Source organism: Poecilia mexicana, unplaced genomic scaffold (assembly GCF_051168715.1).
Source record: "Poecilia mexicana isolate PSO_F unplaced genomic scaffold, ASM5116871v1 scaffold_20, whole genome shotgun sequence".
Classification (NCBI taxonomy): Eukaryota; Metazoa; Chordata; class Actinopteri; order Cyprinodontiformes; family Poeciliidae; genus Poecilia; species Poecilia mexicana.
Window position 1 is genome coordinate 2270440 of NW_028263389.1, and position 60948 is coordinate 2331387.

Below are 60948 nucleotides of genomic sequence, written 5' to 3' on the forward strand. Positions count from 1 at the left end.
ACACACACACACACACACACACACACACACACACACACACACACACACACACACACACACACACACACACCAAATGTTTACAGAGACAACATTAGCAGAAATAGTTGTGAGGATTTGATTAGGACAGACTCGTCCTGCTTTCAGATTCACACAGACTGCTGCAGCCGCCTATGAACACTAATGACTCCTCTCAGGTTTAATGGAGAAACAAATGGAATCTGGTACCTAGGTTTCTGGAACATTTTACTAAATCAGCTGCTCCTCTGACCGCCTGACATAAATTTATGACCTTTAGACATCAGTGCAGAGATTAGATTTGATTACAGAGACCAGAGGTTCAGTGACTATGTCATATTTTGAAATAAAAACTATTTTGATGACATTTAAATGTTAAACTTTATCGCTTTAAGAGTCTTCCTCTTTCTGAAATCATATTCCTCCATCTTCTTCCTGCTTCCAAACACATAAAGTTGGGTGGAGTCAACATCTGTTGAAAATAAAAGCTGTTAACTCACACAGTCACTCTGGCTGAGAGCAGAAATGGACAGAGAAACTTTCTCCTGTTCCATCTGTCTGGATCTACTGAAGGATCCAGTGACTACTTCCTGTGGACACAGCTACTGTATGAAGTGCACTCAAACCAACTGGGATGAAGAAGATCAGAAGGGAATCCACAGCTGCCCTCAGTGCAGGGAGACATTCACACCCAGGCCTGTGCTAAAGAAGGACGCCATGCTAGCAGCTTTAGTGGAGCAGATGAAGAAGACTGGACTCCAAGCTGCTGCTGCTGACCACTGCTATGCTGGACCTGAAGATGTGGCCTGTGATTTCTGCACTGGAAGAAAACTGAAAGCCATCAAGTCCTGTCTGGTCTGTTTGGTTTCCTACTGTGAGAATCACCTTCAACCTCACCTTGATGCCCCTGGAATGAAGAAACACAAGCTGGTGGAACCAGAACCAAAGAGCAGAGCTGGGTTCTTAAAGTATGCATGTGAAATCACACTGGATCCAAACACAGCATACGCAAAGCTGGTTCTGTCAGAGGACAACAGGAGGGTGACATGGTTGAATAAACATTGCTATCATTTTAGTCATCCAGACAGATTCACTATTTGGTCTCAGGTTCTGAGTAGAGAGAGTCTGACTGGACGATGTTACTGGGAGGTGGAGAGGAGTGGGACACGGGTTGATGTAGCCGTTGCATACATGAACATCGGCAGAGCAGGGGGAGGGAATGAACGTAGATTTGGATATAATGACAAATCTTGGGCGTTAGAATGTCGACAAAACAGTTTTAAATTTTATCACAACAATGTCTGGACCTCCATCTTAGGTCCAGGTTCCTCCAGAGTAGGAGTGTTCCTGAATCATACAGCAGGTCTTCTGTCCTTTTACAGAGTCTCTGAAACCATGACTCTCCTCCACAGAGTCCAGACCACATTCACTCAGCCGCTGCTGGCTGGAGTTTGGGTTGGTAATATTGGAGCCTCTGCAGAGTTCTGTAAACTAAAATAGATTTCCTCTCTTCTCTCTGATTGTTGATCAGGTTCTTGGTTCTGATGTCTCTGCTCTGCTGTTCTGTCCTTCTTTATTTTTCTGCTTTAAAAGTGGCTCTGTGTTCCAGGAGCCATGACGGAAATCACTGCTGATGCTTTCCTTCAATTTTATATGACAGAAAAATATTTCTCCACAGGAACATCTAAACATCCCTTGAAGGTAATAGTTTAGCTTTAATATTTGTATTAATGTATTTTGATGTACTGGTTTCTTTATGTTCATTTTGTTTAAATCAGTTGATATTAAAGTGAACTGAACTTGTTTTTTTTCTTTATTTTGATCCAAAGAAGAAACCAAAACTTAGAACTGATGCTGTTTTCTTTTCAATTCTTCAGATTTAGATCAGAATAAATGTCTGATGTTTTGACTCTTTGGATTCATTCAATAAAACATCTTGATTACTGAGAAATGTGGAAACATTTTTTTTTCATGATTTTTACAATAAATTGTAAGTTTTGTCGTCTAAATTTCAGAAACATTTCCTTCAGAGCGTCTCATGTGATGCTTGGTTTCACTCTGCTTCCAGTACTGCAGCACAGATTCCAGTACTGCAGCACAGATTACAGTGCTGCAGTACTGTAATCTGTGCTGCAGTACTGTAATTAATACTAATGTATTAATACATTAGTATTAATACATTAGTATTAATACTAATGTATTAATACTAATACATTAGTATTAATGTAATACTAATGTAATACATTAGTATTACAGGAACCAATAGGTTAACCCGTCAATGCAAACAATGTTAAATCAATCAGTGACTTTATCCATAGTTAACTGGCTCAAATACTTATTCTGATTCAAGTCAAATCCCTATGAAGTTTGAAATGAAAATAATTTTAAGGCCTGACATGGGAGCCAGAGCTTCAGAGAATAAACTGAGTTAATATTTAACTCTTGATTGTAAATGAAGAGACAAAGGTTACAGTTCCAGCTCTGCTCTTTACTCTGCAGGCAGTAAAAACATAATAACCCTCCATCATCTATCTATTCTTAAACACAGCAGCTCCTCTCTGACCACAGATTTCCTTGTTTGTAGGTATAAAAATGTATAATACAGAAATAAAAATTTTAAGAATAAGTGAAATACTCCCTAAATGTTTGTCATGGCAGGAAAGAGATAATTTTTTTTACTCGGGTAATATTCTGAAAGGTTCAGTTTTTGTTTTTACTACTACCTCTAAATTCATTAGATTAAAGCAGTATATTAATTATCAAGAAAGTGCAAAAATAATGTCACCCTGATTTTTTTGTTCTTCTTGAAAAACTCTAAATATACCAACTATAATTCTGATCTCCTTTAACCCTAAAACAAGCTACAGACATGAAACTCACAGCAGAAATTGTTCACATAAGTCTGTATTTCTTTAAAACAGCAGGATATGTACCTTCTCTCTTTTCAACCAAACTATTGTCTTACAGATTTAAACCTCACACCAATAACACAGAGGACGCACTGTTATGTAGAAAATATGACAACATCCTAATCCTTTCAGATAGCAGGGCATGCATTTTGTCTTCTTGTTCTTTAGCCGTCTTTTTTCTGCTACATGGTATTTATTTACTTGACAAAATGTATCTTCTAAACCTGCTGTAAACATTAAGTCTATATAAGGATAGTTCTGTATGACATCTTCCTTGAATGCGGGATGTGAAACATTTCTTTTTGTTTCAATGTAAAAGCCACTGAGTCTAGACTCTAGATTCTAGGCAGATATCAGTTTGTGTCAAATTTGAAGAAATTTAACTCCGTTTTGCTGGAATGTATTAATTTGCTGCTGGTGTTCTGGGTTGGTATTTTCATCCCAGTCCGCCCCCCGTATGAACTGATGATGTAATGAAACCCATCCAGGCACAGATTACAGTTTGGACTTATTAGCACACTTTTTTTCTGCTGCTTTGAGGACACTTTCCTCTGAAGCTCAGATTTGCTAACCCATTTCCGGTGCGTTAGCCACCCTGTCTGAAGCGGTGCAGGATCTGTGCGTTTAGATGCTCTGACCTCATTGGTTGAGCCGCATACAGAAAGTTTGGAGCGGCTTTAGAAGGCAGCTGTAGGTCAAAGCTGTTATCGGTCTGCAGACTCTGGTGATGCTCTCCTCTACTCTCCTCTGACTCGTTTCATTTAGCCAATCGCAGCTGAAGCTAAGTCCTTATTAGGCTCTTTTATTAAGCGCTAATTACACTTTGACAGCAGCCAGCTGTTTGCACCCTTCGCCTCCTGTTTGCTTAGTATGAATCCATGTGTGTGAGTAGAAACGATGCCAGTCGTCTCTGGAGGGTGACCCGCGCCATAACATTGATGGAAACGTGCTGTTGGGTTCGGGTTTATGCTCGTCTCGCCATCGCTCTGTTGGAGTGTGTGCGTGTGTGTGTTTTTGCTTCCCCAAATATTTTGAATCTGGAGAGTGACTGAAAGTGTTTGAGGAAGACTCACTTTATCCTCTTGGTTACGGCGCTTTGCATTTGTATCTGTGCGAGCCTCAGATCATACACCTGACCTCTGACCCCATCCACCACATGTTTCCATCACAGCACAAAAAACCCATTAAACATCTTCCTGCTTTATTTATAAATGTAAAAAAATCTAACAAAATAACGTCAGCGGTCAACAGGAAGGTTGGATGGTGTGAGAGTGTTTGCTGGTAGTGAGTGGCCAGTCAGATTCTATCCAAGCTAATCTACACAGTAAACTTGGAAGTAACATTAAAAGGTCAACTGAAGGAATAATTCATTAGATGGAGGAGGAGAAACTTTTGATTGTGAGTATATTAATCATGTACCTCACAAATCTGGTCTTTATGGAAGAATCAGTCTGCCACAAACGGCAAAACAATTTGCAAAACACATGAATCCAAACTTCAAAATGCACAAAAACAAATGCAACAGAAAAATACAGCAAACGAAAAAAAAATTCCAAGTATAGGAAAACAAATGCTATGCATGCAGAAAATCGAAACTAAAGGGAAAATGCAGCAAATAGCAAAAACAGCAGCAAGCAGAAATCGCTGCAAACTCGATCCACAAAACGGAACTGCTCCAGACCAGTAGGGGGAGCCAACCACCAAATCATATGAGAGCAGCAGACCCTCAGCAAAGACGGGATGTCATGATTTAATGTCCCGATGAAAGTGAGAGGAAGAAAGAAACTACATGTCTTTTGCAATAATATGGAACAGAACCATATTTACATAGGCAACGTCACACACTCTAGACTCCCTCTAGTGGCCTGGAGGACTCCTGTTTTGTGGAGTGAGTTTGTATGATTTCATGCAGCTGTTTTTCCCTTTTGTTTCTAGTACCTGGAACATTTTTTATTGTAGTGTTTTTCTGTCTCATTTTTTGTGCGTTTTGGAGTTTGTGTCATTCATGCCTTCTTCAGAGTGTTTCTACTAGTCAACAACTGCTTTTATTTAAATCATTGTAGATATGGCTGCATGTTTATAGGGGTTGTCCTGCTGGAAAGTGAATCTCAAGTCTTTGTCATCTGTAACAGGTTTTCTTCCAGGACTTCTGTGTATTTTCAAGCACACATAAAAAAAAGAAGAAAAAGTTTGATACATTTCATCACTCATCTCAAAAAGTGGAAATCATTCCTTATACATGCGGTAAAATATTTCAAGGCTTTATGTTATGATCGTGATTGACAGATAAACACCCAAAACGTAGTGGAAATGTAGAAAACTGAAAAAGTTGTAGCATATTTGTAGAAAACTGAGTGAAAGGAAAAAGTGTGGTGGGGATAGTGTTGCTCCAGCAACAAGGAGAAATGTAGCATTAAGAAAATTATCAAGGAAAATCAATTCACGATATTAGTGGAGCTTAACGTCCAAAGGGTATAAATACTTTTATCAGGCACAGCAATTGAGACTTTTTTGTCTGATTTTAGCACATCTCACTCGTTTCCTTTCAGCATCTAAAACCATAAAGATGAGCAGGACTCCTTGGCTGTCAGCATTCGGTTAGTGAAATGAGGGCCAAAAGAAGTTCAAAGTCAAACAGGACAAAAAAAAAAAAAAAGGTAACACTTGGCGGATTACGTTTCCTCCTCCATAACTTTCTGTCTGAAAGTCAAAGTGTCTGCAAAGAAGGAAAGTTAATTCCATCATAAATCTGAAATATGACGCCTAAAACTTCTGGACGTGTCGTACTGTGGTGTGTGGTCGGATCATTAGTCCAGATGAGGAGCCTCAGGTGTTGACAGAGCCTCCTGTTGGGTCCAAAAGGGATCGTCCAACTAGAAACTGGACAGGAGACAATGGGACAGAGTCGACAGACCTGAGGCACGTGGCTGCGCTCTGTGTTACATAAATCCATACTTCTTTTATGGGCTCCATCAGGACGGAGATCTAAATCTGGGTTAACAAGCACGGCTCACCGCTAAGAGCCCCGGGCAGCAGAAAAAGACGAAGGAAAGTCTCCTGTTGGAAATTCATTTCCTATAAATCATCTGAGGCCCCGAGTGTTTGAAGTGGCTGTTGTAGACTTTGGACAAGAAGTGTTGAGCTTAGAGGGGGTTTTTTTCAGCTCAGAGAAGGAACATATCTGCTGCGTGAGGCTGAGAGCAAATAGTAATCCACACGGAAATAGTAACTCGGAACAAAATAAACGGGGGACACGCCGCGTTATGGGGAACACGCGCTAAGCTTGGTTTGCTGCCTCATTGTTTGTTGGTGTCATTGCATGTAGAGAGGACGAGACGGAGGAAGATGAGGAGTGGTGCTGGGCGGGCTCGTTGCCAGCAGGGGGGGAGAAAAAAAAAAAGAGCTGAGGCTCAACTGTGTCACTTTGCGCCGAAGCCTGTGTTGAATGAACGCTGTTATAAACAAAACATTATGGCATCGGGCTGAGCGTCTGCAGATGGTTAAGAGCATTAGGGAGATACCTGCCAAAGGGCCCGTTTCACCCCCCTCCTGATTCAGCTGTTAGAATTCAGCAGAGGAACCTGTGGCATATGGCCCGGCAAATATTGATGGATATTTTAATTACCCTCTGCATAATCTAATAATGAATGACAAACATTAGTGTTTCACCTTTACCGCAGCACAGCTTCACAGGCCCAGGCCTCCACAGTCACCTTCTAATGATAACTTATTTTTATTACAGTCAAAGGTGCGACAACTCTGTCCGACTTTCATGTCATGTTTTTTTTTAAGTACCATGTGAGGCTCACTCTTTGTGGCGCCATAGGTAAAGTTAGTCAAAAATAAAACAATTTTGGGTTGTTTAGCCTCCCTATGAAAAACTGGGAGTTCATATTTTCATCATGTTATTCATTGATTTAGAAATGACACAATTTCAGATTTAAATAGTTAGCAAATTGTAAATGTAGCTAAAGCTTTAGTTTTTAGCTAAATATTTAGCTAACTAGCTAAGCGCTTAGCTAGTTAGTATTTGGTTATGTTTAGTTAGCTAACCATTTAGCTAATGTAAGAAAGTGATTACAGTAACTAGAACACACAATAAGACTGTGCTAGTTTCGGCTGGTAGTGAAATGTGTCGGTGAATTAATGACCACAGACCAGAAATTAAGTTTAAATTGCCGGCTTATTATTTGTTGAAAAGAAAAGAAACAACAATATTAAAAACAGTTGACATACATTTAACACAAAATTAAATCCAAAATAGTTTCCTTGTTTCTTTCAGAATATTTTATTTAACACCCATTTTGAAATTTGAATCTAGTGTTGGGTATGCTATTTATTTTATCTAGGTTATAGTTCTATTTAAGTTCAAGTCAATTGTGTTCATCTATTTTGATTTCGTTTTTTATCTTTTACATCTATTTTAGTTAGTATTTTTTAAAAAAAAAAGCTTAAGTTTTTAATGTCCTGTTTTAACCATTTATTGTTTTATTTTAAACCCCACAGAAATGTTCACATTTCATACAATGCAACAATGAATACCAAAATGTGGTTTGAGAAAAACAAACAAACAAAAAAACAAACAAACAGAAAAACAATTCACTTAAAAACAATTTAATCCTGTTTCTCTGAATCCACTGCTATTTCAACAGCAAGCATGGCGGATCATACCAGTCTGGATGATTCACAACGTCCAGCAGAGGGCGTAGCTCCTGCTAGACAGCAGTCAAAGGGCTCCTGGGTTACGGCTGCCATCTTGTTTCTCACTCACGGAATCCAACTCAGCAGTCGACTCGGAATTTCCAGGTCCAATTTTCCAGCAGAACCTTAAAGGCCCAACAAAACATAACAAAAGTTCGTTTAGCTCTGTTTCGTACTGAATAAAGTAATATACTCGCTAATTTGGCGGCAGAACATTGTGTGTGTGCGGGGCAACATGCTTCATCTCACACTTCATTGGTTGCGTCCACATTTTTTAACATAGAACATAAATGTGCAGCTTTAGCTTTCCGTTTCAATTAAATAAAAATGTCTTACAAGTAAAATTTTTCACAGGAAGTACACTTTTTAACTCACCAAGTCCTGTTCTGAAACATAACACTGTCCCGAACGCAGTCAGGTTGCAAAAAATGAAAAACAACTCCTCCAATAAAAATGGGAAAATGACTTTTAGATAGACAGGTAGACTCTTTGATCGTCGATTTATCTTCTTTTTCCTCTCTTTCACAGTACAACTCTGTTAGTTTCTTCTTTGTTTTCTTCTGCGTCTAGCGCCAGAGAACATAACCTGGTTGGCTGGAGCTGGTCACATGGGCTACACAGCAATATGACCCTTCAGAATAAGAGATTTTACTCACATTTAACCATTTTTAAACGTTTTTTAAACTAATTAAAATATAACGTGAAATACAACATTCCTAATGTTTGTAATTTTTTTTTTGTATTTTGAACTATTTTAAGACCTATTTATTCTCATTTATTTATTGCCTATTTATCCATTTTATAGCTATTTTTATGAAAAGGCTTATATTTAGTGAGGGCTATTTAACCAGTGTTGCACCAAACTAGTTAAATTTTTAGCTAGTTTTAGACATTTAGCTAAATACTTCAGATTGTTACTATATAGTCACAATCTCATTGTACAATGCTTTAGTTTGTACAATGCTGTGTGGTACTGCTTCAGATTACTGTTGCATTAGGTGCTTCTAACGGCTCCTATGGTTGGTTTTCAGTCCACTGCTTCCCTAGTTTTAGGTTTTGTGAAGCCTTTACAAGTTGTCTTAGTTTGTATTTCTTTAATGAGCCTTTGACTGTATATCATAAATGAACGCATTTAAGTTAATGAATGCATACTTATTTCTTACAATGACTGTATAGTGTGTCTTACTGTGTTTTGCTTTGTTTCTTCTTTGTACTATAAGGAGATTGTATGCATAAAAAGAAAAGCTTGCTGGAGGTCAGCAAAAAAACTGAGCTTGGAGTCAGACACACAAATGTGTTTCTCTACCTTTAAAAGGTCTTTGCATTGAGTTGCATTCATTTCTACAGGCTAACCATGAAACTAACCACTGCCAGGACGTACCTAACATTGAACCTGACCTAAACATGACACTTCTCATGGGAACCAGGGTTTGGGCCCCAAAACATGGTATATATTAAGAAAATCAACCTTACAATGAAACAAATACAAGGCCACACACAGACCTGGCAGAGTATACTAAGCATATAGTGTACTTCCCACCTTTGCCTTGGAGACGCAGAAGAGATTGGAGGAGGTGGTGGTGGGTGGATTCATGCCATGTTGCCACATCAGTCTCCTCCAGCGGGCCAGTAGAGTTCGGAGGAGGCATGTGAAACAGAACAATTAGACTTCAGCATCCAACAACTTCTATATGCACGGACTGAGCAGGCCGGGTGCTTGAAGAACCGAGAACAATGCAACTTTGAGCTGACATGTTTGGTTGAGGCACAACTTCTTCCTCCTCTAGGTGGACAGGCTGGGTGTGTATATTGTTCTTCTATGATTGCATGAAATTCCCCTGTAATTGTGCTTGGTCTTCCAGATGGGCCAGGGGCCGATGCTGAGAACATCTGAGAGCATTCAGTGCAAACTGTTGGAGTGCAGCCTGGAAACTTGGGCAGGGAAGTTTGAGGTCTTGGACAGCAGATTGGAGCTTTCACCTGTGAGTTCATGTAGGTATCAGAGCGTTTCACTGAATCCATGCAGCTGATGTCCTGACCAATAAACGTCAACCACCAGCATTAATGCACACGCACTTTAACCGGCAGCGTGTTTCCACACTTCAGTCTCTGGGAACCTGCATGTGGATTGGATCCACATTCGCAGCTTGGCAGCGGTCTGGAATGCTGTGACTGAAGACTGCCCCCTGGGGGGTTACTCACTTGCAGGTTTGGTTGACCACTTGGTGGCGCTGCCCGCCAGCCTTTAAAATAAAAATCTGACAGTTATAGTCTATAATAAAAACTGGGTGAAATCAGACCCTACCTCTGGGATTTACACCAACTTCCTGTTTAGTGGTGAAGGTTTGAGGAGAGGACTATGATACAAAACAACTTTCTGTTAGGTTCCGATAATCACATAGGGGTTTAATTAAGCTTTTAAAATATAAAAATATCAGATACTTAATATTTCAGTTTGGGTACATCTAATAAGGCTCTTGACATAATTTTCACTCCAGATGGACTCGTCACACCAGTCTCTTTTAACAGATTTTCTTCCAGGATTATCCTGTATTTAGTTCCGTCCATATTTCCATCAACTGACTCATTTCCAAGGCCATGCTGGAGAAATATCTCCATAACCTGATACAGCCACCACCATGTTTTACCTTAGAGACGATATGCTTAAGGCAGTGATCTCAACTCGCGTCGGTTTCAGCACACCTTTCTCCAATATTGGCTCAGTAGCAGAGCTCTGTAGAGCTTTACTGCATGCTGGTGAAGCAGCTTCATTTCTTTAGAACAAGGGACATACAGTATCTAGAAGTTGCAGGACATTCCTTGAGGAACGTGGTTTGAGTCCACTGCTTTACAGTGACATAGTTTTGGTTATCTACCAAACTATTTCCTTCCAGATGTTTGGAGTGTCCTCTGTATGAATTGTCACAGACTGCAAATGAGACTTCATGTTTTCATCTCGCTCCTGTTCCATGAAGACCAGATTAGTGTGGAGTGCACAATTGATTCTCCCACTTGAGGTGTGGATTATTAGTTTCTAAAAGTTGCCACAGATCTTTCAGCTTTCTTATCATTCAGCTAAATCCTTTTGTAATCCATGGAATGTAGTGGCCTTTGTGAGGGGAGTAGCTGTCCTCAGACGAGCTTACTGTTGAAAGTGAATTACCCAAGTAAGCTGGTGTAGTTATAATCATGATCACAAGGAGGAGACAAAGGCCCAGCAGAACTCGTCAGGTGTCAGCTGGCTCTGCTGAGCAGCCGTCTCCATGTTTCTGCTTTGTGCTGCTCTCTGTAAGAGGGCTGTGTGCAGTCAGAAGCACCGACAACAGATCAACTTCCAAGTATGGCAACTCAAATTTGATATTGCTGTGATAAAGTGAAACAATCTACAGCTGGTTTAAAATTAGCTAGAGGAGGGGAAGACTGAGCCTGTCAGAGAAAACCATTGTTGAACTTTGCAAGATGAGCAACATGACTTTCCTCAGTTCTTTCAATATTAATTCCACCGACTTGAAAGTTGTAGGCCGTTTATCAAACAGATTTCAATTGAGTTACCAAATTTAAATCTGGCATCTCAAATTGATTCTGGACAGAATTAAAGGATGGAAGGAGATTTTGCCACCTAAGTTGGGGGTGAAGTTCTAGTCATCCATTCCAGGAGTTTTGAGTTCTCTTGAATCTTGAATCATAGCAAGAATTGAGGGGCCACAGTTGTCTTTAAAAACATCGTCTTTTAAGACAACCATCTCATCAGATATCTTCCCCATAACTGAGTACATTATTTTCCTATATTAAACATCCCATCCTTTTATGAATTTTTAGCATTCACTATAAGCATTATGATGCAGGATGGGATTACAGTTTTATTCAGTTTGTCTATGTTAACTTCTCTGTCCATATCAAATAAACCTAAATCAGTTGAATTTAATTAAACCATTAATTAATCAGACCATAATTTTCTGAAAAACTAAATTTGGAGAATTAGCCATATGACAAGCAACAGAAAAATACTCAAAAACTATAATAGATTTATGAGTTTGTGGCTCAAAGACAATTAAAAGGTGCAATCGAACCCAAACAGGAAAAACCTTTGGCCACAACACCACCTGACTGGGTGGAAGTACTTTATACTTAACAATAAGACGCAACAAAGACTGCATTGATATCAAACTTCATCTCTTTATTTCTCTATTGGTTGGTTCTCATCACAAACATGGTTGAAAATCCAGAACAGGATGTGTAGAAACTGTACATGGAGCAAGGCACTATCCACTGAAGTCACAGTTGTGCTGCCTCCTGGAATCAAAGCTCATGTTCTCCGGGATAAAAACGCTGCGTTCAAATCCGCTTCATCTGGTTAGTAAACGGTGACCTTAACTTACACACATATGACACAAAGATTTGCAGCAATAATGTACATTTTAGTTTTTATTTTGATATCTAAAGTTTATTTTTGTATATAATTCCTCTGTGGTTTTAATATAAATATATATATTTTTGTAATGCACAAACATCCATATCTAGCAGAGAGTCTGAAGTGGAATGTGTCCAACAGGCTGACAGACCTGCCTCCACTCCAACAGATGGCTGTAAGGCTGCCAGTGGAAGGACCCAGGCTGCTTTCCATATGCTACATATGTACAATCATTAACAGTGTCATTATAAAGGAGCACTATTAACACAGAGATCCCAGCACCGCTCCCTCATCACACCCACCGGGGCGCAGAGAGGATGGAGATCAGCGGCGTGAGAGGCTGAAGTGCCTCTCATCCGCATCGCCGTGGTTACGCTTCGGCTCGGGAGGAGCTGCTCCTGAACGTCGGCTGCGTGTGCGTAGAAATGACAATGAAAAAATAAAAAAATAAAAATAAAAAGAAGGCTGAACATCACCCTTCAGAAGAGTCCTTTGCATTTCTTCAGGTTGACCTGCTTCCACCCGGGCAGAGCGCCGTACTCCTCCCTGCTCATGTCCAGGGCTCTCTGTGGGAGAGACACCGGCGGTCAGGCACAAATCTCAGGCCGAGTCCACAAAGTCATGCATCTGCGGGTTCAAACTCAAACGGCCCTTTTTATTGTCCTGTAAATTAAAAAAAGAGCAAATGGCTCCAAGATTCAGTCCAAATGCTGGTGAGCAGCATGCAAATGAAACGCACTGTTAGAGATGTTAGGAAGTAGAGGGGAAACAAGAGAACCTACTAATAAGACAAAAAATACATGTATGTTTTATAGTTATACTTTATTGATATACTTATTTATTCTTTGGTCTGTTTTTTTCCCCCCTCACTCTTACCCACTTTTACCCAAAATACTGCTGACACTAATTTAATCAAAACAATGAATATTAGAGAAAAATAATAATTAAAAATTCATTAATTTAAAGTTTTAAAAATTTTTTCATAAAGTATCTTGACCCACATATGTTAAGCAATCCCGTGTTTGTCGTGACACTATTTGGTTATGTGTGTTTTTATTGTTCATTATCTTCTCTAATAAGTTATTTGTCATTTTGTAGCTCAATGCCTGTTATGTTTGTTTTGTATGCACTCACTGATTTAATAATAATAATAAAAAACGACAACAAAAAACAGGATGTTAGGAAGTAGAAATGCTACCATGGAGCCGGTCTGTTTTCCCATGCTAACACCAGTTGGACTCACCTTCCCATAAGCCCCTGCACCCTGGAGAAGTGGAATGAGTGAAACAAATGAGCTCAAAGAGGCATAAGGTGGACAGTATTTATCTCCAGAAATTGTTGAAAGACTTTTTAAATAACAGAATAAACTCATCTGGAACAATTTATCATCCAGTAAAATTTGCTATTGTGACAGACCCAATGTTGACTTTGTTATTTACAGTATGAACTAAGATGTTTCAGTTTGGGGTCTAAAACCTGTCAGTTTTCAGTTTCACCAACCCTTCTGTTGGTTTTGAAGTCATTAAAGATGAGTCAGGCTTCACATCTAATATCTGACACACGAAATGATTTGGGAGCAGAATTCCGGTTCTCACCTCGAAGTCTTCATCAGTCAGGTAGACTTCCAGGTGCAGCGGGTCGACGCCCTCGGGCAGCGGCCGGGCCAGGACCTCAGCCAGCGGGTAGGTGGTCTTACACAGGCGGGCCAACACGTCTTCCACCAGGATGATCTGGTTACACACCTCAGCCTCCTGAGAACAGGACACACGCGGTTCAGGAACAGGTGAAGCACGTCGCCGTGGAGGCCGTGGGGAAGCATCCCACCCTCTCTGTGATCTCAGACACATCCTCCCGGTGCTCCCAGCAGGGGAACATGTTGGTGAAGGTGAGCGGCTCCAGACCGGCGTGGATCAGGTAGCCTTTCGGAGGCTTCTTCTCGTTCTTTCCTGAGGAAACAAAGGCCGTCCGTTTCAGAATGCTTCCTCACTCTGGCTGTGTTTCCATTGGCCATAAAATTGTGCAAATTGAAATTGCGAAGATAAATTTGCTTAATGGAAATTTATTTGCTTAATCTCATGTTTGTGAAAACATTTTTGTGCTTGGATGAGGTGATTTTTCAGCTGCACTGAAATGCAATCCAACAACAGGATGATACTACTGGTGGAAAAGAAGAAGAAGTCCACAGGAAGTGGTAGGAGGATGGTGTGGCATGCGTTTCAATGACTTACTGTTTACAACTTATGTGTGATTTTAGTCGCATTTCTGATGTAATGGAAACAACGCAATTGCAAAACTGTGTTTTTTCAACAATAGTGGAACACTGATGAGGTTTTGTGCACATGTGGAATGCAAACGCAGCCCCCTGTGAATACCTCTGCAGTACTGCAGCACCGTCTCCATGGCGCTCTTTCTGTCCGAGTCCCAGCGGATTCGGGCCGAGCCGGTGCTTTCGCTGTCCTGGGGCCACCAGCCCTGCCACAGGTACACCTCATGGTGGTTGTCCACCAGGAAGAGGGCTGAACGAGAGACGCATTTAGGGTCAGATGAGTCGGGGTGATTGGAGAGCTTTACTTTGAAAAGTTAGCTGCCAGCTAGCGGTCAGCCGTAGACTGTAACCCTCCCCACAGAAGCCGAGTGAGAATCTTTGAGCAGCCAGAGCTCCGGGCTGCATTTACCTGGCTGTGAGGCTCCATAGAGATCCTCTTGAAGGAACGGCATGGAGTTGACCTGCTCCGGGTCTCTGGCTGGGTACAGAAACTCCACGGCTGTAAACTCTCCAGAGCTGCTGCTCAGCTGGTACAGACGAGGCGTGAAGTTAAACCTGCCGGGATCTGAGCAGCAAAGGTTCAGATTAAAGGGGAGGTATTCTGTGTTTCCACATAACATATTTTCACAGCACAATCAAGTAACTGTTACCTTCAGTGGTTACAAAAATGGCATATATATCAAGTATGACTCAAAAAAATTTGACTTTGTAATAACGCCTTGAAATTGAAGTTCTGTCTCAGAGAAACTCCGCCTTCAGGAAGTCATCACAACACGGCTCCTCTATTAAATTCCACTATTAGGTTCCCACTACAGAATGACATGAAAAGCACCAGTAGGACAATCTTTTTAGTCATCAAGTTGGAAAATATGTGATTTATTTTTCTTCATTTCCCATAAACATCAACATATCACAAAATAAAACATATCTATCCTCATCTGGCAAATGATTGCCGTTTTTCTTTTGATTGTTTCATACAGCTATGAAGCAGAGAGCACTATCATTTTATGTCTAATAAACAAAAACTATATTGAAATTGTCTCATTGTGTGACACACATGCAGGATCTCCCAACATCCCCAATATTTCTAGTTTTATTCTGTCCTAAATTTCATTCAAGGTGGCATTAAAAAGGTCTTAAAAGCTTGACTTGTGAAGTGTTGATGCTGCCACCATGTTTACCTCGCCGCTTCAGGTTGTAGATTTCAGCAAAAGAAAATATGTCTGTCCTCCTTTGGCAAATGATAAATGATTTTCTTTGTTTTTCTTTGTTTTAAAGACTAAAAATACATTTTTTTTTAAAAAATGGTGGCTCTTTCAAAATGATAACTTTACTATAGTAAATTAGAAATGGTCCTTTTTCAAAACATTATGTAACATTTGTGGCTTTAATGGAGCCTTATTCAGCTGGAACGAGGGCCAAAATGGCTCTTTGGATTGTAAAGTTTGTTGCCTCCTGGGATAAACTGAAGCCTCATGAATACAGAGACGTTTTACCACAAAACCAGGCTGAGAGCTGACTGACTAACATCAGTTTAATTTATAGGTTCTTAGTAACCAGAGCAGCAAAGAGGACCTAAGCAGCTCAATAGCTCCACCTGCTGACCAACAGAGGAGACAGTAACACCATGAGATGCTGCAGCTGGATTCAGGTCAGCCTTTGGTTGTTGGCTTCACTGCTTGTATTAAAATAAATCATATAAATGTGGTGAACCTTACACTGGTACAAATGTGTTAAGTTCTTCTGTATTCCTGGATAATGCCATAATTGTGCAGCTGATGAAACTTAGTTTGAGCCTTTGGAACTGATCAGCTAAAGAACCATACACACAGTGAAGCAGGGTTTTGGCAGCATCATGATCTGGGATTACTTTTCTTGAGCTGGAATTTAATGTTTGAGAAAATTAGATGAAATCAACTACAACTCCAAACAGCGAAGGTCCCACTTCCATCTTTAGCTTCCCAGCAAAGGAAAACAAAGATATATTTTTGGAAGGATTTAGTCCTGACCTAATCCTAATCGGATAAAATACTCAGGGCCTCCTAAACAGGGCTGTGTGGACGAGACAGTCAGAGATGTGGAGAAGTTTTGCCAGGGAGAGAGGAAACATTAAGCAAAGATGTGACTTTTACCAATGAAGACTAAATGCAGAAACTGAAAATGTGTTTTAACCAAGTTGGTTTAGTCATAGTTTTAAAAAGATTCAGAAATCTAGATAAAAAGCACATTATTAGGTTTATTCAACCTTGATGACCTTTAATGGTAATATTTCAAACACAGTGCCATTATGTGATTCTTTTTAGCAGTCAGACCTGTTGACTCACCGTGAAGCATGCAGTCGTAGGCCTTCCTGTCCCTTCTGCCCAGGGCTTCCCAGAAGCCCGCTGGCTCCGCTTCTTCCTCACATTCCCATATCGTCACTCTGCTGCTGCTGTGCAGCCCCGTTTCCAGAGGACAACTGCACAAAAACAAACACACACACACACACACACGCACGCACACACACACACACACACACACACACAAAGTAGGCTACACTACAGGACCTGTTCATATTTCAACAACAACTTCTCAGGAAAAATGTCCTCAGGAAAGCTGAATTTCCACTCACTGTTCTTTGAGTCGGTTGGCGGCGACGCGTGCCACCTCCCGAGTGTGTGTTTGGGATTTGCAGCCGTGCCACAAGTAAATGAGGGCCTGGCTGACACCCAGCAGAACCATGGAGACTCTGGAGCGCAGACTGCTGCAGTGGCAGGCCACCTCCAGCAGGTGACCTTCCACCTCCACCTCACCCCGCACACAGTAAAGACGCCAATCATCTGTGAAAAGGAGACAGTCACTGCTGTGAGACCAAATCGGTTAAATATTGACTACATGATAGAATATAAAAGGAAAAACAGAGCTTGTAATATTAGAAAAATAAAAATGTCTGGTGATAACATTAAACAAGCCTTACTCTGTGAATTTTCCTCCTCCTCTTCTCTTTTCCCTGAGTGGACAATCATTCCCCCTTTGAAACACTGGAGGAAACATGGCGGCTCCTTCCCCTGCAGGACCTGAACCTGGAGGAAAATCAAGGTGAACATTAGCGTGAAGCTAATGTCCACACAGTGTTTCACTGTGAGCACAGAGGTTAAACCAGAAGAGACACTGACCTGTGCTCCCCGCTCCTCGTCCAGCTCCACCGTCATGAGCGCCGACGTTCCCTTCTCGTTGACGGTGGAGTTGCGGCCCTGCCAGAAGAAGTAGCAGCACTTCTCCTTCCCAGCTCCGGCGGTCTTCTGCTGCTCTGGATTCTGTCTCTTCCCAACTGATGAGGAAGTGTAGGTAACAGTTTAATCTGAGATCTTACATTTAGAGCACAAGTTCAGATTTAAAGGGGCAGTGTTATGTGTTCTCCAGGCTCATAGAGACATTTTACAGCACAGTCAAGTAACTGTTACCTTCAGTTGTTATAAAAATGCTACATATATGAAATGACTTAAAATAAATTTGACTTTGTAATTTAAAACCTTAAAATTGGGCCTCTGTCTCTTTAACTCCATTTCTTTCTGAAACTCCACATTCAGGAAGTCATCACAACATGGCTCCTCTAATAACCCTTTAACAACATCTTAACCAGGGGTGCACGAAGGAGTAGCTCATATGAGCTCAGCAGATGCACAGTTCCATCAGGTGTTTGCTAATTGCTGCTGGCTAGTCAGAAGGAGCTCAGTAGAAGAGTCGCAGGGAAGGGCTGCTCTGTGAGGCAGAAACTGCAGCTCAGAGGAAGAGCTTTGTCCTCGAAACTGCATCTAGGTTCAACTAAACATTTTGCACAGCTGAATGGTTGCCATGGGAGATTAAAGGATTTCTGAAACATGCATGAAAGAACCAAGGCAGCACTCCAGGTATTTTTAATGAGGGAAAATCATCATAACATAATGTAAAGTTCAAAAAAAGCCAATTTTACATAACACTGCCCCTTTAAATAGTTTCTAATTCATGACGGCAGCACTGACCTGCAGTGCTGACCATGTATTTCCACTTGACCACATAGGTGTCGCCGTCGTGGAACTGGCCGATGCTCTGGCGGGGCAAACGGCTGTAGTCAAACTCCAGGATGTGCCACACCTCCACTGCCAGAGTGCTGATCTCGTAGCTCCGCCACTCCTCGGCCTCCACCAGGCCGTAGCCCCGCCCCACGTTGAACCCGTCCAAAAAGGTGCAGACCGCCGCTTGATGGAGGGGAAGCATCAAGGACGCGTTGAATGCACGAGGGTGATCTGAAGCAGGCTGTTCCTGGGAAAGACGCAGAAAAAGGTGAGAAGACAGAGTTCATATGCAGACTTGCTGATGACGAACAGAACATCAAATGCTCTGAACACGATACCTTGTGGTCCGCAATGTCGTCGTTTGCTGTGGTGGGACTGGGGGTCTTCCTGGAGTCGCTCCAGTCCTGAAACTTCTCCTTGAACAGGGTGGTCTCATTGTGTTGAGTCAGGCGGCCAAACACCGCCCAGTCGGGTCGGCCCTGGCCTTTTCTACACACGCAGATAATGACAAGGCCCAGATTTTAGTCATTAATATTAAGCTTTTTAAAACTTCTGACATGTTTTTGTTTTACATCAAATCCACAAACTTTAATGCGTCTTATTGGACATTTGGATCCAAAAACAAGAAGTAGAGCATATAGACGTGGAATCGGACCCGTCTCATCTGTGCGTCATTACATCCGTCCATCTAATTACAGAATCAAATCTTTTGCTTTATGTCTTCATCCTCTCTGGACATCTAGAGTCACTTTTGCCCATTCTTTTCAAATTAGCTTCAGCTCATTCATATTGTATCGTCTGATTCTCAGTTGGATTTAGTTTGACCTGAATTCATCTAAAGCATTCTACTTTCTGCTCTGTAGGCGGGAGCTCGGCTGGACTCCTCAAATGGTTGCCATAGAATCGCCAAGGATCCGTCAAACATGCATTAATGGATCAAAGCAATACTTCATGTATATGTTTAGCGATGGAACATCATGATATCGTGATATAAAGCTCTAAAAAGTCAATTTTGCATACCACCTTGAAACAGTGAATGGTATGCAGGGAAATGGTGTATAGATTTGAAAATCTTATAGTGTGTTTCCGTACTTTGGGATGAGTGGGTTACACTCTCCTGGGTCCAGTGGGTTGATGTCACAGTTTGTGTAGTCGAAGGTGCCGTTCCAGAGATGCTTGGCCAGCTGGAAAGCAACCTTCCTCTGCGCCAGAGTCACTTCCTTCCCATGCCAGATATACATCTCACTGCCAAAGTCAAACACCAAAACCTGCACAATAATCAGAAGAACAGACAGGGTGAGGTCTGCATTGTGACACAAACTGTAGGACCTCACTTGAGACCCTGTCTGAATTAATACTATATCTGTTCTGATTCTAAAGGTAATCTAACCTCTTTGTGGTTGAGGAGCGTACAGCGGGGCATCCTGGCCCAGAAGTCGTCGTCTGGGACGAGCTTGTCACCCATCAGGCGGTAGATGCAGTTTGTCTCCACGATGGCGGCTTCATACAGCTCGTCTTCATCTGGAGTTCCTGCTGCTGCAAGAACAAACAGAGGGATTCAGCTGGTGTTCTTCTGGACAAACTGTTATGTTTGGTTAATGATTGACGTGTACATGCCGCACAAAAAAATAGACGAGGAATCAGGCCGACAACTTCTGCAGCATTTATATGCTGCAGCTCGTCCCTGTAGTCCGTATTCTCTGAACTCTAGGGCCGATAAACTACATACAACAGAGTTTCCACATGAAATTTTGCTAAGGCTGCTGGTAGGGGTGCTAGAGGAGTCATCCAGCAGCCAACTGTGTTTTTGAGTTAAAAAATGTCTAAAGTTGACAGAAAATTTGCAAGTATCACTAGGTAATTATCCGTTATTGGAAGACATGATTTACAATCCCTATAAACACCATCTATAAAGTCTTAAAGGCAAAGAATTACAATTAAAATTATTTTTTACACTTCAGTTTTATCCAATTAAAATTAATGTCTCAAACTTTTTGATGTTTTATCCATGATTGGTCACTTCATTCGTTGTAATTGTTGGCTTGTTAAAGCAGTAAAGACAGGCAGTGGTAACAGAGTAAACCTCAGTCTCTCTGTATATGCTGATCATATTATGTTGTCTTTGTGTTTCCAGTCATTTCACCAAAGAGTTCTCTTTAGCTCGTCTTTGCCATCATTGCAAAAACACCTATAATAAATAAACAAACGATGTTTATCCTGGCAGGGGTGCAAATAAAGCCTGGCGGTCCACCAGGTTTATAATTCAGTTGTTTTGCTTGTCCACCATGTTCCTCTGCCAAGAATTGTGCGGAAAATTTTGTCGACACTGACGCAGTGGAGAACCGTGGCTTTGAACTGGAATTTGACAGCTCAACCCAAAACTCACACTGATAACTCGACTGTCCTCCAAGATACTTCCAGAACTCCTGGACTGCATGGCTGTGTGCGCCGGCGCCTTCGTCCATCATCTGGACGTAGTCCGCTCGGCAGCCCAGGTCTCTCTTGCTCTGGATGAAGTTGGCCAACTCTGACGCCTTTCAGGAAAAACAAAACGCAAAGACAGTTGATATTGCCACAATGGAGAAAAAAAAACAGCAATCAAACCTCAACAGACTGATCTCTATGCCGCTCCACGCTCCGGTTCCGTACCTTGCTTTTCTCGATGACATTGGCGAACTCTCCGATCCAGACGAAGCAGTGGTGTGGGGTGATGAGCAAGAAGCAGTCTCCGCTGTTCAGAGAGGAAGCTCTGGGCTCCACCAGCCGGACCTGGACATGCCGTCGGCCTGGTTTCACACAAACACACACACACACACACACACACACAGACAGGTGGATTATCAGTGGCTACTCTGCTCATCGCCGCCTAGATTATCACACGAGAGCCATCAGACCTAAATTGTGCCCGCCGCGATGAAGCCGACATGGTAAATATATCTGTCTAATGATCATCTAAAGCGCTAAAACCTTGGGGACTTCCAGCTAATGGAAGTCAGCAGAGGCTGTGGTCTAAATTTGAGGCTGTGAATCCTTCCACTGTCCGGCTGGGACAGATAACCTAACAAAGCAGAGCCCCTGCTGCACTGGATTTGCTTTGGATTATGGACTGTGGGGGTTCGGAGGAGCAGATCAGCCCAGGATGGCGTGAGGTGACCTGGGGAGAATGATTTAGAGTCACAGCTGTTGCCAACATACGTGTGAGGGAGATAAAAGAGAGACGCCAAAATAGAGCGAGTCCCGTCTCTCCTTTTAGATGTCATCAGCAGAGGGCAGCCAGGAGGCAGCATCCTTCAGGCTCCGACTGAATCAGAGGGCATTTATTTTTCTGTCCTCTTACACAAGTAAATTTAACTGCTGCCGTTGAGTTCAAATCTGTAAGCCTTAATAAGTCTTCAAAGTTTTCAAAGTGACTGACTTGTGAAATGACATCCAAAAGATTCATTAGCACTTTGGTTTCAGATATAGTCTTAAAACTTCTATAAAAATGTTTCCATCTTCGTTAAAACTGTCACTGTTGTGACAGTATAAAAGATCAAGCTAATCCACCTCCCTGTGCTGCTAATGCCATCTGAAGAGATGAACTGCTCCCAATGAATAACAACCAGAGTGCTATCAATCATCCTCATGAACGCGCTGCTAAATATGCTGCTGGCAGAGAAACAAGTCAGTTACAGGAAAATATCATCTGACGTCATTGGTGGCTATGCTAGCTAGCCTTAGTATTCATAACAGGCTCTGCTGTTTGAAAGAAGCTGCATCGCAGAGGAGGAGGGGTGAGCAACACACAAATGGGCATGATGGACAGCGCTAAGACCCTCCTCCTGGACCTGATTGGTTGTTTTTAGATAGATGGATGTTGACCAATGAGATGAACAAATGGAAGGATGGATTTCTAGGGAGGGATACAACTGTTAGTTGGATAAGAAATACAATCCTAAAATGTTTTTGTCTTGTTAGCCACTCGTTTTATTCGCTGCGCTTTTCCAGACTTGCTGAGAACAAATGCCTTGTTTTCACTTCTCCAGACTCTATAACAAACTTGAGATTTACATCAAGCAGATGTCGTCAGCGAAGGCTTGTTTGTAAATTCAGAGCTGACTGACCTTTGACCTGAAGCAGCATGAGCTTCTTGTAGGGCACGGCGCTGTTGTTGGACGTCTGCTCGGAGACGCTGACGCTGCGCAGGCTGACGCTGCTGAAGTTCTCCTTGCTCGCCAAACCGGCCAGAGCCACTTCAGAAAACCCAGAGTTCTTGTTCACTACAGAGAGATGAGTACAGAACTAATGCTGGATACTGATTATTCTTCAATCATCCTTTTGCTTTATAAGACGGTGCATTATCCTGCAGAAAGACGCCATAACCATCAGTGAATAGAGTTTATATGGAAGGGTGTCAATCTGTATGTTGCAAAGTAGAACAAAGAAGCAGCTTTAATGTCATTCACTTCATTTGTCAGTGATTATTATGTTAAGTCCAATTCATATGCAGTCATATTCATTCATTAAGAATATAAACTTGGATGAGACCATCACATTAATAGTACATTTTTGAAGAAAAAAAAAAAAAAAAAAAAAAGAAAAGCATGTTTGAAACATTTTCCTTAACTCCACATTTTTGTAATCTTATTGGTCTGATGCAGTACTGTAATCTTAAATTCATGTTTTTATTCGCTGAAAGTGGAAAATTATTATAACAGAAAAAAAGGCTTAAAAACATCAATTTATGTATAAGTAATCTGTGCGTTTCTCTTAATGAAGAGTTACTGAAATAAACTGACTCTTCAATTATATTCTAATTTATTAAATGATTGTATATTTGAGTTCATCAATTCATCTGATTACAGATTAAAGAAAATCCCAAAACAAATTCTCAAATTGTGCAATTATTGTTTTTAAAATTTGATGAAAGTGTGTGTTGAGTGTGTGTCATTCCACCATAAAACAAAAACAGTTCAAATGAATCATTAATAGGTCAAAATGAATGTAAAGCAAACATTGCGTGTTCACTCGTGGTTTTTTTTTCCACACACATGTCAAACATTTAGTAGTGGACATATGAGAACAGAATCTAGAAGTGGTGGAGGATTGTATAGTAAAACAAGACAACTGGAGCTGATTTCATCTACAGAAATATTGCAGATTATGCAACACAAAAGTAACATGAGGAGAAAACCAACATGATTTAAGTTGTTTAAGGCAAACTAGGCGGATGCTAGTTTATGCTAGCATTCGCTAGCAAACATGCACACTAGATGCACTCTCGATGTTTTTTCCTTTCAAACAAAAGAGCTTCAGATACGTAATCCCTCCTTACTCACTCTTCTCCACCTTCATCCTCTTGCTCTCCAGCAGGCCGATGTTGAGTCTCTGCTCTGTGTACTCATGTCTGATATCCTCTCTGGCTGCCAGCTTCTTCAGCGGGTTCCTCGAAGACTGAACGTTGCGGTTTGGCCGCATCGCCCTCTTGTGCTGCACCATCGCCGAAGTCAATCTGGAAAGACCGAAATTAAAGGTCGAAGTAAGGTCAAAGCATTTCTTTTTTTTTTTAAAGCTCGGTCTCCTGACAGCTGAAGCTTACTTTGGCACCTCGGGGTCAAAAATGGCATCGAAGTCGTCGTCCATCTCCACCCTGTTGGTGCTGCCAGGAAGTTCGTCCATGTGGCGGTAGAACTTGGAAAAAGCTTCGTCTTCCAGGTTCATCACTTCCTTCACTTTCTTCTCAGTCACAGAGATGGTCACCTCTGGCAGTCCAGGCACTGAGGAGAGACAACACACCCACATGGTCTCACTTGTGTGGCTCTAAATACCACCAGAGATCCACTGATCAGACATCAATATCTGGATTGGTCCAGATATCCAAAATTCTAGATCTGGTATCTGTGACAATGTGGCCGATCCATAAGAGCAAATCTGTTCAGTCTAATTCTATCCTTTGTGCTCATATTACAGTTAGAATTCCTAATTGCACGTTCTGAACCATTTGAAAGAAGGATTATTGCTATTTTTTACATGTTTGACCAAAATAGTCACATATTGTTTTTGTCAGTTTCAGTTTCTTCATTGTTTACTTTACATCGACTGTTCTACACGTAATTGAACAAATTAAAGTTGTTTTTACATGTTTGACCAGCTTGTGAAGGTATTGGTGGATTTAAATGTGCTGTGCAGAGTTATCAAATAAATGCAGAATTCAGAACATTTATGCCTGTGTTTCAAAAAGAAATGTGTTCAGTCACTTCAGCTTTATGTTTCTGGATTGGAATTGGCCGATACTAAATCTCAGATATCGGTATCAGAAGTGAAAAAAATGGATCAGTGCTTCCTTAAATATCGCATCAACAAAATTTGACTTATTTAAAAAAATAAAAAAAATTGTACAATCCTAACTCTCAACACTCTTGACATCTAAGTGTATTTTTTTCTCCATGCTTCTTACTAACAGTTTGTTAACCTGAGTTTAGAATAGGACGTACCTTTACTGTTGATCTTTCCAAGGAACGACTCGAGCTTCTCTAGCTTTACGTCGGATTCCAGGTTCAGATCTGGCACAGCCTTAATCGCTGCTCTCACACACACACACACACACACACACACACACACACACACGCACACAAATGTCACACATTTCTTGCAAAATGCAGCAGTCTGTACATGTAGACTTCAGACAATCGACAAGCACGATGGACAGTATGTTGATCTAAGTGTTTGAAATGTTTCCTGCAGGCGAGTATGAGCCGTTCTGTACTTTAGGGTCATGCACATTCATTGAGGTGAAAACCATCCAACAGGCTGGTTTCTATCCGGCTTCCAGAGCCAATAGAAACCTCATGGTTGTGTTGGTGACAATTCTAGTTTGAATAATGATGGAAAATAGAAAAAAGGGGAATAAACCTGGGAATTCCTCCATGTCTTTTGAAAAAGAACAAAACAATCACTTAATTAACACCGGCATAAAAAACAATTTCAATCAGACATCTAGCAAGAAATTGGCTGGAAATCTGATGTTTTTCCAGAAAGTAAAAAGCTCCATACTGAGCACTAGCTGAGGTGAAAGTCATGTTGTTACTGTTATTCATTTCTATTATTTATTTAATGAAGAATTAATGGAAACACTGCAATTGCAAAATTGTGTTTTTTCAACATTAGTGGAACGCAGACAAAGTTTTGTACTCATTTGTATTGGAAACACAGATGGTGTTACATAACAGGTAATCAGAGGCTTGAGGTGAAAAGCAAAAACTGCAATAAGTGTTTGTTATAATAAAAGTCAGACTGACCTTCCTGAGGTTTGGAGACAGCAAGACTGTTCTTTGATTTGGAGTGGAGGGGAGAGTGGAGAGCAGAGGGAGAGGCCAGCCCTACAGGAGCACACAAGATCAACACTGGAATCAAATGCTTCCATCATCTGCATTGTTGAATATATATTTGACAAACTGTAAAAAAAAAAATCCACAGAGATGTTTAGCTTGCCCTCTGACCTTTCTTCACCATCCGTGCAGCCACAGTGAACTGGGTGGAGTCGTTGGCAGCTCCGTGACCTTTGGTCTTCCAGGCCTCCTCCTGCGTCTCAATCAGCTGCTTCCTCTCCTGGATGGACATGTGAGCCTCCAGGCTCTGGCTCTCCATCTCAGCCTCCGCTGTTCTCTGAGGAAAACACAGCAGAACCGATACATGAAGGTCAAACTAAGGAACCCATACCAGCTGCATGCAGCTATAAAAAAATCTCCATTAATGCTGCCATTGCTATATCAAATTTAACTCAATAAACAGGAACCAAAGCTGTGTCTTATTTAGCAGATCATTGTTTCCAACAAAGTCAATGGGACTCAAACTGGAATTTGCCGTATTTAACCAACTAGGTGGAACAAAAAACACGCATAACACATTAATGTTCACAATCACGTGCAACAGTATTAAACCCTCTCTCATCGTACTTGTTCTCAGAGGAACCAAAATACACACTGATTAGCACTCCTGGCAAAGATGAGTAGAAAAAAATGATTTTATTGTAGTGAAATAATCTCACCTTGATTTGGAAAGAACAATTCATGGGACAGTTATAAGGGTAGTTGACCATTTTTAAATACCTTCTCTCCCTCTTTTTTTAATTCGATTTATTCAAATATACGACTTTAAAACAGATTTTTTTTGTATTTTCCTTCATCAAAAGTTACCAGAATAGAAAACATAGTCGTATAAAATCACATTCAAAAATTTCACAATGCATTTAGTTAATCAAAGGAGATACAAAGTAGATAAATGTAAAATAATTTTGGTTTAAAAAATGGTCTGAATTCAGCTGCCAAGTGTAAATAAAACTATTAAATACACAAATGAAAAACTGCTGTGGCTCAACAGAATATCAGTTTTACAAGTTGAACACCTGGTGATGAACCTGGTTTCAGTTTCTGGCTGGGGACACCAACATGGTTTAAGGAGTAAAAGAAGTAAAACAGCATCACTGAACCTCTCCCATTGGTCAACTAATGGACACATTGTGTGTTTGCACAATTTTATTGTAAAGTGAGAAAACATAACAGTTGCACAAACTCCACATCTTTATTTTTGACTGGGTCACCTTCCTTCTCCATGGGTGTCTGTCATCCACCTGCAAGGGTCTGGGAGATCTGGTGGTCTTCAATCACATGGATGGATGGATGAATGGATGGATGGGAGAGGATGAAATTAACAGATGAGGATGGAAATATGGGACGAAATACCTAAAAGCTGCATAAGAAGCGCAAGCTGCAGGGGCTGTGATGCTGAATTCAGTGTTGGAGTCACCAATAGATGGGATAAAACAGCAGCAGGACAATATGGCCATTATGTGCTTTAGCAAAACACTGCAAACACTAAACCTTACCACGTCATTTTTACTGCAGATATCTTAGCACACTTGAAATAAGACAAAACTAACTTACAAATAGTTTTTCAGGAAGATGTGAGAGCTTAGTTTAAGTCAATAATCTCTTAATATTGATGAAAATGTTCTAAATTATTATATAAGAGGACATTTTCCCCATGCTACAAGTGAGATAATGAAAATGAAACAAGTATCTTTATCAATATTAAAGAATTATTTATGTAAAACAAGCTTCTGCGTGATGCTGAAAAATGACTTGTAGTTTGTTCTGTCTCATTTCAAGTGCACTAAAAATATTTCCATTAAAATACTTGGTAATATTTTGTGTTTTTACTGTGAAAATACTTTTTTGTCTGTGACAGCAGTTGGTGTGAAAGCAGAACCAGAATCAGTGGGAATCTGATTATTTTCTCCAAGATGTTCATGAATTGGTAGAAGCATGTGTGAACGGCTTACACTGGTGTGACCAGGTATGTGGGCAAGCAGGCAGACCAACAAGCAAGCAAGTAAGACTAAAAAGACCTCCTGGAATTTCCTACCTGGCTGACCATGTCGTCAAGCGAAGTATAGAAAGGAGGATCAGGAGGAGAGGAAGCAGCAGGAAGGACAGGCTCCTGCAGCAGGCGCAGAAAGAGGAAATACATGCTACAGCAGGAAAACATAGCTGATAAGTGCAGCTCTGTATCCTGATTGGGGTCATGTTAGCCAGGAAATCAAGTCTGAAAGGCCACTAGCAAGAAATAGTTTTTAAAAGTAGCTTTCCTTATTTCTAGAGTTTGACATTTACACAGATATACACTTCCATCTGGAATAAAACAGATACTCATATGCATTAGAGAGGCTTTTTAAAAATGACTGGGATTGGAGCTCTGACTAAAACAACAAAGCAGCTCAGTGCCCATTGTTGGCCCACTGCTGCTCCCCTCAACTAGAGGTACTGAAGTTGATTTGTGGAGCCAATTTAAATGAGAGCAGCTATTAAATTTTATAATCCTCAAAGCAAAGTGTAAAGTTAATGAAGCAGGAAAACAGCCTTTGCTCTAACTTCTATCTGATAAACCAAAAGTGAATTGAAATACATTACAAGTCAATTTACAGTCCTATGAAAACGCCAAGTAAAACATGCTAACATTAGCATAGCATTTCAGCAAACTGCCAAGTGTGAAAACATCAATGGAAGCAGACAGTTTTTTTGCAGACTAGGTTTTTTGTGTCAATTCAGATATCCATTACAAACAAACAAATCTATGATGGTTTTAGACAATGCAATGCTAGGTCACTGTAGGCTAACCTAGCTAACACCATGATGGAGCAGAAACAGGACAGAGTCCTGAATGATGAGTAAATAAAGTAGCTTCCACTTAAACATACGAGGTGTTTTATACTTTAAATTACTTTATCATTACTATTATTTACTGTTACTTTAAATACATTCCATTTTAATGAAATAGATGAGGAATTGGTAATGGTCTAATCATAAATTACATCATTATTGGCGACAAAAAAAGAAATCCCATCATGCATATTTATGTTAACCAAATTTTTAAAGATGTATGAGGCGTGTTCCAGTTTTCCCAACAATTTTTGATATAAAAACATTTTTTATCCTCACGTTATATTTTTATTAACTGACCAAAAATTAAGAAAGTCAGTTTAAGTGACTTTTTATTAATTCATTTCTTAAATGAGGCTAATTCAAGCTATGTAGCTAAAAATGATTGATAAAATAATGAATTTAAAACATTGCTTATGTTCTTGATTTGTGACCCCCTGCAATCAGACGCAATCAATTTCTTATTTGAAAATTAATTTTAAATGCATGCATAAAAAGATGTCAGATCAAAATGTTAAACATTAAAGTCATTGATAGGACAGTGTGTGTGTAACAAACCCCAAACTCACCAGACAGTGCTACGATGGACCCAAAGTGAGGAGAAAATCATAAACATTAAGGAAAGGGGCCAATCCAGAATCAAACCGTACTACCACCACCAACACTCTGCAGGCTGGATTTCTGCAGCACCAGGTTGTGTTTTTATCAACAGGGGGAAAAAAAAGTTTTGTAAATTTTAATCACTGTTCTAATGAGAACAGAGCTGATGAACCTCACCCTAGAGTGCTTTGGCCACAAAGTTCTTACCCACTGGCCTTACCAGAAACAGACTGGACACAGAAACGTCCTCAGTCATCATCAGAGAATCATCATCCTACAGACAGGCAGCCGAAGAAAAGGGACATTTTCTGAAAGCTCATGTCGTGTCATGCACTTCACAAGTAGATCAAAATCCCTAAGTCTTGTTCGACTGCTCATTTTTTTGTCAATCTCATCTCTATTTTTGTTCTTTGTTCTAACACAGGAAACATCAAGAACATCCACTGGTCTGGATAAATAGGAGGATAGAAAACAAGACCGACTGTACTTCCTGTTGGCCTTCCTTTAACTTCCAACTATTCACTCATCTGTCCCTAATTTAAAAATTAGGCCATTTGTTAAATTTGAGGAATGTTTTTCCCAGAGTGTCTGACATCACACACACAGAAATCAGAACCTGACCTTAAATAAGCTATAAAAAAAAATAAAATAAAAAATTCAGCCTGTGCCGGGTGGAGCTGGCTAAGCTCTGATAAGCAGCTGGAAACAACAGCAGTTGCTCCAAAGAAGCCACAGAGAATATGTCTAAACAGAGAGGTACATGTGCTGCGCCCGTCCTAAAACCTCCCTTCAAAAACACGCCAGTGGTGGAGAAACAGAAAAACAGGAAGCATGCAGGGACAGAAATCTGCTTTTATTTTTTTAAAAGGTGAAAGACATGCAGACAGGAGAGAGACAGAGACAGATTACAGGCAACATGCAGCTCAGAGGGCAGAAGATAGAAAGTTAGGCAAGAGAGAATACAAACGCTACATGTGTCAGGACAGTTGGACATTAGCATCACACAACAGGTAGTCCAATAATTTTCACAGTAACATTTGAGGCTTTAAGCATACGTTTTACTGGTAGCTTTACATGTTTACTATGCTGGTCAAACCTAGGAAGAGGATTTACTTTCCTTTCAAAATTTTGCTCCAATTTGGCACTTGGCAGTTCTGGGCTGAGAATTACACACCAGTAATACTTTACATTTGCCAAATTTATTATTTAAAAAAAGTTCAATTTCAGCAAGTGCTGTTAGAAAGTAATTGTTCATGCTCAAATGAGAACTTCATATTCAATTTGTTTTCATTTCAGTTTTGACACCAATAGGCTTCCATACTTATCAAATGACAACCTATCATAAAATCCTCTAGATCATTTGTTCTCCTGAATGGAAATCAGTGATTAGATTTTGATACAACAACAAAACATCTACCAGCTGTATAAGAGAGAAGAGGAAAGACAGACATGGACAATACACAACCTCTCTGTTTAGAGATATTCACATTATTACCACATGACAATGCCAGTTTAATTTCCACGACCCGTTATTTAATGGCCAGTGATATTTCTTTGTAAAATTCTCAACACGTCAGCAACAAACGTTCAAGAATCTCCTTAAATCTTTGTTAATGACCAGTTGGTGTGGCGTACACAAACTGTAAATGTCACTGCTGCAGTAACAGTGCATCAACAGAACACAGTTTCTCCAACATTAAACCAGATGACCCATATGATGTCTCAGTGTGGCCCTCTGAAGCGCTAACTCAGCAGTGAGGCGGTTACCTTCTTCCCGAAGCTCTGCTCCGCCTCCCAGAGCTGAGCTTGCTGCTCGCCCTCGGCAACCGTCGCCACATCCTGCTTCTTATTGATCCTGTTCCTCCAGTCTTTCTCGCCGCTCTTCTTTAACAAGGCGACTCTGAGGGGCCGAGGGAGAGGCACAGGGTGAAGGAACGAGAGGCACTGTTGATCTGAATTAACACCCCACACACACACTATATACTGCAGTATGTTAGTTGGAGTAAAAAGATCCACTTTTATTTCAAATCTGCCAACTTTAGCTCGCTGCAGCCTGATGAGCAATTAAATTCACACTTAATCAAAAACCATATAACAAAAACATAATTTTCAATTCAAAACTAATTTTATTCTGCTAAATTATTAAACAGATATGAGTTTAAGAAAAAAAGACATTTACTGTTTTTAATCTGCTTTTCAAGGTGATATGTTCATTGCATGTTATATTCTGTATGTTAACTTTTTGTGCAAATACCGTGAAACCATGGTTATGTCGTCTAAGGTCATCATACTGTAAGGACAATATACTGACCAATGCCTAGCACATCGCAAACAAACCTAAATATCTGCACCAGGAGGACACTGAATGATTAATTTGTGTAAAAAAAAGAAAAAAAAAAGTGAATGACAGAAGTTGCATTGTTATGGACTTAATTGAAATAGGAGGAGTTTTAACTTGGAGCACAGAGAGGGCAGCATGCCCCCCACAACAAGCGCTCTGTTCCAGACAGAGAGGACACATCCTGTTCTGTCCCCAGACGTCCAAATCAATGCCCACAACAGGAAGTGAGCAGCCCTGACTCTGTCATCACTAACCGACTGCTTTGGAAGTGTGGGTGAGCCAAGCAGGTCCTGAAGTGGTCAGAGTGGGTGAAATGTGTAATAACAGGCAGACAACACACAGATGTTAACATGTTGTTCTGTTATGTCACCAATCAATTTAGAGCTCGACGGTTTATGTTTGCCCATCCTCTAACCAGCAGGCCGAGCCTCAATGTGACATAACTAGACTTACATAAACATGTGCCACTCCTGTGTTCAAGTTAATAATTGCATGGAAAGCAAAAACATATTCTTAATATGAGAAACTAACAAAAAGTAACATTTTGATCCACAACAATTGACAGAATAAAAGGGGTTTCTCCACTCTGACCTCCATGCTGCTCTTACCTCTCTCTGATGGACATGTGTCGGCCAATCGTCACGTCGGTCATCTCTTCCTCCTGATCAAGCTGGACCGGGCTGACAGACTGGCCCCCTGCTGGGCCCTGAGACTCGGCTATGGCCGATCCGAATGTGTCTCTGGATGTTACTGCGCTGGAGTCTGGGAGCTCTGTGACAGCAGACGCACAAGGACACACACACAGAGGAAGCAGGATCAATAAATTGAAAGCACAGCAATGTTAAAAATCACACCATGACAAACGGCTAACATAAAAAAAAGCAGAGTTTGAAGAAGCAGAGACACCGTTTGTCTCTGCCGCAGCTGTAATCAAACATCCCATGCTGCAGAAACCCTGAGATTTTCCCCTCTAAGTACAACCTGAGCAGCTCTAACAGACGGGCTGCTTCACTACCTTCTGTTTTTGTAACCTGACTGGCTGCATCAAGACCCTGAAGTGTTTGACTTAAAGTGATGACTGCTTTGACGTGAAGGAAGCCTGGAAACCACAGTCTGAATGTAAAGTTGTTTTTTTCCCCCCAAAACATTCTGGAGGTGTGACTGGGAAACGACATGGCTGACTGCTGAGTGAAACGTAAACCAGTGCTAGAAAGGGCCACAGCTGCATTATTTTAGATTTTTTTAATATAAATCTGGGATTCCATGCTCTAAGATTCAGGTCAATAACGCTGTAGTGCCTTAGCTCCACCAGAAGGTTTCTTCCTTCTCAGTTACTTTGAAGTTTAAGGGAAACGGAGTCGAGCCTATTGCATCGTAGCTTTGGTTCCCAACACTGAACCAATATCCAGTCAAAACTTATTATACACCACAAATGTTCAAAAATCTCCATTTTGTTTTTGTGGAGTAAAACATCCATGTGGTGTTTAAATGTGATCTGGAGGTGCCAAATGTAGAAAATATTCATTTAGGAGAACATCCATGTTTATGTAAATGGCACCTTAAAAATAACTGCACAAAGAAGCTACATCAGAATGATGAATAGAGCTGGATATGAACATTTTAACAAGCCATTTCAATTACAACACAAAGAACTGTGTTGAATACAAGCATTTTCTGTAGCTGTTAAAAAAAGAAAAAAAAAAAAGAAAAACATTCTCAAACTACATTTTGAGGTTTCTGAACTTACAAAAATAAAAACTGAACAAGTAGGATGATTAAAACAAGCCACAAAACCAATTTTGGTAAAAAGGTTGATAGTACTACGTTGTGTCTTTTTGTGTAAATGCAGTTAAATTTTAATATTAAAATTTGATTGGCTCTCAGCCTTTAACTCAGAATGTCTGGTCTTATGGTCAGTGGTCTTATCTCCACTTAAAAAATATGTTTTTGCAGTCTTAGAGAACATAAAACAAATACACAAAAAAAAAGAAAAGACAACCAAGCTAACATCAACTCAGAATGGTGTTTAAAGCCCCGGTGTCAATGGGACACAAGTCTCCTCATGGAGGAGTTGACTTGTATTTAAGCATTTTGAGGGTGGGAGTTAAGGGGTTAAACATCCTAGAACAGCCTGGTGGAATCATAATTTGGCTGATATTTGAATGATTTTCTGGAAAACTGCTAACTTCTTACAAATGTTGCATACTGACTTTCTTAAAAAATAGCAGTATTTTCATCCATTCAACAGGTATATTTTCCCCCTACATTCACAACCTTACTGCAGCCAAGTTTAAGTTTCATGAACTGTTTCCAATCAGTACAATTCCAAGGCCAATTCTTAGCAAAACCTTTTGTTTGTCCTCTGTAAAAAGTAACTAGTTTATAAAATTTCTTGTTGAACGTAACGGTTCAGCTCGGGGATCCATCCTATAGTTTTCTTAGCCCAACTTTAAAAAAGTCAGAGGGCATGTCACAGTAAGCATGAGGAGAAACCAAAGTGTGAGCTGTTCTCACCTCCACTGACGGCTCTGATCCTGTGGCTGTCTGTGTGTCGTCCTTCCTCTCTTGGATGTCGCCTCTGCTCTTCTCTGTCCTGGAACTTGTGAATCTCTGAGCTGTCCCCGCCTCTGGGACGCCAGCACTGCTCCTCCTCCTCCTCTTGTTCTTCTTCCTCCCACCATCTCTCCCTCCCAGTGTGTGGCTGGGGCAGAGCCGCCTGCCTGACCGCCGTCTCAGGAGAGGGCAGCCTCCTCTTCCCCACCTTCAGGTCCGTCATGTCGTTCCCCCGGTCAGTGAGTCGCTCCATGTCCATGCGGAGGTCCGAGGCGTCCGACAACCTCGCGGTTGTGTTGGGCTCGGCACGGACGGCGGCGCTCGCTATGTGGATGTCTCCGGCGTGGTCCGAGGAGACGGTGGCTCCGGGTCTGGGTGCAGAGGAGGACGAAGCGGCTCCGAACAGAGCTGCTGCGCCGTTCTGAAGCTGTCAAAGCAGGTGGAGTGGAAAGAGATGAAAGAAAGCACACCAAGATGTGGGTCAGTTTTGCTAAAATAGCTGCAAAGAGAGCTTCAGCAAAGTGCACACTCAGGCGGCCGAGGAGAATCGCGCTGACTAATCACAGCCGGACTGACTCACTGCACTTCCTGAGCTGAGCATCAAAGGGCAGCCTGTCCTGCACATCACGAGCCATCTCCCTCCACACAATGCATTTAGCTTCAGCGCACCACCACACTTCACTAATGCATTCAAAAATCATACCACAAACCCAACAGCCAGTAAGAGACAAAGGCAAACATCCAGAGATCAACAGAAATCTGGGTTTTTTTCTCTTTCTGCAGGTTTAGACTCGGATGTCAAAGTTGTTGACTTGTGTTCTCTCCTCTACTCCCATTTCATTTAAACCTTTTCTCCATCTTTCTCCCTTTTTCATCTGTGTCCATGACATTAGAAATGTATGGGACATTTCCAATGTCCATTATTTTATATATACAGTTGAGACCAGATATGTACATACACTGAATTTTGTTTTTTCCTCACTTAAGTTAAATTAGATCAAACTGTCATTTTACTCAGCTTCACTAGAATTACCAAAAATAATTTCCATTTTGGAGAGGACATTTTTTTAGATTGTTTTTTCAACTTTCCTTGAATTCAAAAGTTAAAATAAATGTGGTCGGTATCAGTTAACCGTCTTAAACCATCACTGGGGTCAAACCTTTTGGGTTTCCTTATACAAACTTCTGATAGGTTAACTATCAGAAGTTAACTGGAGGAACACATGAAACACTCTGTTTAACAACTTTTCTGGCATTTAGCAAACAGAAATAATTTTGGTAATTCCAATTAAGCTAAAGCAAGAAAACTTTGGTCTGATTTAACTTCAGACAGTGAGAAAAAAAAATTGTTGAATATTTGTGACTCGGTGTATGTAAATATTTAGTTTCAACTGTATATATACAAACCTTTATTAGACATTTCTTTGGATTCATTTCAAATGTAACAGACAAAAAAATAAAGACGAAAGGTTGGGGAAAATATTTAAAATGAAAGGAGGATAGGAGTAGAGGAGAGAACACAAGTTAAAACTCTAGAAGTCTGTTTCAAAACCTGCAGAAAGAGAAAAAACAGAACCAAGAAACCATAACGGTGAGAAATCTGTATATTTTTTCTAATTCATCTCCTTCTTCTCCCTGAAGTTGCTTCCAGGTAAACTTTTCTAGATCCTCTCTTCACCACAAAGGTTCCTTTTACTCCCTTCCTGGTGATAAGCTACATTTGGCAGGAACATCCATGCAGATACCAGCAATGCTTTACCGTATTACAGGCAGTGATGAGCACCGAGTGGGTCCTTTATGAGGAGCGGGGCCATGCGGCGCACATTCCCGATGCAATCACAGCAACACGGATGGGCGAAACGGTGTAACGCAGGTCATTTCTGACTAGAGAACGTGTCGTCCTCTGATGCAATCGCAGTGACTGTTCAGGGGAATCTTACTTGCAGTTGATCAACTGGGCTGTCACACAGCTCCGGTTCATCGTCTATGATGTCTGAATCTGAGAGCTCCTATAGCAGAGACAGCCACATGCTACAACACCGCTTTTTAAACTCAATATTGATCAAAAGTAATGCACAAACAGGGTTTTTTTTTTCATCTTTTTGCCATCTCTTGCTAATTGTACAACATTTGACTAATTTGTAATCTGCTTGTTTTGAGAAAAATCTGCGTCTTACTCCACATTTATTTATTTGACCTTTGTTTATGCAGGCTGTCCCAGTGAGGTCAAACTTCAAAGATCTCAATGACAAGAGAATGGTTATGATAAAACAAGAAAACAATTAGAAAAATGTAACTAAATTATCTCAATCCTAATAATTAAGTTGAATAAGCCAATAAAACGTTGCCTAAAAATAAGAAGAGTTTCCCCAAGATTTGTCTTAAAGGAAATTTGAATTGTCCAAAGTGATCAAAGTACCTTTTATTATTATTATTTTTCCAGAAAGTAGGTAAAAAAGTATTTTGAATGAATCAATTTTTCTGTATTTGACTAGAGTCAAATACAGATTTGACTCTGTTCAAATGTGTATCGGCAGTGCCAGAGCTAAAATGGATTTGAAAGTCAGCAGATCACTAATTTAAAAGTTGACTGTTCTTAGCATCAAGTCTCCAGAGACTACACCAAGATTAGGCAGTTTTACAATGCTAACCATGCTAAGAGCTAACATAAGATGCTAACAGGTTTAAATGTCAATTCTGTAAATCATTGCTTTGAAATAGTAAAACCTTGTTTTACAGCAACTGCTGTCACACACTCAGAGCAACACGTCTGAAATTTAAATCTCCTCGGCTGCTCCTGCACCTCATAAAACTTTGGCTCAGTTAGCGGCTGTATGTCAGCCGCCAGAAGTGTCCTGCAGCCCTACGCTCCTTCATATGTAATGCAATTTCAAAATCTGTAAATCCTAAAGAAGTTAGAAATCCTCACTTTTGAAGGTACTTTGAAAATCTCACCCAAAGTTTAAAGAGCAGACAAAACAAAGGAAATGTCTGAAACATACATCCTTTCCATGATTGCACAAATTAATGCTAAAACTAAGTTTTTTAGGTTTGCCTCTTTTAAGACCTCTTGGCAACTGTAAATAATGTCTTCCAATAACACAAATACATATTTTAAAATTTTGTGTCAACTTTAAACATGTCTTAACTCAAATGATACACCTAGATTTTGGTGTATAAAGTCAAACAGAGTGACTAGAGAGACCTCCCCACCTGCTCCATATCTCCCACGGTGATGGGCTGCGTCTGGTAGCGAGCGTTGGCTCGGCGCTGGCGGCTGTCTCCTCGGGTTCGGGTGACTCTGCTCACCGGCTGAGCGAGTCGGTTGAACAGCGCCATCTTCTCCGCCAGGCTGAGGGTGCAGACATCCGGCTCCTCGGAGTGTTGACCCGCCGTCTCGACTCTTCCTTCCATCGCAGACGCCTGCTTTGAGCCCTGGGCCTCCTGAGAGGCCGGCGCTTGGTGCCGGGCTGCGGAGCTCTGCTGTAGGGATGCCTGCAGGCTGAGGGGAGGACAATGTGAAGATGAGCAGGTAAGCAGCATGCTGCATTATGTTACAGGTCTGTTCAAACGCAAATCAAGTTTGCATGTTTGTTGCACAAGCATAGTGAGTTTTATACGCCAGACAAAGTACAATTTATAACGTAATCATGCAATTTCCCCTCATAACACAGGAGGGCATCAAAGCTTAAATATAGAGAGCATCCTGCATGGAGCCATCCAGATGTGAGAAGGTTGTTATGATGTGGTGAGCCAGGCACAGTCAGAGACATTTAAGGATGACTCAGTCTCTCATGCTCGTGCACACACACATACACACACACACGTTTGTGTACCTGTAAGAGGGGAGGGCATTGCTGCCAACTAGGGTGTAGCTATCAGCACACACTAGAGAAGACGGGTCAGTCTGAGAGGGGGCACTAGGTCAGGGGCAGCACACACACACGTGGTAGAGAAAATACAAAATGACGCAAGTATTATTCAAATATGATTGAACTACAGTGACTTCTAAGTGTGAAAAAGTTCAACATTCTACATTTTTTCACATTATAAACACAAATTTTAATACATTTCTTTGGAATTTCATGGGAAAGCCAACAGAGATTAGAACATAGTTAAAGCTAAATTAAAGGTATTGTGTGTATCTTACTCTCTTGCTGATAAATATTTCTGCTTTTTTAATTAAAAACAAGAAAATGTGGCCCATCTGTATTTTCAGCTATAATTTGGACACGACCAATAAAGATTAAAACATAATCATGTGTTGCAATGGTCTAGTCAAAGTCCAGATCCAAGTTGTTTAGAGAATCTGGGAAGAACCCAGAATTAGTTTTCATAGATCTTCTGTTTCAAATCTGACTGAACTTTGGATATTTTGCAGATATTTTAGTGTCTAGATGTGGAAAGCTTGTAGAGACGTAACCCAAAAGATGAACACTGAGGTACTTTCCTTTAGCACCTCAGGAACGACTGTGTTGGCCCATCACATAAAATGTCAATAAATCATATTAGTTTGTGCTTATAGAGGGGAAAAGGTCCAACGGGTGTGAATACTAAAAAATGTCATCTGAAAATAATGAAAGTCAAAGGAAAATGAAATCTTCAACATGGATGACAAACTGTTACATTAAGTTGGTTTTAGTTGAACTCAAACATGATTTATTAATGGCATAGAGCCAACCCGCAGTCTGACAGCATGGCTGTTTGTCCTCAGACTGATGTTGATGGACTCAAGTTGTTCCAGCTTTTGATCGGCTGGATTTAGTTTAACGGGATTCGTTCTGTGTGAGGCGTTTCAGCATCAGACTCAGAACTCACGTAGCAGCTATGACTACTTCCTCTGTGGTGACCGGCTGAGTCCTCGATCGGTCCTGTGTCCGCCTCAGTCTTCTGTCCACTGCTGCATTCCTGGAGCGCGGTTTGGGAATTCCTCCATCAATGCTCTTCTCCAGTTCCTGGAAAAGAAAAAAAACAGAGGAGATTATCATAAATAAATACAATAAGCTGTGTAGGATCATCTCAAATGTTGAAGACAATGTTGTGGAGGGAAGAGATATATTCTATTATATCAGCAAGATTAGAAATCAGAGTAAGAACTTATTATTTAATTAGCAAGCACACCGACCCATAACCACCACCAAGTTTGATGTGTTTTATTTGGATTTTATGAGACAGATCAACACAAAGTAGAATCTATAATGTGAAGTGGCAGAAAACTCAGTTTTCATTTATTTTACTTAAACATATAATATGGGGCCCAAATTAGTTTATTTAGCCTGGTGACACAGTGTTCCAATAGTAATATTTGTATTATCCCAATATTGAAAAAAAGATTTGAGATCGGGTATTGGTGACAATGTGCCCGATCCATAAAAGTGGATCTATTCAGACTCATTCTATGCTCTGAGCAACATTATGCTTTAATATTTATCTTACATTATGTTTAGAATTTTCTGTATCATATTGGTATAGATCGATACCAAAACTCATATCTGCATTGGAAGTAAAATAAAAAAAATAAATTAAAAAAAAAAAAAAAAAAAAAGAAGTAGATTGGTACATCCGTAGTTTAAACCAAGGTAAGGTTCTAAAACAATGTCCACAACTTTGGACATGTAACAGAGAACTGCTTAATCCATAAAAACTGGAAAGAGTATGCAAACCAACCAAACCGTACTTTTAAATAAAGAATAAAAAAAAATGCATACTTGTTTTTCCACTTATTTATGCACTACTGTGTCTCAATTCATCCCATACATGGAAACAGTCAAGATCCAACATCAGATGGAGCTGATATTTGTGTCTTTTATTAATAGCACATGTCTGCGAGTTCTGCATTTGAAACCAGGATGTAATTTAAAGTAACCAGCAGGTCAAAGGGCACTAAGGAAGGAGCTGCAACTCACCCTGAAGAGAGAACGCTTCGCTGCCACGCTCAGTTTGGCTCGATCGTCCAGCTTTTCTTCATCAGCTACACAAAACAGTGAAGCACAAAGAATAAAGGTTGGAAAATCTGTCTTTACTGGATAGAAAATATAAAACTAATCATTTGGTTCAGCAGAACTAGATTTGTTGCCTCTAAAATACTTCCTGATATTCCTCTTCGGTGATGAGCTATAAAAATGTTAAGAACTTTACGAGTCCTTTGACATTGGTCACATGAATGTTCTGAGTAGATTCATTCAGGCATGTTAAAGCAATGAGAAAGCTATGGTGCATGCAGTGTTTGGCCTTTGTACAAGAGAGCACTGTAAATCAATATAAGTAGTGTTTAAAACATGGTGGTGCATGGAAGCAGGTGAAAATATCACTTTCATATGCCACCTACAGCACATTGAATAGTGAGGCTGAATTTGCTGTTGCACTTCATTTGAGATCCGAGTTACACTTTTCAAATCACCGACACGTTTTCTTTAAAAATCGTAAAGTTCTTTGTTTTTGTTTCAGAAAAACAACTGTTGATGAAAGCAGCATGAAAAATCAGATGCCTGAGCTGCAGTTCAAATACTTTCAGGACACTTATCTTCATGTTTGTTCAGCCCAGATGCTGAGAAAAACACAAAAAAAATAAAACACTGTGCTGGGATCAATTATCCAAGGTAAAAATCATGGGGCAGGAAAAGTTTGTTTATTAATTCCATGAGTTGGATAAAGCCTAGCAGATGTCAGCTATTTCTCTCGTGTGTATGACGATTTATGAAGCTCCTAAAGTTCAGACCTGAACCTTGTCACATGGAATGTGCAAAATATAATCAAACTAGTGTTACTATAGGATAATCTTTACATAGGTCTCCATAAAACAATGTCATTTTATAGCTGGCAGCAAAGATAAACCATTAAACATTAAGGCCTGGGGAGAAAAGACTCGAGATCTGCAGGTGTGTGTGTCATTACTGCATACACACACACACACACACACACACACACACACACACACACACAAGTTGTGCAAGACACATGACATCACCAAACAACTATTTCCTTTGATTGACTCAGCTGCACATAATTCTTGTCAGTACAAAAGTGTCCTGGCTGAAAGTGTGTTTATGAGAACCAGATGAGTTGCTTTTGCCCTCAGAGTAGCTGCTGTGTTATGCTACTGTGAGCACCGTTAATGACTCTGAAACGCGACTCTAAAGTGTTTCCCTTCCTTTTATGAAATAAAAATCTATGTGCAAACTAAAATAGCCCTAGCTGCCTTAAAATATGTGAAATAATAGCAAAAGAAATGCCACCTAACAACAGACTTTTAGAAGACATGCAGCATCTTGCTGGAAACACTGAAGAACCTCAACTCCAGTCTGCACCGTCCCTCTTGTCACTGGCTGCATTTCCATTACAAATGTGCACAAAACTTTGTCGGTCAATATTCCGCGAATTACAAAACCCCCCACAATTTTGTAACTGCAGTGTTTCCATTAAATAAGAAATGCGATCAAAATCACATCAACCAACTACTTTGTCATTGTCTTCATCTTTTCCGCTAGTAGTAACTTTCTGTTGATCACATGACTCGTGTGATGCGAAAAAGCAGTTTTGTGAAATTTTGATACAGCTGAAAAAAAAAAAAAAAAAAACCCACCTCATCCAAGCAAGAAAAATTAATGGAGACCATAGTAGGTGGTGAGATGCAAATCGATAATTCTGTTGTCAGTCCTTGAGACGTTACTTTATAAGCTCAAGTTTAGCGTCTGTGAAAGAAGACGTTAAACCCAACTACAACATAGACAGAGCAGGACGCAAGACCACAGCTTTAGAGAAACCAATTCATCTTATTCAGTTGCTTAAATGCACATCATTTGATTTACTTTTAATCAAAACATGTTCTGTTGTCAGAAGATATTGCTTATAGGAAGATTGTTGGTGGCGTACCACCTTTTGCATTTCATCTGCCAACCATCGACTGTTGTGTGAACTACAGTCAAATGAAAACTTTTCATGAGTGAAAGCTCACCCATGAATACACCAAGTCCTGGGAAAGCACATATTCGAAAACACTGAAAACCTATCAACTTAGCTTGTTCTGATACTTAGGATCTACTCAGAAATCTCTCTTGAATCAAACAGAAACATGACTTACCTTCTGTGGAGGCAAAGTCTGAGCTCATACAGGACCTTCAAAAGTGTAAAGAAAAAAAAGAGAAAATCAGTAAAAGCTTCTTATTGAGTTGCAACAAAATAAGAGTAGTGACTGATTGTGAAAGAGACGCAAAGAAAGTTAGTTGCTTCTGGTTTGCAGGGAAGAAATGAATAGAACAAGGCAACAGCAAAGCAGACTGAGCAGGAGCATTAGACAGCCTTAAGGAAGTCTGTGCTTTTCTGTGATCCTTGGCTCTTATTTCTCACAATGGTCAATTCATGCTTCTGAGCTGTGGTCACACGTCAAGACCGCTGCCAAAATCCAATTAGAGGAACCTTTGGTCATTAAGCTTCCTCGTTTCCTAATGTTAGAGTGAGGGGCAAAATTAACGAGAGTGTTTATGGTCGATTATCAAGGTACTCCTATTGGTCAGACGGAAACCAAAACAAAGACAAGAATCTCATTATGGATTCAAACGTTAAATAATTGACGATACAGTGCAAATGGGAAAATCAGAAGTACTCACCAGATCAGGATTAAAAACAACATTTCTAACGATCTTAATTTGATTAACATGCAGTCATGAACATTTATTTAGTCTCCTAACCTCTGAGTCATGCATTCTCCAGTGTAAAGAAATACCTATGAGTTTCCTGCCGTTCAGCAGAAGTGACAGGCTGAGTCCTAAACCTTTCTGAGGTCTTTCGACTCTCCCCAGGACAGATATAGAGCAGAGGCTGGTGCCCCCTTTCCCTAGCACCTCTCCAGGGTGCCTGGTAGACCCTGTGTTCACTCGGATCCTCAATGTCACTGAAGGGAGTGCAAAGGGAGAGGGGTCAACAGATAAGGAGCCCAATGGAGAGCAAAGCGATATGGTGGCACAAATGTGTCCCTTTAGACACACCTCCATTTCAAGTCCAGCACAGAAGTAATGTCATGCAGAAAAGTTAGCAGTGAAAGCATACATAAGCACTGGGCCGATGTAGAACCAGGCACAGTTGGGATAAAGGACGTAGTCGTTCCACACGAAGCCCAGTGTTAGCTTAGTTAGCTGATTAGCATATGGACTTAAGAGTTTAGTAACACTGCAAGCTCTAAATATGCTTTCATGTCAACTTCACACATATTTTAGTAGCTTGTTAGTGTTACTGGCCAGCTGATGTTAGTTAAGAAGCTTCCGCAGCAGCCAGGCGGTAAGCAGCGGTGATGTAACATTCAGCTTTTCCACCTACAGCTCGTTCCTGCGTCTGCTTGGAGGCGTGGTGGTGCTCTCCATGTACGAGTTTCTGAGCTTGGCCACAGACACCCGACGGTCCTGTTGACTCTCTCTGGTCCCGACACTGTCACACTCCTGGACTTCTCTGAAGTCTTGCAGCTGAGTGCTCCTTTGACTTGAACCAACATCTGACACCAAGTGGTTGACAGCAGTCCTGGAGGTGGAGGTGCTTTGGATTACATGGGGATGGATGTGGGTTGCTGTCGGTACTTTGTGAACATAAATGACATTTTCTTGCCCTCGAGGTCTCCACTCTGTTGCGTGCAGAGAGGCGCTGTGCTCAGGTTTCTCTGCTCTGGCTGTTACTCCAGATCTTGGATGCTCCTCTAGAGCAGCATCTCGAGCCTGGCTGAGGCTGTACATCCCCATTTCCTCCTCACTTCTTCCTCTCTGTGGGTCCTCCATACTTCTCTCCCTACGACGGATCTCTGAAGGCAAGACGGCTTTCCTGCTCCTCAGGAGACCCTCTGTTTTCACCCCTTCTGCTTCCTCAGTCTCATCAGGTTCAGTCCGTTTTTCTTGGTCCTGCTCGGTTCTAATTGTCGGACCAGAGGTCATAGAGAGATAACTTGGGTAACCACCAAGTTCCTCTCCTCCTTTGTGACTAGATCTGCTAAAATGACCTTGAGGATCGTGATAGGCCTGGAAGTAGGTCTGCTGGGGGCCTGCTGGCTCTCCGTGGTAGCGGCTTGGAGCAGAAGTCTGGGGTCGGTGCTGAAGCCGTCTGTGGTATCCAGAGATGTCAGTGAACTTTTCCGGCTCTGGATTTCTCTGGTGCCCGTCCTCTCTGGCAAGCCTCTCTCTAACTTTGATTCTTCAGGGAAACAAAGAGCTAGTTACCATTTGGGAAACGTTGGTGGAAAAATGGCAGCAGATACAAACTCATAATGGAAAAACATTGTTAAGTCAACCTGGCTGAAAATCCAAAACCTGCATTGCCAGGTCAGGCTCATCAATACATACATTGTTATTATCCCCATTCCATTATTGTGCATCTCATAAAGCAAGTAAGCAACATACTAGAAAGTCAGTAACAAGTGCTTTGTTTCATCCTGTATTGAGCATAACCACAGTGGGTAAATAGCTTGAAAATAGGGACACCAATAAATTAGCACAGATTTTCTTAATTTTGGGAGGTTGGCTCTTGGCAGATTTCAGCATCAGTCAATGTCCACTTTTGCTTTGCTGTGAGAGAGGACTGACTGACTGACCCACAAACTAGGTGGTCAGTTGAGTTAATCGTCACCTCACTGCTGCCAACTTGTGGGGTAAATTTGCTGCTATTTTCAATGACTTTTCAGACAAAAAATAAAAAATTAAGTAAAATCTGTATTGGCCAATATTAGAATCGGCAGGTCTTTTTAAAGATCGGTGTGGCCCTACTTAAGAACAATGTTGAGGCTCAGCAAGGTGGACGATACAGAATCTACTGCAGTCAGAAAATGTTGACGATAGATGTGAATCAAGATTTTTAACATATGAATAAGAAAGCATCCTGCAAAAGTATTCTGAGCCGTTGCCCTTTTCCATTTTTTTCACAGTACAAACAACTGGAGAGTTTTACTGCAATTCTACATGACAGATTTCAACCTTTCTATTGTAGCTCTGATTGTACGTTTAGTGCTTTACTGTAGGAAGGCGAACCAACGGTCAATTCTCCAGTAACTTAAAGCCTCCAAGAGGTTTTCTTCCATTCCTCACCACATGATGCTGCCACCACCATTTTAAAGCTTTCAATGTGTTAAACTTTGCCAACTTTATTCCTAACATGTCTCCTCTACAAATTAAGTGACTTTTGAAAAGAAGATAGATTTTTATTTTTTAAGTAGGTGGGGAAACTATGCAGTCATTTCCTCCCACTTCCTAATTACCGCTACGCATTTCTTTGTGTTGGTCTTTCACTATAAAATACAGTAAAGCTTGAGCTTATAGAGTGATTAAAATGTAAAGAGCCAGTGGATATAAATACTTCTGCAAGGCACTGTATACAGTAGGACGCACACAAACTGTACAATACATATAAGAGCAGAGGGTAAGTAACAATAAAAATCAGTCAGTTATATTTTGTGTAAATATTAACCAGACACAGGCAAATGAAGCATGAAGAAGATGGAGTTATGGTCCGATGGGCTTATGATGGTGAAGATGATTATGTCAGGTGACTGAATTTCTCTTCCATTTAGTGAAATTAAATGGAGCCCACACTGTGTGAGTGGTATGACGGTCCTGGGTCCCTGGAAGACCAGCAGGTTAAGAGCAGCTGCTCATGAAGGTTGGTGGGTCTGGGGTTTAGCCCGGCTCAATGAGGGGAGGGGGACGCACAACCAGCCTGTGTGTGTGTACCTTGAAGGCCAGTTGATGAGGGAGTGGGTTTCACCCTCGGCATCAGTCTGGAGGAACCAATCAGAGCTAAGGGTCGCTCCTGCACTGCTCCGTGGAAAACCCAGTGGGAAACACGAGTGAGTGACCAGGTATGTGGGGAAACAGTCTGCAGCGGTCTACACACCACCACATTACACACACATTGAGCTTGACCACAGTAGGAATGAACCTGGTCACCAGAAGAAGAATAAAAAAAATAAAAATAAATAAAAATAAAAAAAAACCTCTGCCTGGTTACAGAGTTCACCGTTTCTGTGGTTTTAGAAGAGACCTTAACTACAATGAAATCCCCCAATCTGTTATGTAAGGAGCTGTGGTCACCATGTTCACAATCTTTTCATGTAAATGATAATTTTCTACAGACAGAAAGATCATTTTCCTTCTCGTGATTAAACCAAGTCACGAACAATGACGTCACACACAGCTGAAGATAAATGGACTTCAGTTGGAGGAACTTAGGACTAAGACCAGAAAGACTAATTCAGATCAGATGAATTTCCGATCCCGTTTAGAATCAATAGCATGTGAGGAATTATTGTACAGTCACATATTTATGTCTGTGTATAACCTGAGCTTCCATTATACATATCTTTGTCACACCAGGGGCTTGTGGTCTTTTGCCAAAGGCAAAAGAGAAATCCTACAACCACTCCATTTGTGTTTATATTTTGTGAAGAAGGAACTTGTGCTAAAAGTTGTTTTTTTTTTTTTTAGAGGTCTCTGTGTCGTTTCCTTCAGTGGATTTTGTTGTGGAGCCCAACAGGCATGGGGGTGAACAGGTTGCTCAAAGGGTTTGGTTGGTTGGACACAGCCCAGTGTGAAAGAGAACCACAGCAACTGGAATTGTAATAAATGTTGCCGGACTAACAGGTGGGAAAACTCCTTTAATTATGTGTTTTACAGCCACATGGCATCATTTGATAACATGGTCATGTAACTGTTACCTTGATCTGTAATAAAAAATGCTACATATATCAAAAGAAATTTGACTTTATAATTTAACATCTAAAAATTGGGCCTCTGTCTCTGAAAAACTCTTGCTCTTTCTGAAACGCCACCTTCAGGAAGTCATCACAACGTCACTCCTACCCTACCCCAACCCTTTTAATGTTTTTCACCAGTGTTTCACTGAGAAGTAGTATTTTACATAATCCTGCCTCTGTCCAAACTGAAAAGCTACTTTCAAAAAGTCAAAATGGACTTTTGAGGTTCAGGTTCAAATCAAACATATCCTGAAATGTTTCTCCCCCCGTTACTCCCACGGTCCTCAGAGAAGAGGTTTTCTTCTTTGTTTCTGTATCTTTATGCTGGGCTAGTTTTGATCAAACCCAGCTGTGGGTCAGAGGTGTGACCGTGGAGTCACGCTGAGCCAGCCTGTAACAAACACCCACCCCTGCTCCATAGGAACTAGCTTCCCAGCCAAGTTTTGAAATCTGAGAGGGACACTGAGGACAGAGTGAGAGGGTGAAGCGGACATGAGCGCAGACGGATGAGCACAGACTGCCCGGTCGTGTGAAGAATAAAGCAATGCATCTTCATAGGTTTGTTCATAGCTGCACATAGCAGGGTTATGGGCTGGTCAATGTTTGGGTTGGGTCAGGGAGCTCTTACAAGACGTCAGGAACATTTAGAGGTGCTCACAAATTCCTTCAACACTTAAGTCTGCACGTAAGTCCAAACTGGCTGAATTCTAAGATTTTTGTGGAAGCAGAACAATTATCTCTGAGTGCTAAGGAGATATTCCCTGGCTGACATGAAAACTTTGAGAATGCAAGTCAGTTCTAAACAAAAAGAGAATCCAAGGCAAAAGTTCATTCTGGTCCCTCGAGCACCTCGGGCCATTTGGCTGACACTGTTAAAAATGACCTTGCCCCAACTCACTTAGCATCCCATGAAATAATTAAACGCAACTTAAGAATTTATGCCAGTAAAGTTGACATTTGTCCTGTTCCAAAAACAGAGATTAACTTTCAGAGCAACAGATGAATGCAAAACCAGAGGCTGGCATCGTCCCAACAGCCATGGAAATCGCTCTTGTGAAACAAACAACTCAGCCAGGAGTGGCTCATTTGGGAATCTAAAGAACAAAACATGTTTTCTAAATGAAATAAAACCGTAACATGTAAATACATTACATCCAGTATGTAGGCATAGGTAGAGTATAGACAGACCTGACATGACAAACGCATAAAAAAAATTTGGTTCATGTAGTCACAGCAAGTAAAACCAGTTAAGAATGCTACATCATTGCTCTGACTGAACCCTGTGCAGTCAGGGACAAAGGAGAAGAAATTCCTTGCTGTTATCTCCTAAAGAAGCCTATCCTACTGAAACGTACAAGGAGTTTCCTGAAGAACATCAAGAGTACTCACCCCTGCCTGCTGAGGATGCTGTGTGCCTGCTGCTCGATGAACATATCAGCGGGAGATGAGGCATGTTTGGGTGAGGAAAGTGAGGAATGCCTGCTCATCTTTGGTGAGCTGGGTGGCAGCGATGCCACAGGGTCTTTAGTAGGCACCCTGGCAGAGAACGATGACGTTACGTCCATGTATGAAGAGGTCGACTCGGGTGGAGCGGCTCGGCGCTGGTTCTCCAGGTTCATCAGTCGCTCCCGCTCGGAGAATGAGTCCACCCTGGTGCGAGCCACGTCGTAGACCGGGTCAGGGTGTCTCTGGGGTGTTGCATAGCTGCCTGCCTTCGGGCTACTGACCACAACGCCACTGTAGACGCTCAGGGTGGCATCCCTACTGTCGTCCCTTAAAAGTTCTCCTCTTTTGCGCCTCTCTGAGCCGTCGGATTCTTTCCGGGTGCGAGTGTAGCGTGACGCATAATCCAGGTCGAGATCTTGATCCAAGGAGATGCCGTAGCGTTCAGCCAGTTGCCTGCGGCGCTCTGCCTTATAGCGGGCGATGCGTGCAGCTTTGGACTCCTGCTCTGGGGCAGCAGTGGTCGGTGGTGAACTGTGAACTGGCTCAGTGTGCATGGAGGACTGAGTGTCGGGCCTGAATTGACCTCTTAACTCTCGATCGGGAAACTTCACAGGCAGGTCTGGGTTCTCATAGCCTTCCATGCCGTACCGCTGGACTGTCACTTCACAAAGAACAGCACATAATGAGTACATTAAAACTCTTATAGTTAGTAATTCATCTGTATAATACTCACCAGCATGGGACTCGCAGAGGTCGGACGCCCTGGTGTAACGTGGCGTGTCTTCTTCCAGAAGCCGATTGGCCACCAAGTTGGGCAGCAGGGACTGATGAACTTCCCCGTCAATGCCCTCCAGTCTTCGAGCGATGCGCTCCTTTCTTCATAGTAATGGGAAGGAAAGAACCGTCAACATCAAGACACGTCGTCACTCAACATACCGTTTTTAAAGACTCTTGTAGCCTGGATGTGGTGGGTTAATGACCTTACCTGTTCATTTCCCAGTCACTTGTACTTGTGGTAATGCCTTCAAAACGTTTCCTTAACTCAGACACTTAAAAGAAGAGAGCATTCATTTTAGGAAATGAGAATCTTAAATGAAGTTGCTTTTGAATACTGAAACATTTACAATCCTGTGAAAAAAAGAGAATTGTTTTTGCTTTGTCATCAAAATTATGTTTCAAAAGATCAAAGATCACCTGAGTAAATACAAGGAAACGGTTTTAAATCACAACTATTTGGAGACAAAAAAAAAAGTTACAAGCAACCCAATCTGACCCCATGTGAAAACGTAATTGCCCCCCAGACCTAATATTAATATGAGATATTGTTTTCAAAGCTAAAATACAAGACATGCTCCTTTAGTAGTTTGATATAACAAAGTCTTGTGACATGAGATCTTGAAGTCTACATGTTTTAGATATTATGTGACTTGGATATAAAGGTGAGTGTTTTAAAACTGAGATCTCGTATTACTGTTTAAGACTCTTATTGAAATTTAACTAAGGCTCTTAAGTGGCTGAGTTGTTGACAGGATTGATGAAAAAAATTCTCATCAGCCGAGACAACACTTGCACAAACGATTAAGAAACAGCCTCCACTTTGAAAGTGAATGGCATCGTTTTCAGCTGCACTATTTCATGTGCAGCCCTACCCTCCTCCAGTGAAGATTCATAGGATCAAATAACCCAACGTTCTTTACCTTTGGGGAGACTGGCGGGGAGACTAACATCTATGTCCCTGGTGCTTTTGGGCGGATCGTCTTTTTCCTCGTAGGAAAATTCCTTCGGGAAACTGAGGAGAAAAATATCAACTCTTACTGAAATAGGAGTGAGCCATTTTTCCCCACCCCGTCGGTGGGGCTGTGAAGGCCAGGAAGAGTCAAGTCAATTTTAGTTGTACACCCTGATCATTAAACCTTCAACCTCACACTGACACAAGGAACCATTTTTTGTCACTTAAACACACAAATCAAGTCATTTAAGAATATTAGACAAAACCACAAAAATGCAGCAGAGTTATAACAGGCTTGGCTGGACGTGTTCAATGAGAGATGAGGGGAAAAAAAGAAAAGATCTTGTTGTTTTATCTATTATACCAAGAATGGTTGTGAACAATGCATATAACTAGATAATTTTATATGGAACCAGCATTTGTTTTCATATTAAAAAATCTCAACACATGATTCTGAAATTCTGCCTATATCTACGCTATGGTTCACGATGTTCAGCATTGGGTTGGTGTCTCCAAAGGGGCTCCATACAGCTCCAGGAGGCACTCCACAAAGCTTGGCTGCATGAATTAATATCACACTGTATTACGTTTATTACAAAAATAAATTTGCTTAATGGAAACATGGAACTTTCAAAAGAAACTCATTTTTTGAACATTTTTGCTGCTGGGTTAAGGTGGTCTGTCAGCTAGTTTATTTTGCAAAGCTGTAATGGAAACACTTTTCATAACATGAATCATGTCAAACTAATGTTACTACTGACGGAAAAGACATAGAAGACAGGAAGTGACAGGACGACAATGGTGTGGGCACATACTTTTTTTAATGACTTCACACGTGAACAAACTTATGTGTAATTTTAACTGCGTTTTTTATTTGATGGAAACACTGCAATTGCAAAATTGCGTTTTTGTTTTTCCTAAATCAGCGGATCATCAACCAAGTTTTACAACCAGTTGCAATAGAAACACAGCTAATGATGGCCCTCTAAACCGTCACTGAATTCATTTGGAACCACTGAGAAAACATGAGAACATTTCGGTAACTTAATGTTTTGAAGATATTTACAACCTTTCATCTAAAGAAGCTCATGCACAGCTGGCCGCTAGCAAAACTAGAATTTACCAAAGCGACTGTTTAAGTTTAGGAGAATATTGCAACACTTAAGTAAATAAATCCAGAGAGCTGTCGGCACGTCTGTTTAGCTTTCTATTGGTTTACACAAGAACTATTGTGTCTTTTAAAAAAAAAAAAAAGAAAAAAGAAATTCAACAAACTTCTATAAAACTTGTTGCCTCTCTTCTTACCTCAGCGCTCTCTTCTGTAGGACGCTGGGGTTACTGGCTTTAACGGGGGTCTCACTCCCAAGTCCTGTGGGCAGATGAAACGATTAGGCATGACTCTGGTTTCATTTATTAGTTCCAGTCTGAATAGCAGAACCCTTCAGTCGAGGGTCTTCATGGACTGAAACACGCCGACTGGAAATCTTAACCTGAACCAAGGAGTCGGTGTGTAGCTTCTTAACAAGCCTCATTAACCAACAAAAAGTTGTCCTGTTAGTTTTCCACCATGCATGTGCACACAAATCATTGACGTATGTACACATCACACTGACAGTGCAACTACAAATTCTAATGCATTTTATTGGACTTTTACGTTGCAGGATTTGATTTTAAAATGATCCCAAAGTGGATTATTAAATTATGCAACATTTGGGAGGGAAATGAATGATTATTTTCACCATCTCCCCAATCCCCCAAAAATGCTCTCCTCTGTCAACACCTTAGTCTAATTACAGCTACAGGTTTCTTGGCGTATGCCTCTTACCAGTTTTGCACTGAAATATTTGCAGAACAGCTCAGTCATATTGGATGGAGAGCATTTGAGCATTACATTAAGTTTTTAACTGAATTTATTTTTACCACTTTTCGATTGCAAACCAGTCACTGAATGCCCAACGAGCATCCCGTCAACAGATTCTTCCATCTGCGTTTTGGATATTTGAAGTTCCGGCAGAGATACCATGAACTTTTCGACTGATCAATGATCTGCCCGTCTGGATCGTCACTTCAGGTGGTCGGCCATGTCAGAGGTTTTTAGTTGGAAAATGAAAACAAAAACCTCCTACTTGCCACTTTGAATACAATACGTGTTGGACTATCATAAGAGTTCCCAAAAAATATTTGTGGGTGAAAAAGTTGTCGAATTTTAAATATTTGAGGCCCTTATTTCAATTGTCTCCCTTTGCTCAATCTCAAGTGGTCCATATGACCGTTTCCCTGACTAAAGTGACTCATATAAAGTTGCATTGCATTGCAGCTGGAAAGGTTATAAAGTTGCTCAACCCCAAAACATCTTCTCTCGAGTGGAACTGCCTTTGCCCTCCTCTCCAGATCAGTGAGTCTTTGTTACAGACACTCAGGTCGGTGCTTTAAACCCAGCTTACTAAAGCAAAAACAACATTTGGGGAAAAATAAGAAGAGTAATTTAGAGAGGGTCTTGTGTCAGGATGTATTAGGGTGTAGCCAAGTATTGTTTCAGCTGGGAGGAATACTGCTTAAGAAAACAAAACTCGCTCCCTGTGGATCCTGAATGATAATCCTGGTTATCTGAGCTGGCTTTTTTTTTGTTTTGGTTTCTTTGTTGACAAGATTAGGTTGAAAAAATTCCAATGGATGTTTCAAATACTTGGATACGTCCTACACACCCAGTTTCTTCATTAAGTGTAGTCACCAAAACGTCTGTGTTGCTTGGTGAATGTTAAAGTCAAAGTACGCAACATGCAGTTGTAGCAAGCAGCTAATTTTCATAAATGCTAGCTTTCGATATTCACTTTTTATTTTCAGTTTTATTTAAACTCTAACCAGGTGAGTTCTTAAGAACAAATTCTTCTTTACAATAAAAATCTGGCAGGGAGGGAAGGTAATGTACACAGGCAGGTGTAATTAAAGTATGTTTTAAAGGCCTAAAAAGTCAGAAAATTGCAAAAACAAAACAAACAAAAAAACTGCAAGACAAAAACTGAATTTAACAACCAGTGTGGGTCTTCATATGACTTCAGGTAAATCAGATGAAGGTCATTTATGGACCCCCAGTGTAGAGACGGATGAAGTTCTCTGGTTTATAGCAGCTTCTCTGCTGCCTGGTCTGACTTTGGACTGAATTTGCAGGGACATAAACACCTTTAAAGATCAGCAGCCATCAGGTTTCACAAGTCTCTGTGACTTACAGCTTATTTTTATGCCTCACAATGAACTCAAACATCCCAGAGGAAGTTGACTCACCAATACTACACCGTCGTAAAGGTAGTAACATTCCCATAACGGCCATGAACTGCAAGACGAACTAAGGAACTGCAGAACCAGTGATTAAGGTTACATCCACACATAAGCTCTCGTTTCATACCACTAATAAATTGTCAGCGCAATCAGACTCCTTTGTGAACAGTTTACGACCTGAAGAATGTAGATTTCACTTGGCAGCGAGAGAGAGAGTTGGATATAACAACACGATCAGACTGAAGGTGCTTTTAAAACCATCTGATTTAGCACCACATATGGAAACGGCACAGATCTAAGGGGGTTTTTTATAGGGGGTGAAAAGATTGAGGTGAGGGGTTCAGACTGGAGGATGGAACCAAAAATTTAGTTTGATTTCAACCACTGAATGCAGATAAAGAACCTCAAACACATACATTGTATCTTATTTATATTGATTAATTAAATGCCATGAATTTAAAGTCACACCCTCTTTGCTCTCCAATCCCACCTGCATGCTCCGAAAGCTCATATGACCTCAAGTGATCTCAACTTGTACGATGGAAAAGGACAAAGGTAACAGATGTGTAAACAATAAGTTACAGAAAGTTGTTCATCGGTTGGGGAACTATGAGCTGAACTAAAACAGACTGTTCTAAAGAATCTCTAACTGTTGAATTGTTTCAGTCCAGGTTGGATCAGAACCACGTGATAAAACAGACTTCACTAACAAATATCACAAATAGCTTGTACCACAAGATTTTACTGCACCAATAATTTAAAATATGAAATAACACATGCTTCCGTCATGGTTAAAAGTTGATGAGTGTTGTAGCCACAGAACCACCAGGTTCTGAGCAAGAATCCGAGTTCACAGGATTACATTTTATTCAAAGAATTACAGTGAGCCGAACCGGAAACGTGCCACTTAGTCAACTGGCGTTGATGCCAAAGTGCAAAGCCTTGTCCTATAAACAGCCACAAACTTTACAGCTGCTCACCTACTCTAACAGACTGGAGAGTAGAGTTCTGGATAAACCATCCACACAAAGTATAAAAGCTTTCATGGAGGCAAAGAAAAAAAAAATCTAAGATTGAATGCAGTGACATCAAATGTTAGCTTTAAACAAAGATATGAACAAGCCAACTGTGTGTCAATGTTTAAAATTAGCGTAGCCACATGGCTCACTCTTGATGGAAAACAGAGGACTACTTTGACATGATTTTACCTCAAAGCCTCAAACCAAGCCAGAGGACACCCCACCCCCCACCCCCATCTCCCTCAGCCAGCCTCAGTGCTCACACTAATGCTTCTAACTGTGGACCACCTGCTGTGGATTCCCCTCCAGATAAGCACAGAGCAGGCAGAACACTCAGCTCCCACTCAGAAAATATTACAGAGAACAGGGGGAATGAGAGGCATTCAGATACTGGAGCGGAGCAGTGTTCGGTCAGATGTCCAACATAACCGAACACACACCAGAAGTGGCAGCTGACAGAATCTATTATTCCACGGATTTGACAAGTGACAAACTAAACATTTTTCACTCGCAGCAGTTTGAGCTTTAATGCAGAAGGTAGCAGGTCATCTAAGGGAAATAGGACTAAGCCTCGCCTGCTACTCAGAGACTCCCAAGTCAATATAACCCCAGATTAATCCTCAACACTAAAATCCTTAAATGCTATGTTGATCAGGTCAATGAATAACACCGCAGTAAAAGTTAGGGCCAAGGGACTGACAGAGGAAATGCTTCTCAAAGAATGTTTTCAACTGTTTCTGGATAGAGGAGCAGCTCTGTTGAGGTAGATAAACACAGTGAGATGCATCGACAGCAGGAGAGCTACCAAACATGTCTCAGCAACCTGGATCTACTTCAACATTTTGTCAATCACAATCTACAGTGCCATGGTTTGAAAAAAAAAAAAAATGTATATAGCCACTCCAAATTTTTACAAAAGAACCTTCCAGACGACAAGCAGCACTGAAGGAACATCGATTCATTTTAGTAGCACCTGAAAAATCTCAGCCTACATTACAAAGATACTCTTATGCATCCATTATGTGATATTTGGTCGCATTTGTAACATTTGACCAAAACGTTAACATTAGCTGGCCAAACTCCTGTTTGTCTGTAGCAGTGTTTCCATCCAAATGTCATGGGAATTATGAGCGAACCTTTAAGATGTTGCAGTAAAGACGACGGAAATTAGACATGCTTCCATCATCTACTGGTTTGAAGCGAATCAACACGGCTACGCAAAATAAGAAAGGTCGCAAACTAGCATGGACCACACATCTCGGAAAAATGGAGAGTTCTAACCTCCCAGATGGAGTTTTGGAATTAGACATTTTTAGCCTGCTTCTGGTAAGGCACAGGGCCAAGCGTTTTCTACGTTGGAACTTATTCAGCAAATGTCTTCCATCTAGTGCATCAGCTCTTTTGTAAAAAAGCCAATAACCACCAAAGTGAGTGTACTTTGTTTTGCAAAATTGAGAAAGTAATTTTGATTTTTAATTATACATTTTTAAAAAATGATGGAAAGACGTTTGATGACTGCTGGAATGTGGAAAATACTGAGAAAAATTGAATTTTTAAAAATATGTGAATATGATCTAATGATTATGGGATTTATTCCTTTCCAAAATAAGTTTTCCCAACTTTTATAATGATGCTTACGATAAAAGAACACTGATGAAAACAGACTAATGAGGCGAAGGCCTCTGACAGGAGATGGCTGTATGGTGGAAAGCATAAGTAAAACCTTACAATCAATAAGAGTAACCATCATCAACTGCAAAACTCAATATGTTACAACTAACAAGTCACATCAATGCGAGGAGCTAGCATTAGCCGCAGACTTTAGCAAACACTCCTCCATGCAAAGATCTTCAGAAGAGATTTGAGAGTTTATGGAAAATTTGCAGCTATACATTTTGAATCAGATATTCCTATATGAATAAACCACAAAGGTGTGTGTCCTAGGTGATGTTAGCACATTACAGCAGCTTTTTGAAAAGCACTTTGGAGCAAAAACCCCTGAGGGGACAAAATATGTCATTCATAAGACAGTAATGAAGAGTCATTGGTGACTCAGAAGAGCATACAGTCACTGATGGAAACCACATTTAGCTACTTTATTTTACTAAAAAATGTTTTCATGGCTTACGTGTACATCGTCAAGCATAACTTTACAAATCCTTCAAAGTTTCTGTTGTACCGAAACATACCGATGTACCTTCCATGACATTAATAATAGAATATTTGAAAGTTTTCTTTGAATTTTTATATCATGATTTATCAGTGCGCCCCTAATCACATCATCTGCTTGGACCAAAGGAGGCTGACAAACACAAAGTGCTAGAAAAACAAGAAAGCTGTTCTGTGCATCAGAATTCAGGTCAGCAGTTTGTTACCTTTTCTGAAACCTGTAATTAAGATGAAAGCATCATATTTCTAATATAAAATAGAGATTTTTTGAATGAATGGATTTCCTAGGTAAACTCTGCCAACAGCTTTTAAAGTGAAGCTCTTCATTAGAAAATGTGCACTTGCTGCTGCCAATGAATGCAGCAGTTGGGATGGAAAGGCAAGTTGTTTAAAAGCTGCTGTGATAAGCCATCGTGTTACTGAAAGATGGTTCTTTCACAGAAAAACAATGAGACACATTTAAAATATGGCATACAGAATATTGATAATCAATATGTGGTCCGTTCCAATACAAGTGGACAGTAGTTGATGCGTACATGCATAACTGTGACCCTAAACTTTTTTGGTCTAGTTTTTTCTCCCTCCACCGAGTAAAAAAAAAAAAAAAAAAAAAAAAAAAAAAAAAGAGACCCCTGCAGTACTCTGAGTGTCTTTACGTTGCTGCGTAGTGTCCTTGGAAGCTGCAGCTGCAGTGCAAGGCCGGCTGACTGGACAGAGGGAGAGAAGGGAGGCTGCAGTTTGTCGCCTGCCAACTTCCACAAGCTCAGATTCCCAACCCACCACCAGAGTAACCTGTCCCCCATGCTCCGAGTCGGTGCTCTAAATCTAAGCTTCGAGTCACTGCTCTTACCTTGGCTGCAAAACTTGACATGAGTCAGGTAATTCGAGATCCAGGGATTCCGGTACATTTTGTCAACAAAAGTCCGGGGACACAAAGAAGTGAAAGAGTAGGAAGAGAAGGGAGAGGAGCAGAGAGGTGATGCAGCTACAAAAGTACTTTGTCAGTGTTCAGGACAGGCGGCGAGGGAGAAGGAGGGTGGAAGTCAGGTAGTGAGGGAGGGAAGAAGGGAGGGGAGAGGAGAGAGAAAGAGGGACAGAGGGGAGAGATTACGTTTGAGCCGCAGTCCCGGCTCAGGCAGAGGTGGTCCTGGTAGACAAACAGAGGGGCTCTGCCTCTTCTCAGACCCACTCCCGTTTTCCCGATTCCCCTCCCACCGAGCAGCACCCTCTACGACAACGAGCTGCAGCGCAGAAAGCTGCTCAGCAAAGGGTAAGCTCATTAGGCAGGGCAAGAAAATTAGAATCTCTCTCTTCTACTAAAAGCGGGAAGCGTTGTCTTTGTGCACGCTTAAGAGTGAGCCTCACAGGGGCAGACGGGAGAGAAAAAAAAAGGAAAAAAAAACTGTGAAAGAAACAGTTTAGAGCGTCTTTTGGGAGAGCTGCCTTCCCTTGGCTCGCACATGCAAGCAGGATGCCAAAGAAACCGGTGCAGAGCGTCGGAAAAGACTAGCGTCTGCAGGACGAGAGTGGGAACGGAGAGACACGAGGGGAGAACGCCAAAGTGACCCTCTCAGTCAAATGAGACATTCCAGTCGTCTCTCAGCAGGGACCGAATGAAAGGAGCTGCATGCAGATGGGAGGAGATGGTGGGAAGGGCAAAGGGTAGGTAAGGAAGGAACAGCAAAACAAAGTCGGGGAGAGAATGCTGTGATGAGAGTAGCAGAACACGAGCTGCACTGGGTCCTCAGAGTAACGATGTCGTCACACAAACTGTTCTTGAAGAAATCAAAGAATAAAACGTGATGCCTATGAAGCAACAAGCACATTTTAGCCCAAACATTTATATTTGCTGGTATTTATGTTTGGCCTTCTTCGCCCATTTCTTGGAGAAATAAAGAAAAATCCTCAGCTTGCCTTTACATCTACATGAATGCAGAATGATTCCTGTGTCTTAGACACTGTGGGGAACCAGACGGTCTCTCAGATGCTGCTGGCAAAACCAATTCAAGGTGCATTCACCAACACACAGTAGGCGACATGGACTGACTTATCACAATATTTTCCAGCACTACTCTGATACCGGTGTCTCCTCCGATTGGCTGATAGATGAGCGCCAGCTCCATGACTGATTTATGAACATATTCCATTTAACTGTTTACATTTGTTGCCGACATTATTTTTAATGACTTATCATGTATGATTATTCATATATGATTGTAATTTTCTTCATTTAATGGAAACTCTGCTTATATTCTGCTAATGCCCAAAAACACAATTTCGCAATAGCAAAGATTTGTAATGGAAACGCAGCTTGTGTGTCACAGCAATTACAGCTGCACAAATGAAAGACATTTGTAATAAGCTTCTTCAGGACTCCAGCTGGATGAAGTGCGATGCCGTACTGTTCGATAACTGGAATCAACTGGAATGTATTGAAATGTGGTTTTGAATACATTTGTTGACATTTGTTGTGAATTAGAACTGTAGCAATAAACTGAATTTAATCACACAAATTTATTGGTATTTATTGATGCTTTCATTGAAAACAGAGAAAAAAGTTAAACCATGAACTTTGACAAAAAGGACAGTTTGAGAACTTTAAAATGCATCGATTGGAATTTATTGTGACAAAGATAATTCAAAATACTTACCAAGATAGGAAATCTACCATGATAAACAGTAGGATAAATGCTCACTCCTACAACACAAACAGAAAGCAAATCTAGTGGATGAACTGGAACTTGTCTGCCAATGAAAGCCACAGATGACACAAACAACAACATGAAAAGAGTCTGCTCCTTGTTTGTGAATACATGCACAGAAGTCCTTGGTTGTAAATGTGAGTCATGGTCTTGTGTTGCCTCAAAAGCACGGACACACGTCAGGCTCATCACATTGTTACATTTTTGGAGTCATAAATTAGTGTAATGGTGCAGCCAGGTGTGTGGAGACGGAGTACAAATCAGACTGACTGAACAGGCTGTGTAAACCTTTGAGTTGGCAGGTCTGATTCCTTCCCACAGATGAGCTCATGTGGCTCAGACCGTGGAAAGACAGACATCACCCGCCTGCCAAGTCCCACCGAGATGCAGATGGGAAGTCACTATAAAACAATCAGCTTGTTATACTTTGATCAGCAGATTTTATGTGCGATACGGGATTTTGTGACATCTAGTGGAGAGAAGGTAGATTGCAGCCAACTAAAAAGATATTCTTTTAAGCTGAGAGCAGCTCACAATTATGGTAAGCATTGTCAAATTTAGTTCATTGCCATGGTTCAAAAGAAAATTCCACAGACAGAACACCCAGTGCAACACCAAGTAACTGTTTAGGACTCATTTTGATACAAGACAATGTAGTTCTTCAGTTTTTGTCCAAAGTGGACAGTAATCAATCTAATTATAGATGAACACATGGATGAGTTTCTCTAGATCTCCTGCAACATTATTTAATTGCAGAAATATTCTTCAGGTGACAGAAGGCTGACTTCGTAACCGTTTTTATGCATTTCTGAAGGCTGAAGTCTGGGTCCATCATTGCAGTCAGATTTTGGACCCGATTGCTCGTTTCTATCTGTGATAACTGAAGCTGTGTGCATACCTTAGATTGTTCTTCTTTGGGTTCAAAGACAATAACTTAAATTTTGTTTCTGTTCAGCAGGAGAAAGTTACGCCACATACACACATTGATCTGTTCATGATGGGTTCAGAGTTGTATGGTGACATCGTAATGTAGAGATGTGCATCATCTGCATAGTGACAGCAACTACTCTTATTTCTTAAGAGCATGTAGATATTGAATATGACAGGTCAGAGGATTGAACCTTGAGGTACCCCACATGTGATTTCTGTCCATTCCCATGAGACTTTAAAAGAAGTCCCTGTTCTTTGTACTCAATTGACTCAATTGATTTGTATCTTACTTAGAGAGTCCTACCCAGTCAACCAACTGCCATCGATTCATCAGTCAATCACCCAGAGCATGAAAACAGCCAAATATCCCTTGATCAGACCTGACTGGTTATGACAGTTGATTCCTGATGTAATCCATGAATGTTGTACGGTGTGTTGGATTCTAAGCAAATGCCTGAACCAGAATAAGTCAATGTCAAATGTTTACATTTAGCTATTAAAGTAAATCAATGTTTAAATATATTGGTTTCCATGTTGTTTTATGTCAATAAAACAACATGGAAACCATGTTTCCATGTTTTGGGGTTTGAAAATCAAACCCCAAAACCTCAAAGAGAGACCAGAAATTAAGATCAGACAGTGAAAGTCTGCTTAGTGCATCTTTAATTAGATTTCTTATTTTAACAGTATTTACAATTGAGACGTTTCAACCCCCCCCCCCCCTATTTCCCTACAATCTTTAAAGAGGACTTTGGAGGTTACTATGGCTGTACAATGTTAGGCAAACATGTAATAATGACATTTGTAAATATTGCAATGGAAATCCACATTTTCCTCTGTGCTGCCACTACTGTAACTTTTAACATCCGAGTTGAATGTTGAAATATACAACTTAGACACTCCATCAACACAGACCATTATTACACCAAG

General features: G+C 40.9%; 1 protein-coding gene across 14 annotated transcripts; it reads right to left on the reverse strand.

Moving 5' to 3' along the window:
* Positions 1 to 11781: 11781 nt before the first annotated feature.
* svila (supervillin a) lies at positions 11782 to 58683 on the reverse strand. Of its 14 annotated transcripts, XM_015007030.2 has the most exons (42): positions 57237 to 58683; positions 51228 to 51291; positions 49891 to 49982; positions 49179 to 49242; positions 48927 to 49069; positions 48137 to 48854; positions 45726 to 45809; positions 43339 to 44196; positions 42749 to 42916; positions 42107 to 42141; positions 39933 to 39997; positions 38845 to 38981; positions 37863 to 37946; positions 37240 to 37528; positions 33988 to 34453; positions 32082 to 32244; positions 30900 to 31032; positions 29353 to 29406; positions 27739 to 27813; positions 26915 to 26971; positions 25815 to 25980; positions 25614 to 25694; positions 24810 to 24896; positions 23915 to 24092; positions 23655 to 23827; positions 22440 to 22595; positions 20986 to 21122; positions 20723 to 20870; positions 19727 to 19872; positions 19429 to 19604; positions 18675 to 18825; positions 18304 to 18583; positions 17458 to 17612; positions 17259 to 17364; positions 16914 to 17121; positions 16627 to 16760; positions 14712 to 14867; positions 14409 to 14552; positions 13861 to 13982; positions 13632 to 13787; positions 13280 to 13300; positions 11782 to 12602 (listed from the first exon to the last, which is right to left on the reverse strand). In XM_015007030.2, exons 1-42 carry the CDS (start codon positions 57292 to 57294, stop codon positions 12516 to 12518), a joined length of 6975 nt encoding a protein of 2324 aa, XP_014862516.2. In that variant the 5' UTR covers positions 57295 to 58683; the 3' UTR covers positions 11782 to 12515. The 14 variants fall into 14 exon arrangements, with proteins under 14 accessions (XP_014862516.2, XP_087857653.1, XP_087857654.1 ...); XM_088001527.1 differs by lacking the exons at positions 42749 to 42916; positions 45726 to 45809 and having other exon boundaries at positions 19727 to 19869; positions 57237 to 57996; XM_088001528.1 differs by lacking the exons at positions 42749 to 42916; positions 45726 to 45809 and having other exon boundaries at positions 18304 to 18577; positions 57237 to 57996.
* Between the last annotated feature and the right edge of the window lie 2265 nt (positions 58684 to 60948).

What these genes read in the sequence shown, in the direction of transcription:
- svila (XM_015007030.2), bottom strand. Translation starts at nt 57,294, where the DNA reads ATGTACCGGAATCCCTGGATCTCGAATTACCTGACTCATGTCAAGTTT. An exon ending in AGCAGAGCTTCGGGAAGAAG is followed by an intron (nt 29,407 to 30,899) that starts GTAACCGCCTCA and finishes GCCTGTCTGTAG; the next exon opens with GATGATGATTCTCTGATGAT. An exon ending in TTTGACCCCGAGGTGCCAAA is followed by an intron (nt 23,828 to 23,914) that starts GTAAGCTTCAGC and finishes CGGTCTTTCCAG; the next exon opens with ATTGACTTCGGCGATGGTGC.